Source organism: Panthera onca, chromosome A3 (assembly GCF_046562875.1).
Source record: "Panthera onca isolate mPanOnc1 chromosome A3, mPanOnc1 haplotype 2, whole genome shotgun sequence".
Taxonomy (NCBI): Eukaryota; Metazoa; Chordata; class Mammalia; order Carnivora; family Felidae; genus Panthera; species Panthera onca.
In genome coordinates, this window is record NC_138341.1 from 138,812,152 (window position 1) to 138,864,490 (window position 52,339).

Sequence of the window (52,339 nt, forward strand, 5' to 3'; positions counted from 1 at the left end):
GGGGGGTCGCGGGGAAGAGGGGTTCCAGCACCCTCTCTCTTGCTGCTGGGCATCTCCCCCACAGCTTCCAACCTGGGGTCCCACGGCCACGAGCGCGTGCCAGGACGTAGAAGCCAGAAGAGGCCTTACCTGGAGTGGGCGCCTTTCTCTGCACGCCCGCGGCCAGAGCGCATGCCCACGGCATGTCTGCCTGCAGAGCCGGGAGACTCAGGGTGGAGGGCGGAGGGCGGAGGGACGCAGGGATACCTGCCAATGACCCCGTGGCCGCCGCTGTCTGGGGTCCCCAACTTGCCGTGGGGGCCGCACCGGAACCCACGGGCTGCCCGGCCTGCTGTGCGCTTCTGTGGGACCCCTCCTCCACCCTAGGCTCTAGGCTCTGGAGTTCACTTGCCCGCGGCCCCCCCCTGCCTCCCCGGGGCACCTGGCTGCATTTGGAAAGGGTGTTGCCTTGAACATCGGAGCTTCGAGGCAGGAATGACAAAGAAGGCTCCCGTTCAGGTTTTATTTCTGGAACTTGTATGAAGTCACTGGAAGATGAGAGACTGTTCTATTTAAATATTTCTAGGCAACTACAAGTCCTGATTACAGACAAAGGGAGCGTGTGCTTCGGATCCGCAGAGAAAGCTGGAAGCGGGAGCATCATGTTTATGCAAAACTCCATCCTCCCCGCCAAGGAGGAGAGAAGACAGGAAGGCGGAGGAAAGAGAGGTGGGAACCTAGCTGCCCAGCCCGGCCCGGTGCCGCCTGCCTGGTGAAGCCGAGGGAGGTGCCTGGGGCCGGGGTGGGGGGGGCATGGGGAGGGGTCCCCGCACCCCGCCGTCAGACAGCCAGTGCGCTATGGAATCCGCGAATCCCCGTCCCCCTTCCTCCCGGCAATAAACGGAAGCCTCACATTAGCCGAAAGGGATCCTTTCGGCTTTAAATTCCTGCTACTTTCACAGGCGTGCCTGGGAAATTCAACCGCAAATCAGCACATTTATAAGAGGCATAAAAACCCAGGCCCCTGGGATGAGGTGACGGCACCCCGCCTCTCTGCACACTGAGCAGGTTCAGACGTGCTGTGTGTGTGTGTGCACGTGTGTGTGCGTGTGCCTGCGCATAGGTGTGTGTGTGTCTTTGCCCAGAACAAATTAGGGACCCTCCTTCCAGCATGACCTGGAGGGGGGAGGGGAGGGCGGCAGCGACCTCCGGTGGGAGTGTCACCCCAGCAGCTCCAAACCTGGGCCAGAGACGCTGGACCGCAGCTTCCAAGGCAAGTGTAACCGGCACCCTCTGGGGCCCGCGGTGAAGCCATGGGGAGCCCCCCAGGACACTCGTGGAGAACCGCGCAGCACTGACAGGCCTTGGAAGTCAGACTTTCTCATCTCCTAGGAGGTGAGCCAACGGGCCCCTCCCTGCAAATCACCAGCTTCCTTGCGCGTCTCCTTGGAGAAGCCTTCAGTGTCCCACACGGGGCTCCCGCTGGCTGGCGCAGGGCCTCCGGGGCTCCCCACCTGCCCTTCTCGGCGGTGGCTCTGCTTGACGAATCTCCGGTTAGGCTGGCTGCTGTGCAGGGTGAAGCCTGTGAAGATGTGGGGCGACGGTCCTGAGGGAACCAACCCCTGACCTGCAGCCACGAGCTCAGCCGTCCGTGCATATCTCTGCACGGAGCCCGCAGCGCACGGGGAATAAACCCCCACACCTACACCCGCCGCGCCCCCGCGGCCTCGCCTCTCCTTCCTCACCTCTGGCCGCGGAGCTCTTTCCAGACCACCCATGTCCCCCCCGCCAGCCGGGCTCCCCGGCCCTCCTCCCGTCACTCCCGTCACCTTCCACCGGAAAACACTTGTGCGCTTGGCGCTGTGCACACGGCGTGCCGTGAGCTCTGGGAAAGTGGCCTCCTGTCGTCGGGCGCTGACCACACTCAGTAAGTGCTGGACAGGTGGCAAACTGGACGGTGCATGCAGGGGAAGCCCCACGGAGAGGCCTCCGGTCGGTGGAAACGAAGTCTCTTTGCAGCATTTGTCCCCAGGGAGCCCAGGGGTGGCGGGGGCGGGGGGGGGCGGCCAGGGCCCACGCAGCACCCTTTTGTGAAGGCGTCCTCGGTGGCTCTAATGCACGTTCACCAAGAAGGTGCAGCCCAGCCACGAGCCTGAGCGGCGGCTTCCGGGAAGGGGTCACGCTGGACGCACGCAGTCCCCTCCGGGGCCCTCCTGGCTCTCGCTCTGGGCTCCGCTGTCTCTGCGACCACACGCCCAGCCCAGGGGGCCTCAGGGCAGGGGCAGCAGGTGGGCTGGCCGGTGGAGACCCTCTGAGCCCCCGTGCCTGGGTGCCCGACACACGTGGGCATGCGTACGCGCACACACGTGCACACAGACCCCGTGAGGGGCGGGTGCGTCACCAGGAGGACGGGAGGGGCGAGGGCCAGGCGGCGAAGCTCCAGGGGCCGGGGGCCGGACGGCCGGACGTGCCCGCAGCCGGGATGTGCCGTGAGCACACCGGCGCCCTGGCGGAGGGAGGCTCCCCGGCTCCTCGGCCGGATCGCGCTCACTCCTCGCTCACACTTGCACGTGTGTTGCCCTATTTTTACAAGTTTCCTTGGAATGCTGTACGCTCTGCAACATATGCCATTTCCACGCCACGGATGAGAAGATCTACAGCGAACACTCACACACACACATTTCGCTTCCTCGGTGCCTCCAAAGGAACGTTCTCCCCCCGCCCCCCGCAGGAAACATCATGATATACCGACACGGTACTGCCGTTAACTTTTTCATTTCTAATTTAGAAGATGTCTCTTGCCAGCAAGAGCTGTCCGACGGCGGACGGGGCCCAGGGGAGAGAGAGGCACACCTGCAAAGCAGAAGGGGCCCCAGGGCGCCGGTGACCCAGGGACCAAATTCCTGTAGCCAGAAAAACACTCCTATTCCCCAACCAGGACCTTCACTCCTGAGACGGGTGAGTACCCCCCACTTCCCCCACGGCTGTGGGGCGGGTGGCTCGGGGGCCTCAGTGCACAAGGGACAGCCGATTCCCGCCCCCCCCCCCCAACACGCAGCATCCGGGGCATGGGGGCAGGGCAACAGGCCCCCGCTCCCCCAAAGCCAGCCAAGTACCAGGCTTCAGCCTGTCAGCCTGGGGGCCGGGCACCCGCCAAGGGCACGGCTGGGTCACCCACAGACACAGCCGGACCCAGGATCAGCCCTCCCCGCACCTTGCCAACACTTTCTTTAAAGGGTCCCAGCTGTTTAGGAAGTGTTCACGTCAGGGGAAGTCAGAGAGAAGGGGCCGAACCAGTTGGAAGGTTCCGGCCTCCGTGCCGTCCGGGCTGTCAGTACGCAGAAGAGTGGTTCCAAGCCGGCCGCCAGGGAGCCCCCCCAGGAGGGCCTGCCGCCCTCTTTGTAGAACGAGGCCCTCCAAGTGACATTTCCTCCACGGTTTTAAGCAAATGCCTTGTCCTAATATTTGTGCTAAGTTGACTTTTATGATTTTTTAAGCTCCTAGGCTGGCTCGGAAAGAAATCTTTGAAAAGAAGGCCAGCTTAACGGAAAGGTCAGGGGTTTAAAAACCAAACAGTGAGCTTAAGCAGCTGGGCCAGGGCACGTCTCCACCAGCAACATCCTGAGCAGCTTTGGCTCCTGGCCGGCAAAGGGACAGGCCCCCGCGGTCACTGGCTGGTCCCTTCCCCTTGGGAGGCTCCTGGGAGAGGCGACCGCACCGCACCGGCCATGGTGGGGCCCCGTGTTACCTGTGTGCCGAGATAGCAGCGAGCCCCTGGCACGGCAGCGTGGTCTGGCGGGATCACCTCCTTTTGTGCCCCAGCCCCCAGACCCGTTTACTTCGTTGGTGGGCTTGTCTTCCAGAGAACAAGCTCAGCTAACCCGGAGGGGTTCTCCTGCAACCTTTGTCGGCCTGGGCCCCTCACACCCTCCGAAGCCACCTCACCACCCTCAGCAACTCCCACCCCGCAGGCGTTTGCTGAGTGTCCACGGCGGGCCAGCGCAGCCCACGTGCGTGACAAGCCCCCGCCCCAGACGCCCCAGGGAGCATCTGTGCAACCGCCATTCCCACGTTACAGATGACAAATTGAGGCACAGAGAAGCTAAAGCCGATGCCCAGGCACCACGGAGCAGGGCCACGATTAAGCCTCCTATGCTGGCTTCCGGCGAAGAGACGCTTGTGGTGTCTTTGAACGCTACATTTTGAAGCGCGTTTTTTTCTGTGCTGGGACCCCGGACGAGACCATCAGGTTCCGCGGACCAGGCCGGCCCACAGCCAGGTCACAGAGGAACAAACACAGACCCAATGCACTCGCCATGGGCAGGTGTGGGCCAGGGTCTGGGGTCTGGGCAAGCTTCTTAGGTCTCGCTCCCTTCCTTCAACCCCCTAGGCCTACTGAGGGTTCCTATTAGCACAGGCAGCCGGGTCCACACAGGACAAGGCCTTGACTGTGACCCCCAGGGCCACCCTTCCCAACCCCCCTGGGCCTGGGCTGGGACCATGACCTGTGATGATCAAATCCAGGCGGCCATAAGGTGGGGGGGGGGGGGTGGGGGGTGCCCACCCGCCCCCGGGCGCCAGGTGCAGGAACCCAGCCTGCAGGGGGAGGGTGCTCTCTGCCCCCCTCACTCACCACTCCCACCCAGCTGTGCTGGAGGCCGCCTGGGCGCCCACGAGGGAAGGGCAGCGCCCCAGCCTCGCCAACGGGGCTTACCTCCCTCACCCCTCCCCGAACCAGCTACAAACGACCAGGGGGCAGTTCCCTCCCTGGGGCGGGTGGGGGGCCCGAGAAGTTGGGAAGGCGGGGAAGGAGGGGCGTGCCCTGGGAGAGGTGCCTGGAGAGAACCGCTGTCCCCTCCCCGGCCCCCGGGGGCCGGGCGGGAGCGGCACTCGGGCGGGGCGGGGCGGGGCCGAGGCCCGGGCCGCCCCCGCCCCCGCCCCGCCCCCGCCGCCGGGCGCGCCGCGCCGTCGCCCGCTGAGCCGAGGCGCGGAGCCCGGGAGGGCGCGGGCGCGGCGGGCGGTGTGCGCGGAGAGCGCGCGGGAGGCGAGCGCAGGCGAGGGAGTGAGCGCGCCGGGGCGGCCGTGCGTGCGCTCCGCTCGGCGCCACAGGCTCTCCGCGCGCCCGGGACCCGCGGGGTCCGGAGGTCGGGGGAGGAAGCCCGGGCCGGCGGGGAGCGGGAGGGCGGCCCGGCCCCCCGCCGCCCTGCGGCCGGCGCGCCTCGGGCGCTCCGGGTGGCGCTTCCGGCTGGACGGCGCGCCCGCTCTCGGTCTCGCGCCCACCCCGCCGGCTTCCTCCGCTCGGTCCCCGCCGGCGCCGCGCCCACCATGCGCCTCAACGGCTCGGCGCCGGGTCCGCGGGGCGCGCCGGGCGCCAAGCCCTTCCCGCTGCCACCCTCGGGGCTGGAGGCGGCGCTCCTGGTCCCCGGCTTCGGTAACGGCTCGGGCAACGAGTCCGAGCGCCTCCGAGCGGCGCCCAGCAGCGACCTGGATGTGAACACGGACATCTACTCCAAGGTGCTGGTGACCGCCGTGTACCTGGCGCTCTTCGCGGTGGGCACCGTGGGCAACTCGGTGACGGCGTTCACGCTGGCGCGCAAGAAGTCGCTCCAGAGCCTGCAGAGCACGGTGCATTACCACCTGGGCAGCCTGGCGCTCTCCGACCTGCTCATTCTGATGCTGGCCATGCCCGTGGAGCTGTACAACTTCATCTGGGTGCACCACCCCTGGGCCTTCGGCGACGCCGGCTGCCGCGGCTACTACTTCCTGCGCGATGCCTGCACCTACGCCACCGCCCTCAACGTGGCCAGCCTCAGCGTGGAGCGCTACCTGGCCATCTGCCACCCCTTCAAGGCCAAGACCCTCATGTCTCGCAGCCGCACCAAGAAGTTCATCAGTGCCATCTGGCTGGCCTCGGGCCTGCTGGCCCTGCCCATGCCCTTCACCATGGGCCAGCAGAACCGCAGCGCCGACGGCCATCACCCCGGCGGCCTGGTGTGCACCCCCATAGTGGGCACCGCCACGATCAAGGTCGTCATCCAGGTGAGCGGCCGCTTCGCGCGGGAGGAGGGCTGGGAAGAAACAGGGGTCTCACGGGGGGGCCACGGTCGGCAGGCTCTCCCTCAGGGAAGCTGCGGGCTTCTCTTTCCCCCACCCCAAAAGTAGTTTCCAGTCTGTGTCCCCCTCTGGGACAGCGCGCTAGAGAACGTCACCGGGAAGTTTTACTCGGAAGCTGGGAAGGAGATGGGGGGCAGGGGGTCCTCAGGATCAGCCTGCCCCGCTCTTCCCACCTTGCACTCCAGAGCGGCCAGACCTTGCCCCCCCATCTCATCCCTCCTTCTATCCAAGGGGGCTGGGCCCTCAGATCAGCGAGGTCTCTGAGGGTCCACGGATGGGCCTCAGCCATCTCCAGACCCCGGTGTGCATGCCGGAGGCCATTCCTTTCATCGGCTTCTGAAAAGGCTGTGTGACCCCAAGAGGCCGGGTCCCTCTCCTCTGCAGCAGAGCCCCCGGGGGTCAGCACTGCTCCCCCCCCTCCCCGGGCCTCCTGGCTGCTCTGCCCCCTGCTCCCAACTTGGGAGGTGGAGCCGAGCCTGATGCCCTGTGGGGCCGGTTCCTTAGGTGAGCCTCGGTTTTCCCGTCTGTGAACCGGGGTGATCACAGCCGTGGCCTCAAGTGGCAGAGGATCGAGGAGGAAGCGTGTGGGAAGGGCTTGCACGCGGCAGCGTTCAGGAGCACTGTCTCGGTGGTGCTGGTGAAAAGTTGCTTCTGCTGGGAAGGGCTTCCGGCATTTGGGCGTGGTGGCGGGTGGGGGGCCCGCGTGAGGAGCCCGAGGGTCCGAGCAAGGTGTCGCGAGAGCCCAGGCGGGAGCCCTCCCCGGGAATCGGCTCCGAAAAGGCCTCCTGGCAGGTGGGGGGTTCTGGCCCTGGAGACAAGGTTTCTCAGGCCAGGACAGAAATGCCACCGTGGACGGCGTCACGGCCCCGGGACCGGGTAGCCACGGAGGTGCAGGTGGGGTGGGGACGGTGGGCGGGGCCGGGGGCCACTGTCCCCATGGGGCTGTCCTTCCACAGGGCCCGGCAGGACTCATGCTGGGAGTGGGGTAGGAACTGTCATCTGTACGTCACTCCCTGGGCTCTGGCTGACCCACCACGAGTGGCCCCCCCCACACCTGCACTGAGAACTTGTGGCCACGGGGTCCCCTGCGTGGAGAGGCACCCCCACCCCAGCCACACGTAGCAGGGAAATGAGTAGAGCCCAGCCGCCTATCTGCACAGGAGGCGAGGGCGCGCAGGGCCGCATGCAGTGAACGGTGGGAAGTTGTCCCCGCTCCTCCCGGGGCCGAGTCTTCTCCCTTGCCCCTGTCTCGCTCGGCTGGGCCCCGGGGCCACTCCCGCCTGCCTTTGAAGGTATGATGTGGCCGTTCAGGTCAGCAAGTCGAGTCAGTAGCACTCGCTGCCCCCACCCCAGGAGACGCCTCCACTCGGACCCCCGCCCCTTTGGCTCTCGGGGGCCTTGGCCGGGAGCGGTCGGGTTTGGATCGTCAAAAACAAACCACAGCAGAGCAGACTGGGCACGCCCCCCCCCCAAAGCGTCCTCTCCATTGGCCCCACGCGATCAGACGCCTCAGTGACACTGCTTCACCTCTCAAAGGGCCGTCTCTCCGAGTCCCTGTGCTCAGAGGGTGCCACGCCCACACTGCCCAGGGCGTGTCATTCGTCCAGGATGTCTGCTGAGCACTGACTACGGACAGGCCCCACTTCTGCACCCACGGACATAGTGCTGCCCCAGCATTTACCAAACGCTCGCTGGCTTCCTGACGCCCCCCAGATCGGCCGCAGCCTTGTGCTGGGAAGGACTGATAGGGCTCACTCCGGGCGCCCTTCCCTCCGTGCTGACGGCCCAGGGCGGACGGCAGGAGTGTGGCCGGGCCCTTCTACACGACCCCTCCGTCTCAGGAGAGGTGCCCCCGGTTGACGTTCCCCCTCGGGCCTCTGGGCCGCTTGGCAGGACGGGGGGTGAACGTCCACTGGCTTTTAAGCAGCGACGTCTGCCCGGCAGGGGCTGGGTGCTTGCGTCCATCCGTGCGTCGCCCTCTCACCGGCCATGGTGGAGGTGTGCAGCCGTTGGCCGAGCGAATGGTCCCTCTTTCCAAAACGGGGGCCTCTCCCAGCCTGTGTGTCCCCCAGGAGGCCACCAGCGTCCCCCCCCCCCCCGCCGCCCCTCCCCACCATGCGCACGAGCCCATGCTGGGCACTTACATGCAGAACCTAGTGCTTAGAAATGAGGTGGTTCAGTCAGATATCTGAGCAGCTTAGAACAATGATTGCCGAACACGTCTTGGCGTTATCTGAGCAGGTAGCCTGGAGCTGGGCCGAGGGGAGCTTGTACAGAGGGCAGGGCCACGGCCGGGCCAGCGGAGACCCCAGGCCCTGGGCCCCGAGTTGACAAGGGCGTCTGCCAGGAGGAGCCCACGGAGCCTGCCACGTTCCCTAATCCGGTCCCTCCTCTGGCCCTAGGAGGGAACTGGACTCAGTCTTTCCAACGCACCGTTGGTTCCAGTGCAGCCGTCCTGAGTGAAAGACGCATGTGTGCCAGCCACCGAGGGGCCCTCCCCTTAGAAAGCTCCTCTGAGAACCTTCGCCTCCACCGTTCGTGTAGGTGTCTGCCCGGGGTTGGGCAGCGGGCCGCACAGGTGGCCCTGCTCCTATGGATCTGCCCTGGGCCGGGTCGTGTTTGGTCCCACGCAGCCCTGCCAGGTCCCTGCTCTGACCTCAGCCACACTCTCTGTTGCTGCTCGGGTGGGATGCCGATCCCTCCGGCGAATGCATCCTGAGCACTGAGTGCGGCGAGTTCCAAAGACGGTGAGCCGAGGGGACCGGTGACCGAGGTGGCAGACGCCTGGGGGGGTTGTGCGTCTGGTTCAGATCTGACCTGGCCGGGGGCTTGTCCAGCCTCATAATCCCGGCGGCCCCCAGCCTGACCCAGGACTCAGCAGCAAATATGCCGCCTGCCCCAAGGCGGTCGCTAACCTGGTCGCCAGCTCTGCCTGGTGCCGGCCCCAGCTCCCTAGACTCATGTTGTCCCCATGTGTTCTCCCAGTTAGAGAAGGAGGGAGGGGAGGCGCTGACCTCCGGACCAGTGTTCTAAAGCCTGGGGACTGTGGCCACGCGTAGGCAAACACATACAGGTGCACACACAGAGACACATGCACAGACACACGTGCACAAACGTGGAGATACCCAGAGACACACGGACGCGCACACGCATGTGCGTCGACATGCAAAAAGGCACACGCAGACACGTATGTGCTCGTATTACACATAAACACACGTGTGTGCTTGCACACAGACACACGTGCACAGACACTTGCACGCATACATGAGCACACGTGCACACAGGTTGCACACGCACACACACACACAGACACATGCACACGTACACGAGCACACGCAGCTGTACTTGACCGTGTGCCCGTGCAGCATCCTGTCCACACGGCAGGCTGGCTGTGCGGCTCAGTTAACAGCAGGTGGTCTGGGAGGCCCCATCTTTTCCGTCAAAAGTAGGGAGGCCTCTGTGCTGCTCGGGGCACAGGATCTGGGGGACCGGCGTGTGCAGCACGCTGGTGAGGGAAGCTCAGAACCCATCCTTCTCTAACAGGTGCCGTGCGCATCGGCCCCCAGGATCAGGGTCACCCCAGCCCTCGGTGCTGAGGGGCATGACTGGGCAGAATCCCAGGGACCCCAGCGAGCGCTTACGTGGTGCCCCGAGGCGGTCTTGCCCTGCCCCTGGCGAATGTCCTGGGGGCGGTAGGGCCTTGCCTCCGGGGAGACCTGGTTCTGCTGGTTTTTGGTAAATGTATGGTCTCTGTGATGCTCAAACCAGCGGCAAAGTGTGTCCGCCCTCGGAGAAATCTGCTCCATGGGCAGGGCCGGAGGGAGCCCGGAAGCCTCCCGGGGCAGAGCGACCCCGCGCGCATCGCCGTGCCTGGGCGAGGGCAGGGGCGGGGGAGCTGAGGCGGGGACGGCCCCCCCTCCGAGCGCAGGGCAGGAGCCGGGGAGCCTGGTGGGCACCAGCTAGGGCTCTGGAGCTGTCACTTCATTGTTGCTGTTTCCAGCCCCTGCGGGCCTCGCAGCAGCTGCGCGGCCGAAGGATCCTGCTCCTGGGGGCTCCCTGCTCCTTTGTTCACCTTCCTAGACAGGCGTGTCCCCGGCAGGGATACACCGTCTTTCCCGAGGAGCAGGGGCATGGGGGAGGAGCTGGCGCCCCGCACCCCCCTGCCCAGAGCTGAGGCAGCTCCGTCACGCGGCCCTCAAGGGCTGACGTGGCTCCGCGGGGGCAGAGGCAGCCAGGACCTGCCTCCACAAAGTGGGAGAAAATTGGATCCAATAAAATTAGACCAGGAGGCATTTTCTCAGGGCCTCTGTCCTGTGGCACCTCGATTCTCCGTTCCTGCCCCTGCCTGTGAGCCATAGGCCCGGTGGTCGCGGCCGGCCGGCCTCAGTGATGCTGGCACTCTCGTGGGTAAAGGGTAGCGAGCCGCAGGGTCCCCACCAATGTGACAGTGCGGTGGGGGACGCGGCGGATGCCAGAGTGCCCAGCTCCCAGCTGGTACCATCACATCCCCCCACCCGGGGCACTGAGGGCGCAGCGGCCCCGCCAGAGCATGGGTCCCCTTCCGCCTCCTAAGTGAGGGACCTCCTGAAATCAGGGCCAGTGCCCTGGGGATTAAAGAGACGGGGCCGGTAAGCCCAACGCGGGGTTTCCAGTTAGACGCTGGGCCGGAAAGGGCAATCGCCGTGAAGGCTGCGAGCCAGCTGTCAAAGCCGGGCACTGCCCAAGGGCAGAGTGGCCACCGAGGGAGGACAGGCTTGCAGGACAGGTGGTCCTGGGGGGGGGGGGGTGTGCCTGGCAGTGGGGGGAGGGTATCCCACCTGCTCATGATGTCAGGGCTGGGGGGGGGGGGGGCTTTGTTTCCCTCCAGCACAGAAGGAACAGCCACACACCCCATCTGGTCTCCCAGCGGCTTGTGTTACGAGGAGAAAAGGCATCTGAAGCCTTTCTTGTTTTCCATTGTGGTGACGCACACACAGCAGATTACCGGTTCCGCCGTCCCCACCGCCAGCACTCGGCCGTCAGTCGGGAAGGGCTCTGCGTCCCCATTAAATCTCGCCCACTCCCACTTCCTGGGTCCAGGTTTGACTGCTGTCCGCCCTCGTCTGCGGGGTCTCGGGCCTTTCCTCGCCCGTGAAGCGTCGGGGTCCCCGAAGGAACGCGCTGAGCGAAAGCAGCACCGTCAGAAAACTACCGACGTTCCAGAAAAGGGACAGCACTGGGGACAGATTAGTGGCTGACGGGCTGGGGGCGGGGTCGACTTTGGGCCATCAGTGTCCTGCCTCCTGACTGGTGTCCCTTACGTTCAGGGGTTTTATCAGAGCTCGTGGAGCTGTGGACTGAGGGGTAATTTCATGACCGAATTACGTGTCAGTGAGTGCGTCAGGAACCAAGCTGAGGGCGCTCGGAGACCTCACCCCGTGAAGGCCCTGGGGGGCGCCAGGTCCCCTCTCATGGTCCTCCTGAAGGCCCAATGGCCCGGAAGGACCCGAGGGGTCCTGGGAACATTCGCGGGGAGCTCAAAGCCCGGCAGCCCCGTCTCTTCTCCACTCGCACCGAGAGCCAGGCAGGTGCTGGGGGCCCAGGAGGCACAGGGGACGAGGGCCTGACTCCCACAACCAGAGGAGCACAGTGTTGCCGAGCTCACGGCCCTGGGCTCCACCTGGGCCCCGGAGACCCCTGCCGTCCCCAGCAGCCACCGGCAAAGGTGCAGCCACTAGGGGCCGTGTGGCCGGCCCGGCCTGGTGCCATCTGGTGAGGGCCGGGCTCCTCGGGTCCAGCCAGGAGGCTGCTCCCCTGCAGCCTGCGGGACCGCACCCCTGCGTCATCACCCTGGGCTGGTGTGGGGGCGGGGCGGGGGCAGGGGGGCAGTAGGGCCCCTCGGGGGCACGCAGCACGGAGGCCTCACCGCTGGCCAGCCGCAGGACCCTGGGCAAGCGACATGACCTGCACCTCATTTCTTTGTCCACCAGCTGCGGGTGGCGGCTCGCGGCCCAGGGAGTCAGGACACTTGGGGTGCTTGGGACGGCCCCGGGCGCCGCGCGAGGGCTCCGTGACGCGCACACCACAGAACGGTGGCGTTCGTGGGGAGACCAGGACCCCCGATCTGTGGTTTTAAGGCAACAAGAGCTGCTCTCCTCCCGGGAGGGTCCTCGTCCTGGGGCTGGGAGCTGTTTCTGTCATCCGTGTGCGTCCACGCTCTGGGGGTCCTCGTGCACCCCCCGGGTCCTGCCAGAAACCTTTATTTTAAAGTTTACCCCTAGAGGGGCTCCTGGGGGCTCAGTCGGTTAAGCGTCCAACTCTTGATTTCAGCTCAGGTCATGATCTCGCGGTTTGTGAGTTCGAGCCCCGTATCAGCCTCTGTGCTGACAGCTCAGAGCCTGGAGCCTGCTTGGGATTCTCTCTCCTTCTCTCTCTCTGCCCCTCTCCCGCGTGCACACACGCTCGCTCTCTCAAAATAAATAAACTTAAAAAAAAATTTAAGATCTACACCTAGTAAAAATCACTTTCTTTTTGCTTCCTTCCAAGTTCTGGCAAACGCACACAGCCCCGTAACCGCAGCTCAGAGCATCGCGGCCAGTCTTGTCACCCCAAAGCCTTGTCTTGTCCTGTTGCTTTGGGGCAGGCATGCCCCATCCCAGGATCTGTTTTCCTCCCAGCCTCGCGCCTTTTCCAGAATGTCACGTAAATGGAGCCTCACGGGGCGTCACCTCCCGAGTCTGGCTTCTGTCACTTACCACGGTGCTCGCTGTTGTCTGAGTCGAGAGCTCTTCCTCCTTTTATGGAGGATTCCGTTGAAGCTTGGACCACGTCTGTGTATCCGTTTGCCCGGTGAGGGGCACTGGCTCGTTTCCAGTTTTGAGCAGCAGCTCGTCCTCGGTTCAGGCTTCAGTGTGAACGTGCGTTCTCATTTCTCCGGAGTGAATCCTGAGGAGGGAGCCGGGTTGCCGGGTCATACGGGAGGGTGTTCGACCTTTTAGGAAACGGCCAAGCTTTTCCCAAGTGGAGGTGCCGTATGGAATGTCCAGGCGCTCTGCGGCTGCCCACACCTGCTGTTGTAGGCGCGACCCTTGTTTTCCTTTAGCCCCCAGGGGCGTGCCGTGGGACCTTGAGGTTTGGTTTGCGTTTCCCTAATGATCGGTGCCGTGGAGCGGCTCACCACGCTCTGTCCACGCCTGTGCGCCTTCTCTGACATGTCGGTTTCGGTACCTTGCCCAGTTTTTATTTACGTATTTTTTTCATTTTTAGTGTTTATTTATTTTTGAGAGAGAGAGAGAGAAACAGAGCACAAGCAGGGGAGGGGCAGAGAGAGAGAGGGAGACACAAGATCCGAAACGGGCTCCAGGCTCCGAGCTGTCACCGCAGAGCCCAGCGCGGGGCTCGAACCCACGAACCGCGAGATTCTGACCTGAGCCGAAGTCGGAGGCTTCACCGACGGAGCCCCCCAGAGGTTTTAAACTGACTTGTTTTCTTACTGAATTTTGAGAGTTTTGAAAACTGTATACGAGTCCTCTGTGCAGATACGTGCTTCGCAAGCATTTTCTCCCCTGTGGTTTATCTGTGCATCTTCCTGACCTTGTTTGTCACAGAAAACAGCTGTCATTTTGACAGACTCCAACTTATCAGACATTTTAATGAATCACACTCTTGGTGTTGTGTCTAGGAATTCACGAAGATCCCCTTCCCCGGTTCCTTCCATCATCTTCGTCATTGATGTTTCACATGCAGGTTTATGATCTGTTTTGAGTTCATTTTTCCACAGGGTGAGCTATGGATGCTTTTCTTTTCTTTTCACATATTCACATCCCAGTGGTCAGTGCCGCTCGAGAAAAGACGACCTTCTCTGCGCTGAAGTTTTTTGACACCTCCATCAAAAGTCACCTGACCTCCCGTGCGGGGCTCTGCCCAGACCTTCCTCTGTCTGCGTGTCTGCGCCGTCCCTGCCCCCAGACTGCCTCCGACACCGCAGCCTTGCGGGGGGTGTTCCAGACAGAGGGCTCCTCGGTCCTCCTGTTCTTTCCCAGAAGCGCTGTGCTACTCTCGTTCCTTTGTTTTCTATGCAAATGTTAGAATCAGCTTCTCAGCGTCCACAGAAACGCCCGCAGGGGTTTTGATTTAAACTGGGACAGTGTATGGCTCAGTGGGGGGAGACTCGGCATCTTAACCCTGAGACATCTGGTCCCCAAGTACAACGCAGCCCTCTGTTCGGTTAGGTCCCCTTGGCCGCGGTTACTGTGCCTCTGCCGGCACACAGATCCTGACGTGCTTGGTATTCGCGTTTGGGGTTATTGCACACGGGCTTTTAAAATTTTTTCTCTTTCCCGTCGTTGACGGCCAGCATAGAGAAATGTGAGTGGGTTCGTGGGTTGATGTGTGTCTTGTGACCATGGTAAGTACACGTATGGATTCTGCAAATAATTTTGTGGGTTCCCTGGGGTTTTCTGTGCAGGCAGTCCTGTCGTCTGTGAATAGAGAAAGTTTTATTTCATCCTGTCCAATCTGTATGCCTGTAATTTCCTTTTATTGCCTCATCGCACCGGCTGTGGCTTCTGATATGTAATCTGAGCAGAAGAGAAAATCTCCCGGCCTCGTTCCTGATCTTGGAGAGAAAGTGTTTGTGCTTTATAATTAATATGAGGTTTTTTGTTAAGTTTTTAGTAGATGATCTTTATCAGATTAAGAAATTTCCCTTCTATTCCTAGTTTGCTGAGGGTGTTTATCATGAACGGATGCTGAATTTTGTCCAATGCTTTTTCTCCATTATTGGTGTGATCATATGATTTTTCTTCCTTAGTTAATACAGTGAATTACATTGATTAGTGTTTTGTTGTGGTAAAGTGTATATATAATATAAAATTCACCATTTTAGCCATTTTTGAGTGTCTGTTTCAATGGCACTGAGCACACCCACATTTCAGTGTGACCGTCCCCACGACCTGCCCTCAGGACTCCTTCATCTTCCCAGACGAGAACTCGAGAACTCGGTCCTCACACTGCCCACCCCTGCTCCCCCTGCCCTGCCCCTGCCCCTGCCCCATCCACTGCCCCCACACCTGCCCTGCCCTCTACTTCTGTCTCTGTGGACACAACTACTCTGGGCGCCTTGTATCCGTGGAAAATGTTGACTGATTTTTAATGTTGAACCAGAGTCACATTTCTTTATTTTTTTTTCAAATTTTTATTTAAATTCTAGTTCATTAAGTCGATATTGGTTTCAGGAGCAGAACCCAGTGACTCATGACTCACATACGACACCCCGTGCTCGTCCCAACACGTGCCCTCCTTCGTGCCCATCCCCCATCTAGCCCGTCCCCCACCCCCCTCCCTCCATCAACCTCAGTTTGTTCTCTGTATCTAAGTCTCTTATGGTTTGTTTCCCTCTCTTCTCTTCCCCCCCTTCCCATATGTTCCTTAAATTCCATATATGAGTGGAATCCTATGGTATTTGTCTTTCTCTGACTTACTTTGCTTGACATAATACTACCTTCTAGTTCCATCCATGTCGTTGCAAATGGCACGATTTCATTCTTTGTGATGCTGAGTAGTACTCCGCTGTATATAAACACCACGTCTTCCTCATCCATCATCCGTCGATGGACATGCGGGCTGTCCCCATAGTCTGGCTGTTGTCGAGGGTGCTGCTGTGAACATCGTGGTGCGTGTGCCCCTTCAAGTCTGTATTCCTGTGTCCTTTGCCTAAATACCTCGTCCTGCAATCGCTGTGTCGTAGGTCGGCCCCAGCCTCACGTTTCTGGTACAAACTCCACCTGGTCATGTCACGTATCGTCCTGTTTGTATGTTGCCGGATTCGGTTTGTTGATACTTGGTTGAGAATGTTTGTGTGTTTGCTCCTGAGACACATTGGTCTGCAGCTTTGGCTTCTTGTATGTCTTTGTCTGGTTTTGGGGTCCGGATAATGCTGGTTTCATAAAATGGTCTGAGAAGTATCTGATCCTCTTCTATTTTCTGAAAGAGATCGTGTGGAATTGGTAGTATTCCTTCTTCATAGGTTTGGTGGAATCTTTCGGGGAACCCGTCTGGGCCTGGGGTTTCGTTGGACGGGTTCTGGCCATGAATTCAAGGCCCTTCCTAGGTACGGGGAGGGTCCGGGGTGCGTTTCTTCCCAAGTTTGGGCAACTTGTGTCTTTCAGGGAATTGGTCCATTTTCTCTAAGTTGTCAAATTTGGCGGCTTGCAGTTCGTGGCTTGGCTTTGTCACCGGGTCCACCTGTGGGGTCTGTAACAATCCCTTGTTTTTTCCACTCCTGATATCAGTGGTCTGTGCATTCTCTTTTCTCCCCTGCTCAGTACGGCCGGTTTACCCGTATTGTTCCTCTTTTTTCGATTAACCAGCTTCAGTGATATTTCCTGTTGTCTTTCTGCTTTTGTCGTATTTATTTATGTTCCCGTCTTCGTCTCCTTTCTGTGCCTGGTCTGGATTTAATCTGTTTTGAGCTCCTGGACTTCTCAAGGTGGAAGCTTAGACTCATGATTCAAGGCCTTATTCTTTTGCAGTTTAAGCATTTAATGCTACAGACTCCCTCCCAAATGCTGCTTTAGTAGCATTTCAAAATTAGCAAAATGGGTTCTAATTCAGTCCAACATGTTTTCTGATTTCTGCTGAGATTTAATTCCCTCTGCTCTTTGGACTGTTTAGAATCGTGTTGTTTAATTTGCAAACGTTTGGGGATTTTCCAGACGACACTTTGTCATTGATTTGTAATGCCATATGTTTGGAGAACATGCTTGCGCGATTTCACTTCCCCAAAGGGGTTCACGTTCGTCCGACGGCCCCGAGTCCCGGTCTGAGCTGGCGAGCGACGCGTGCGCCCTCGCAGGGCATGCGCTCTGTGGGGTGTATCACTCTCTGAGGGTTGATTTGGCTGGCCATGCTGTATTGTTTAGTTCCAAAATTCCCACTGGTTCTCTCCATCCATTTCGAGAGAGTTGGCTTACCTCAAGGAGCATGGTTCCAACACCTGCCGTAATGCCCTTGTCTGGGAACACCTTCTGCGTCCTCCTGAGGGCGATCTGCATCGTCTTTTCCAGAAGACTTAGATTTTCCCGGTTCCTTCAATATCAAGTAATTTCGGATTGCTTTCTGGACACTTAGAATATTGCCGTGGTATCTGGGGTGATTTAGAACCCTCTGGAAGACGTTGAGGTTTTCGGTTGAGTCTCGTCTTTGGTCAGGGAGCCTGTGAGAGCTGTCTGGTGGCGGTGGCTGTGGCGTCCGTCCCGTCCGCGTGCCCTCCCCCGTGCGCCCACCGTTCAGGGCGTAGTCCTGGTTCTTGGAGGTGGTTTATGTCACGGTGCAGTTTTCAGGCCCTTTACTCCGGCTCGCTAGGTGTGTCCCATACATGTGCAGGTCAAGGGTAACCCCAGGACTGCCGTCGATTCATGCAAGAATTGGGGGGCCCCTTTTCCCACTGTCTCCTTGCCGACACCTCCTCCCACGCTCTGTGGTTTCCAGAGATCCCTTTCTTAGTCCTCTGACTGGGGCGCCAGAGAATTCCGTTTTATTTCCCCCACTGACTTTTTTAGGTGCACCTGTCTCTATTCCCGTAACGGCTGCTCCGGGGCCATAAACGTGCATCCTTAAGTTACTGGCGTCTGATAGATATTCACATTATACCCGTTCACACCTGACACTTCCCACTTCCTGTCGCTCACCTGGAGGTCTGTTTTAGCCGATTGCTTTTTTTTCTTAGCAGTGGGTCACATTTTCCTGCTTCTTTGCATATCTAGTAATTTTTTATTTCTACTGGGCGTTGCAGATGACGTGTCGAAGAGACTCTGTGTTGTGTTATCTTCTTCCGAAGCGTGTCGGTTCTTGCTTTAGTGGGGCTCTCGGTTGCAGACTGATCATCTCGGTCTACACTTGTCCGTGCAGCTCTGCAGAAAGCCCAAGCCCTTCTAACTGGGGAGGACCCCACCGTAGACTCAGTGTCCCCTGTGGGTTTTGGAGTTGGTTTTGAGGCTCAGATGAGTCGCGCGTGGCCCTCCCTCTGGGGCGTGGCGCTTACCCCTAAGGTGCGGGCTTGCTGGCACCCGAGCGCGACACTCCACGTGCCAAGGATGCCTCTCCCCTCCGGTGCTGCCAGAATGCCGGCCATCTCCCGGAAGGCTGTGTACACAGCCCAGCCCGCCCAGAAGCCACGGAGAGCCCCTCTCAGGCTTCTGAGGACCCCCACCGTGCGGGATACCCCCCAAGTGCCTTCTCTGCAGATTTAAACCACTCCCGTGGCCCCAGTTTTTGAGTTCTGCCTCTTGACTGGAATAGCCATGCTCCGTCCAGACCGCCACCCCCCCGCCGCCGACTCCTAACGTTGCAATGGCGAAAACACCCCCAAGAAGATCAACACGTGACCGCGGGGCTCACCTGGAGAGTTGCCCCGCCCTCAGCCACCGCAGTCTCGCACTGCGGAGTGTCCAGTGTGTGAGAACAATAGCCCGATGCTCTGTGTACACCGTCATGGCTGTTTATGACAGCGGATTTAGTCCAGCACCCCACGTGGGACGCATCCCTGGAGTTGACACACTGCCTACTTTCAAAAATATCCCAGGCAGCTTATGATAGAAGACTTGGGTTCAAAGGAATTATTAAAACAAAGTTGCAGAAGAATGTTTAACAAAGAAACATAGTTATCCCAGGAACACGAAGTTGAAGATGGCCACTGTGTTCCAGTGAATCTACAGAAGCTTATGAAAGAGTGACATTATTTGGACTTGAACGTTTTTAGCTCCTTGTCTGCTAAAAGGTGATTTTATTGTAAAGTTCAGTAAGTCTCCCTTGACATATTTAAAGGTTAAGAGCATTCTTCCGCGACTTTTGTGCTCTCATAACTCAAAAAAACACTTCCTCTATTTAAAAAAAAAAAAAACACACCATTTTCAATCTCCTGAAGTTCAGAGAGTCCTGGGGCTGTAATAATCCCCGCTCGGGAGTGATTAAGTTGTAACCGCTCACGGCAGGCCGGGGGCTGCATAACTTCCCCGCGGTCTGTCAGGACTGCGGAGCCGTAGCCCCCGCGGCTCGGGCCCAAGTGGAAGCACGTCTGGGTCGTGTCACTCGGGAACCCCGAGCATCGGGACGTCCAGGACTCGCCGATGGGGCCAAAATCAAAGATGAGCTCATTTGTAGCTCGTCAGGCGCTGTGCCCAACAGGATGTGCGCGGCTGGAAGCTGTCGAGGGTCGCTATTTATTGCCTGGGGATGAGGGAGAAGCGATCGCATCTGTCCTCACCCCACTCCCGGGATCCCTGGCTCCGGGCTCCCCTGAGCTCCCAGCGGCACCCCCGCCCCGGGAACCCTTAAAGGAAAGGAGCACCAAGTGGGGGCGGGAAGCTTTCCAGCCGGTTTGGACATGCAGCCTGGAGACCCCCTTCTGGACTGTCCTCAGGGTGGGGAACCCTGCACAGACCACTGGCTCCTCCCTGCTCCCCACTCCCCCACCACCAGTGGGGGGAGACAGGGCCAAGCCCCGGAAAAGCGCTTAGACTTCTTCGAAACCAGCTTCTGGTGAACCTCACTCCCTGGCGGCCCCCAGGCGGTCCGCCCATCTTGCCCTGACAGCGGGCCAGGAGCACAGGCACCAGGGTCCAGGGCGGGAGGCAGGATAATGCAGACAGGAGCACCCTGTGAGGAAGGCGTCGAGCAGCTGGGTCCCTGGCAGTCCTGTGTGGCACTTGCAGCGATGCCCCCGTGAGGCGGGAAGGGACGTGACCGGCCCACAGGCCCCTCTGTCCCCCCACGGGCTGGCACGATGCCTGGGCCCCAGACTCTGCCCGGCCCTGAGGCCCATTTTCTGAGGCCAGCCGTCCTCCCGGGAGACTTGGGCCCAGCTGGGGGCCACGGGCTCCGCCTGGGTGCTGGGAGGAGTTAGAGGAGGACAGGGCACTTGCCACGCCCGGGCCTGGGCTTGAGGGGCAGTGGTCTTCTGGGGGACCTTTTGGCCTCCGAGGCTCGGCAGATTGGGAAAAAGCCCGAGCCGGCCACGCAGGCTGCCACACAGACGCTTGAGCGGCGACCTGGGGTCGGGACGTGCACCCCCGCTGAAGAAGCTTTTCTGGAACGGCGAGGCGCCTCTGAGGCTCCCCGTCACACGCGCCCGCTGACGAGGCGCAGATAATTGCAGGGCATTTAGGCAAAGTGAGCACCCGTAAAACCTCTGCAATTCATTTTCCTGACAGCTTGTTTAAGAGACGCCGTCTAATGTGTTAAAAATACCTACGTTTGTGTCGGATCTGAGATCAGCTAGAAGACGCTCAGAAAGCGCCAGTGAAAACCACCGGGGGCAGAGATTCCTGTTTGGAAAAGGCTCCAGCCCCAAACACCTCTTCTGCTTCCGCCTGTCCTGAGGGCCACGGAAAGTGCCGTGGGTCTCAGGAGCCGTGTGCGCGGACCCTGGGGCCACGGTAGCACGGGACCGCGGACTATGCTGCTCAAACTGTCCTGTCCTGCCCTGTCCTGTCGCAGCTGTGGAGGCCAGAAGTCTGAACCGAGGTGTGGACAGGCCCTAGAGGAAGGTCCCTCCTGCCCCTTCCAGCCTCTGGTGGCCCCAGGCGTCCCTTGACCCGTGGCTGCGCCCCTCCAGTCTCTGCCTGTGTCTTCACGTGGTGTCTCCTCTGTGTCTGTGGCTCTCCTCTCTTGTCGCAGGGACACTTGTCATCGGACTCGGGGCCACCCTAAGGCAACGTGATCTCATCTCAACGTCCTTAACTGCATCTGCAAAGACCCTTTTTCCAAGTATGGTTCCACCCGCAGGTTCTGGGCATCGGGGCCCGGACCTACATTCAGTGTCCACCAGTAGCCCCACTGGGCCACAGTTCGTGGCCGGAGGCGGAAGCCGGGCCAGGGCTGCCTGTCCCAGCGGGGGCTCGCTCCCCGCGTACTGCCCGCCGGGCCGTCTTGCTCCCGGGTGCAGACGCAGCACTCTGTCCCCTGAGCCCTTGACCGGCCCCCAGCTCCAGGCCCGGGGCCCCCTGATAGATGCACGGGGAGGAACAGGGAGGAGCGGGTGCAGAGCTCACGGCCCTCCGATGAGATGGTCCCGATCGTCCCAGCGCGACGGGGCTGTGCTCTGAGGGTCTTCAGCTGAGGAAGTGCCTCTGGCCCCCCTGCAAGGATTCGACCCCTGGTGGGGGTGGGGGGCGGCATAGGGAGGGAGGGGACCGCAGCTCAGGCTCGCCAAGGGCCCCCTTTCATCCGTAATCTCACGAAATGCCGGTAGTGACCCTGGGGGGCTGGCGCCACAAATCCGTCTTCCCGCCAAGGCAGTGGCACGTGATGTGGCATCCGTGTGCCCCTCACCCCAGAACCCCCACCTTCTCTGTTGCGCCTGCCCCGAGTGCCTCTCTCCCTTCTCCTGGCCCTGCCCCCCACCAGGCAGGGCCCGCGGGAGACCCGGGAGGAGGCAGGTGCGCTGGGGCACATGTGGCCTGTCTGCCCCTGCCTCGTCTCGGGCGCTGTCTCCACGTGCACCTGCTGGGCTGTCGCTGCCCGTTCCCCTGACCCTCCAGGCTGCAGTGGAACGGGCTTCCCCGGCACAAGCCTCAGAATCCTGCGCCAGCCCCGGCCAGTTGCCCTGCCTGCCCACACCTTGTCCTGTCGTCCCGTCACAGGAAGCTCTCCCACGTGCCAGCCCCAGTGTGCTGACTGGTTCCTGTCTGACTCTGTGCCGGGCCACGAGCTCAGATGGCTTTCACGGCCACACGGGGGACAGGCACCTCTGACGGTCGGGCTGGCCACGGCCAGGGGGCGTTATGTCTGTGGTTCTGGGGCCCAGCCTTCCTGCCCCAAGCCCATGACATTTAGCACAAGGTGCAGGTCACTGAGTTTGGGTCAGGGTCCGTGAAGGTGCCTCCACGCAGCCACCGTGAAGGCCACAGGGACGTGCGTGCAGAGCAGGTCCGGGCTTAATTCTGGGACCGGCACCGGGGCGGCTCTGACGTGCTGGGTGGGCCGGAGGGCAGGCATGGATGCTGGGAGCGTGGTCAGGGGGTTGCTCTGGCCCAAAGGCAAGCTGGAAACGTGGAGGGCCAGGCAGTGAGGCCAGGGTGTGGTCAGGGCCCCTGTCTCCCTTCAGCCCGGGGCACGGGTGCCCTTGCCACCCACAAGAGCTCCCAGCCCCGGAACAGGAGGGCTCCAAGCCCCTGTTCCAACCACTGCCTGCGCCTCAGCGGTTCCCACAAGAGCCCAGGGATCTTCTGCTCTGTCCCAGCCCCCAGGGCTTGACCACACAGGAGCCACATTTCACCAAGACTCAGCCGGGTCATCAGCACGTGGCCACTGGCCACCTCCTCCCAGCCCCCGGGCCGGATGCTTTGGTTGCCATTTAAAGTGTTTAGAACCAGTTTCAGCCCTTTCTGGGGGGCCTCCTGCTGACGTTTAGTGGAATCCTTTCCTGATCTTTGTAACTAATTCACGAGGTAGGTGGGGCCTCAGGATCGATACTTGCCCTGACCTTGTGAGCTGGGGGCAGCACAGTTAGAGCCCCAGCACAGGCCAGGACGCAAGCAGGATGGCTCTCCAGGGCCCCCCTTCGCAGCTTGGGCCCCCACTTGCGGGGATTTTCGCTTCCATCGGCAATAAATTAAACGTGTTTTCATTCCTCCTGCCCTGGAGAAACAGCCGCTGTTGGAGAGGGGAGCCCAGAAGGACAGGCTCTTTATGAAGAGAACCGCAGAGGCTCCTGGCCTGGGGGGTTGGAGGCGACAGACCCCCGGCTGCCCCTCCCTCTGCATCCCGTGTCCCCCCCAGAAGGTAGAGCTGACGCCCCCTGCCCCCTGCACGCCGGTCCCCGGAGAATCCAGCTGTCCCATGCGGGGCAGGCCGGTAGAGCCCAGGCGTGTTCACAGGCGTCGAGGGCTTTCTTCGTTATTTGGCTGAGTTGGGGGCCAGTGGTGCTATCTCTACGGATAATGGGGCCACCTACAGCCCGGCCAGAACTCCAGCTTGTCCCCTACGGCTGAGCAAAGCTACAGACACTGTCCGATGCTCAAGCCGGCACGGCCATCCGCACGCAGGTGGCCTGCAAACCAGCTGCTGCCTGTGGGTCGGTCCCCTGGGTCCTGAGTCCAGTCGGGAAACCGGCTGGAGGGCGGGGCTCTGGTGCTCGTAAGGAGCGCGTGGCGGGAACGAGACGCCTTCCCTGTGTTCACTGGTCCAGAGAGACCTTCCGGTCCGGTTGGGGAACCGGGCCCGGTCCCATCCTCCCCGCTGGGGACCCGTGCACAAAGGCCGCCGTGGCCCCCCACGGCCCCTCAGACTTGGGGGGGGGACAGCCCCCCCCCCCCAGCTCCCCATGCCTTCTCCCCACCGGCACAGCGCCTGAGCTCATCGGCACCGTCCTGAGACATCCACGTGTCAGGGAGCAGCCCGGGCGGGATCACAGCCCGTCTCAGCCCGGACGCCCCTCCAACAGGTGGGTCCAAGTGCCGCGGCGCGCAAGGCGCGAACAGCTTACCGCGGCCACCAAAAATAAGCGAGGGCGTCACCGCCTGGCACCACGGCCCAGCCAGCAGGCAGGTCCGGAGCCAACTTCGGTGCTCTGTGAGGCCACCGGTGCTCAGCGGAAGGACACCGATGAGCGTCGCCGTGCGTGGCCAGCGGGCGGTGGCTCGGAGCCCTGGGCCGGCCGTGGAGTGGCCGTCACAGGCAGCGGGGACCTGGGTTCCCACAAGGACACGTGTCCCGGGTGGCTGCAGGGAGGGGCTCAGGCTGGAAGTAGAGGACCCTGAAAGTGGGGCCCGGCAGGCGTGGGTGTCCAAGAAGCTGCCCGAGTCAATTCGAAAGGGGCCTGGGTCCTCCCGAGGGGTCCAAGGAGAGATGTTGTCCCAGACCAGCCGGGTCTGGGTCCTGGGCAAGGCCAGCAAATGGGCCAGGGGACAGAGCAGCCTTTTCTGTGTCCTGGGCCCCTGGTTCTGTGACCAGTGCAGGGCCGAGCCAGCGCCTGCCCCCCTGTGGTGCTCACTCTGCAGTGAACGTGCCGGGCCCAGCACAGCCCTGGGATTTCCCAAAGCCGCAGCACGTAAGGGCCCAACGGGACCCGTGTGGCTCTTTGCCCCCCTCCCAGGGCTCCCTGCGAGGACAAGGGAGAGCAACATTGACTGATGGGCAGGGCGGGCTAGAGCACGGGGAGGGCTTCCTGGAGGAGGGTTGAGCGGCTTCCACGTCTGGGAATGGGGGTGGATTGCTGTGCCCCGTGTGCTCCCCACACCCAGTGCTGGGTGCAGCAGAAGGCAGGTTTGGGCTCCTCGTGTCCCCCCCCCAAAAGATGCCCACGTCCCCCCACCTGCTCAGCTGGGCCCGGGGTTGCCACCTCCACGAAGCCCTCCACCCCTCCCCCTCACCATCCCCGTGCTCTGCTTCCTCAGTGACGCAGCCCTGAGCCCCGGCGTGGGGCCAGCAGGCGACCAGAGCTCATCTCGGGGATGGACGGCCGGACGCCCCACCCGGGGGTGAGTGAAGCTGGCGTTTTCAACAGTCCGCTCTTGCGGATTCTGACTGTCGGGTTTCTAAAAAATGGCAGAGAGCTCATTTCTCAGCATCCTCTCTGCAAAGCTGTTTCTGTTTCAGTAAGAATTGAAGCCGTTTGTGGCTTTAGCTGCCCGCCAGCCCTCAGACCCCCTGCCACACGAGGCCGGCCGGGCGCTCAGTGGAGTGCACGTGGGTCTCTGTGTGTGAGTCTTGCTCAGAGAAAGGGGAAGAAAGAATGTCCGTGCAGGACGAGCTGGCTCTGAGCCGTGCTTTCTCTGCCGAGCGGATGGCAAGGAGTCCCCTCCGGCGGTCACAGACCGGCCATGTGCTCACCCCGCCCTGAACTGCCTCTGCAGGGCGCTAACACAGCGGTCGCCTAACACAGCGGACGGAGGCGCCTCGGGGCAGGAAAAGGTCTCGGGGTGGTGCTGAGGCGGAGGGGCCCCCAGGGCCATCCAGCGACCCCACCCCACCCCTCCCAACAGCAGTCAGATAAGCCAGTTGCAAGAGCCAAGGGACAGATGTCCGGCCCTCGGCCCGTCCGCACGGGGACAGCTTTTGGGGCTCAACGCTGAGACGCGACCGTGTCCAAACGTACACTCGATGCCCCTTCCTCAGCCCAAGTAGCTGTCCGCGCAGCCCCAGGAGGGGGCGTTGCACTCCCTGGAGCCCCAGGGCTGACCCATCGGGGAAGGCTCTGTGGTTCCCAGCCCCTTGGAAGGGGGCGGCATGAAGGGAGAGCTGAAGGAGGCCCACTCCTCCTGCTCTGGGGCAGGGGGGCTGTGGCGAGGGGCTCTCAGGGTCGCAGGGTGGGGCGGGGAGGGACCCTCAGCCCGATCCCAGGGGGGCCTGGACCAGAGGCTGTTCCACTCTCATGCCAGACCCTCGTGGCCAGGAGTGGCTCAGGTCAGACAGGGCGGTGCCTGCAGCAGGCCGGGCCTGAGCCCTCAGCATGGGGAGGCCTCCGTGTCCCCACGGACACCTCTGTCCGGGTCCCCGCCCAGGCCCAGCCCAGAGGTCAGGCCCTGCCCAAGCCCAGCCTCGGGTAGCAGCACTCGGCGCTCGGAGGGTCTGTAACGCCTGCCAGCAGCCGGGGCAGAGCTCAGGGTGACCAGCAGCCAGGTGGCCGTGTGGCCCGGGGGCAGGGGGAGGGCTGTGGTGACATCTGAGGGAGGGAGAGCACCCCTCGGGTGGGCCTGGACATTCTGAGTCCCTGCCTGTGGGCCTCAAACGGACAGCCTCCCTGCCCTGGTCCCATGGGTACAAGGGCAAGAGTGGCTCCTGTGTTCCGTCGGGCTGCTGTGCAAGGCCCAGGACCCTCGGCCCCGGCCCTGGCCTGAGCCTGAGAAGCTCAGACAGGCATCAGCCCTCGGCCTCGGCCAGGCAGTTGAGCTCTCGCCTTCCGCATCTCCAGGCCAGGGGCAGTGGCTGGGGTGCGGGGGTGGCAGCGGCCGGGGGCAGTGCCCACCCCGCCTGCAGGGGCTCCAGGCCTCGATGTGGGGCTGGGAGGTTGTGCAGGAGAAGCCACGGCCGGCTGGGCAGCTGACTCGATGCAGGGGACATCCCCGACCCCTCTGTGGGATCTGAGCTCGGCCCAGCTGGCCATGGGTGGGGAAGGGGCAGCAGGAGCTGAGCCCCAGGGGCCCTGTCCCCTGTGCCCGGGACTGAGGGCTTCCTGCACGTGAGGCTTCAGCGCTAAAGCCGGTATCTCGGGCAAACAGGGCAGGTGCCCCCGCCAAGGGCCAGGGAGGGGGTGCCCACGCTGGAGCTCGTTGGGCAGAGAAGGTTTGAGGTTTAGGTCTTAGCTGGCTTGGGAACACGGCCCTGGCAGGCCGTGGAGCTTGGTGACGAATGCTGAGAACCCCCCCCCCTGAACTGGCCCCAACGTCAGGCCCCACCCTGGGCTCTTGGTGATGCTGGTGCAGGTGTGAGGGCACTGTCCCACCCCCACATCACAGCACTGTCCCCCCTAGGACCTGGGGGGGGGGGGCAGATTCTCCCCCAGCAATGTGCGTTTTTGCAGGAGGGCCCTATCCTCGGATCGGGGGTGGGGGGGTCTTGCGGGCAGAGGGCAGCGGCAGGCCGGATGCGGTTGGCGGGGCCCCGGATATGGTGAAGGGAGAGAGAGGAGAGTGACCCTCCTGTGCTCAGGAAGCTGGCCAGGGGCTGTGGGGGGACAGGTGGGGGCTCTGCCAGACGCCTTTGGTCCCTTCAGGGGCCTCTGGAGCCATCGGCCCAGACACATCTGATCCCGCGCCCCGGGGCTGGGGGCCTGGGGCGGGGGACGGACCGCACCCCTCCCCAGTCAGGCGGACGAGATGGACCGGGCTGTTGGGCATCATCAGAGAGACGGAGCCCAGGCGGCGGGGCTGGGGAGAGGCGCCCCATGCCCCCTGCAGGGGAATGGCTCCCGGTGTCTGGTCGGGGCTGGGCGGGCTCACCTGTTCGCACAGAGGCACCTGGCAGCTCCTGGCTTAGCTTTTGATGCTCTGATGTTGTGCCCGTTTTAAATGAAACTGGATGTGCCCCGAGGAAGGTGACCACGTGGGTGGGGGCACCTGGGACGGCAGTGGGAACTAGGGGACCCAGTACCTGTTTCCAAACATCGGAAGGGTGTGATGGAGTTCCACCCGGAAGCCAACTCACTTTGTCCCCGGGTCCACGGTTGTGCCTTTTCCAGAATGTCATAGGGTTGGAGTCACACGGTGTGGAGCCTTCTGAGTGGCTTCTGTCACTCAGGGATTCGCGGTTAAGCTTCCTCCGTGTGCCTCCAGGGCCTGGGAGCTCATTTCTTTTTAGCCCTGAATGATCTGCTGCTGTCTGGGTGGTCCCCACCCACCGAGGGCATCTTGGTGGCTTCGAGTCTTGGCGATTACGGACAGAGCTGCCGTAAACACCCGTGTGTGGGTTTTTGTGGGGACGGAAGCTTTCAGCTCCTTTGGGTGAATGGAGGGGTGTTGCTGGGTCGTACGGTAGGAGTCTGGTTCGTTTTGTAAGAAGCCACCACGCCGCCTTCCAGAGCCACCAAACCTGCCGCGTTCCTGCCAGCCGCCAACCGCGTGTGCACCTGCCGTCCCGCAGCCTGGTCCCTTTCTACTCAGCCGTGCGTATCGTCTCCTTGCCTCCCCTGGGAACCCCTCCGCACCTGACGCCGAGCCCCTGCCACAGGCTCCTCTTGTCGTCTGTGGATCTTCTCTGATGACGGGTCCGTCGTCTGCGCAGGTCCGTTTTCTGAGGCGTTTGTTTTCTTGTTGAGTTCTTTGCACATTTTGGCGTTTCCTTCCGACGTTTGTGGTTAAGTTCCCGTAAAACCCACCATGTTAGGCATTTCTAAGAGTACAGGTCCCCAGTACCAAGCACGTCCACTCGCCTGTGCGGCCGTCACCACCAGGACCCTTTCCGCTTTGCAAAACTGACACTGTCCCCCTCGGCCTCCCCCAGCGCCCCTCACTCGCTGTGTCTGTGAGTTTGGCTCCTCCAGGGACCTCCTGTAAATAGCACCCGAGTTCTGCCTTTTCGCGACTGGCTTATTTCGCTCCGCGTGACGTCCTCAGGGTTCACCCACGTGCTGGCGGGTGTCAGAATCCCCTTCCTCGTGAGGCTGAATCACTCTGCTGTGTGCGTGGACCACGTCGTGTTCACCCGTGCGTGGGCATTGGGCGGCTTCCACCTGTCGCTGTTGTGAACGCCGATGTGCAAGGATCTCTCTGACCCTGTTTTCAGCTCTTTAGGGGATGGACCCAGAGTAGAATTACTGGGCCGTGTGGCAGTTTTTTCTTGTTTTGGTTTCGGAGGACCTGCCAGCCGTTTTGCATGGAGGCTACACATGGCCGTTTTACTTCCAAGCAGGCCGGGCCGGGCCGGGCCGGGCCGTCGTCGTGCCGGTCAGCCACGTGGCGGCCGGGTCACGCAGCCTCCGCAGGTCAGGTGTTTCTCAAAGGCATGGACCCCTGGCTGCCTCCGGCCATCGAGGCTCAGAGACAGCACCGTGGCCCTTTGTCAGTGCCCGTGGCCACTGGGAGCGCATCCCCGATGCTGTCAGCTCCGTGTTTGGTGGAGGACGGGAGGGGGGCGGCCGGCATGTCCTGGGGGGCCCGGCCACGGCCAAGGTGAGCGTCGGTACCAGAGCCCCTCACAGCCCCCTCTGGTTTAAGAAAAGTAGGTCAAACAGGAGGCCTGAGCACCCAGCTCCTGCACTCCCTCCAGCCCTCCTGCCCTTGCTTGGCTCTGTGTCTGGCCTGGTGGGGTCACAGGGGGGGTGGCCCACAGCCATGACGGCTTGGTGAAAGGGACCTCTGGTGGCTTTCAGGTTCCAGAACGTTCTCTGGCGAGAAGCCACCACAGGCATCAGTACGACTTGTCACTTCACTGCAGAGGCGTGGCCCCCCAGGCAGCTGCGTCCTGGGAGCCACGGAAGAGAGAACGAGCTTGGGTAACACACAGCCATGAATATTCACGCCAGCATGGGACTTGCAAATTCCAAGCAATTTAAATGTCATAAACAGCATGTGAATATCTTCCGGGGAGAAGATGTGTCAGAGAAAATGAATCTCGATCACCAGGCATAATGGGGAAGCGGCCTCGGCCTTAGGCGGCCGGAGGCTCCTTCAGAGTCACGGCTCTGGGGGGACGTCGTCGTTGGCGCTGGGTGGGGGAGGGGAGCAGCTGGTTTCCGAAGGAGGCGTTGGCTGACGCTCGTACCCCCACCCCCGTCTGCGGGGACGGCGGCCTCCCGGGGTGTGGACCCCGTCCCCGGTCCGTTCCGGCGTCCCAGATTGGGAAGTTCAGGGCCACCTCCCCGAGAACACGGGTGGGCAGCTTCGGGGAGGGGGGACACTGCCCTGGGACGGCCACTCTCTACTTGGGGAAGTTCTGAGCTGGGTGAGCAGGCATTACTGTGATAAATGTGTCATTCGCGTGTTATCTCAGCGAAGCCCTGGGGCAGACAGCCCCGTACGTGATGGTTCACACCACTAATTACAGTTTTAAGAGATAACTCTGGGGGTCCCCAGGTGGCCCAGTTGGTGGAGCGTCCGACTTCGGCTCAGGTCATCACCTCGCGGTTTGTGGGTTCGAGCCCCGGGTCGGGCTCTGTGCTGACAGCTCGGAGCCTGCTTGGGATCCTCTGGCCCCCTCTCTCTGCCCCTCCCCCACTCGTGCTTGCTCTCCCTCAAAAATAAATAAGCATTTTTTAATAAGAGCTGACTCTGGGCCACCTTCTGGGCTGGGGGCTCCTAGGACTGTCCCCATTTACGGATCAGGAGACTCAGGCTGCGGATGGGGAAGCCATCTGGTCAGACACACAGCCAGGATGGCCCCGGAACAGGTCTGTCCCAGGTCAGGTCTGTGCCGCTGACCCCTGGTGCTCCCCGTCCCCACCCCAGCATCCTGCCCTCGGGGCTCAACTACTTGGAGTAAGAAAGGAGGGTGCCTTCCCTGGCTCGCGCCCTGTGGGCCCCCCGCCCGTGAGACCTCTGGCGCCCTCAGCATCTGGTGCAGCTGGTGATTCGTGGGGGACACAGAGAAGTCGGGCGTGGATTCCAGAAGGCGTGGCTGCAAACACGGGCCGTCCAGAGACCCCCGACGTGCCTTCCGTCTTACAAGCGGGTTTCCTGCCCCTTTGTTCTTACGGGACGGCTTCCATTCTCAGCGCAACTTTTTCACGCGTCGTTTTAAGTGACCTTGTGCGGATTCTGACTCGTCCTGTTTGGGGGTGATCTGGGGGTCGTTGGGGGGGCTGCACTCTATCTCCTCCTCCTCTGACCGGAGACGGGGCCAGGGGAGGGCAGTGGCTGGTGCCACCTCGTGGGGTGGGGGTGGACGCCGCCTTCAGGGCTTCTCGTAAGGACCCAGAGCTGCCCCGTCCAGCACGCTGGCTGGTGTGGGTCACGAGGAGCCTCCAGAGGGTGAAACGCACACCCGCGATCCCGACAGCTGGTGTGCAGGGAAGAAGTCGATATTTTCCGGATATTTTTATGCCGGCTACGTGCTGAAACAATAGTATTTTGGACGTGCTGAGTTGTAAGTTATTTTACTGAAGTTACTTTCACCCGTTTCGGCTCCTACTGTAGCTGCTGGGAATCTTTAAGTCCCAGGGGCTGGTGTTCTCCGGTGGGGCTGCCTGTCTGTGCACACCCAGCTTGTCCCGTGTGCCTCTCCAGAGCCCGTCCACGCTGCCCCAGGTCAGGGCGCCCCCACTTCGGGTTAGCTCGGCCCTCCCTTTGCCAGCTGTCGTGGCCTGAATGTTTTTGTCCCTCGCCCCCAAATTCATATGTTGAAGCTCTGACCCCTGGGGGATGGTGTCAGAAGGTGGGGCCCCCAGGATGGGGTCAGCGCCCCTGTACGAAGAGGCCAGAGACCCCCCTCGCCCCTTTTCCACACCAGCGCCCTCAGTCCCGGACCCCCGCCTCCAGGGCTGCGAGAAACAGATATCTGCTGTCTGTCGGCCACTCGGGCCACGGCTGTGGTCACAGAAGCCCGAGGGCACTGAGACAGTGCCTTCTGCCTGCCGTTCACCCTGGAAGTGCTTCCATGGCTGGAGCGCCAGGCTGTGTCCCCACGCAGCCGACTGGTGGGGACAGCACAAACACGTGTCCCATCATAAATGGCCATGCGCCGGCCAAACGGAAGGTAAGCTGTCCCTCCAGCCCGCCACTTGCTTACCTGGTGCTCAGGGACACCTGGCCTCCGTCTGTGCCAGAGAGGTCGGCCTGTCCCCTCCCGGAGCTCCGGACAGCCCCCTTCAGTTACGCAAATCGCCATAAGCGTGGCGGCGGGAGAGGTGGGCACCCTCGCAGGGGACAGACGGAATGCCTCGTTTGCTTTCCGCAGAGGCTGCTGGTGGTCCAGCCAGAGCCCCCCTCCCCGACAAAGACCCAGATCCTACTAGAAACACTCCACGTGTAACAGGCGAGCCGATTCTGTGTCTGTGACGAGCACCTTACCAGGAAGGAGATGAAATTCCTTTCGCGGGTGGAGGGGTGGCGCCCAGGGGGTGGCCCCACCCTGCACTGAGGCCAGTGGCCCCCGGGCCCAGGTGTGGCCCAGGCCTCGGGCCCAGAGACCTGCCCCATTGCTTCTGGAAGATTCACAACCGTTGAGAGCTGTCTCGTCCGCTCTGGCCGCTCGACGGGGACTGGGGGCTTCCAAATAGCGGCCACGTGTGCCTCTCAACTGTGGGGGCCGCAGGTCCGAGCCGAGGGCACCGGCAGATCCCGCGTCCGACGAGAGCCCGAGTCCCGGGTCACGACGGCTGGGGTGTCTTCACACGGAGGAAGGGGGGGCGGGAGCTCTCTGGAGTCTCTGTTATCAGGGCGACCTCATCACCCCAAAGGCCTCACCCCCTAACACCGTATCCTTGGGAGCCAGAATCCTGCATATGAATTTGGGGGGACACGCCCTTCCGTCTGTGGTGGAATCTCCGTCCTCTGGGCAGTGTGAGGCAGGCGCGCCCGGGGCGGGCATCAGAGGTGCGGGAGGAAGGGGGCGGAGCCCGGCCGTGGGGTTTGCTGGTTCCCTCCATCCCGGTGAGGCCGTGAGGGGAGGAGGGCAGCCCCCCCAGGAGGGCAAGTGGCCAAGGGGTCGCCCGAGAACTGGGGTTCCAACCGATCCCCGTTTCCTGGGGGTCTGGTCTGCCCGCCAGAGTCGGAGCCCGTGTTCCGGCACCGTCCTCGCCGCTGAGCCCAGTTGCCAGGGCCGCGCACTGCCCAGAGCTGCAGTCGCCGTCTGCAGAAGCGTGAACGTGAGGGCCCACATGTTAGCTGAGCGGACACCCTGTCCTGAAACGTGTCCCCTCCGGTTCAGGGGGCAGGGGGTCTGCTCAGAATCTGGGGGCAACGGGACAAAGGCGGGAGGCTGAGGTCCCCAAGCCCCTCACCGTCATGAGGCATTTTTCCTTGTCAAAGTGACTTCCTGGGTTCTGTGCCAGCCGATAGCAAAACAGGGGCACACGGGGAAGCCAAGTGCACCCACACTCACGCCCAGAAACACGCGTGCACACATGCACACACACCCGGAAACACATTCACAGCATGTGCACACACACAGAAACGCTCCTATACCCGTGCGCAGACAGGCACACAAATGCACGTGACCGTAAGCCGCACGAAGCACGAACCGGCGTTTGCTGATAGTGGGGATCGAGGGAGGATCCCACGTCGACATCATCACACCGCAGAGCCCTCGAAGGACCCAGGCCCACCCGTCCCACCCCGGGCTCAGCTGCCCAGGGCCCACACCCGTTTGCACACTTGAGTTTCACCCACCAGCCAGGAGCCGGCTCTCCTCCTGCAAAGCTCCGTTACACGCTGCTCCTTTTCCAAGAAGTGGGACCCGTAGGTGACACTGATGAGCCTCTTTGCAGGAAACACAAATGAAAGAAAACTGTCCTCCGCCCTCCTCACACCCCTGACCCCGACTCTGCACACGGCAGGTGCCACCTCAGCTGTCTTTATAAGACCAGCCCCCAGTTTCTGGGGTGGGACAGCCCCGTCAGCTGCGCCACGACCCCCCTGCCTTCTTGAACTTCCTGTCAGCGCCCGGGGTGGGTTGCATGTTACTTACGCGAGGGGTGTTTCTCTTCAAAGGGAAAGTGTCGTGGGGTGGGGTGGGGGCAGAGAAATTTAAAAACCCTGGGGCGCCTGGCAGGCTCCGTCGGCGAAGTGTCCAACTCTTGGTTTTGGCTCGAGTCATGATCTCATGGTTGTGAGATCGAGCCCCACATCAGCCTCTACACTGAGCGTGGAGCCTGCTTAAGGTTCTCTCTCTTCCTCTCTCTGACTCTCTCTCCCTCCCTCTCTCTCCCTCTCTCTCCCTCTCTCTTCCTCTCTCTCTCTCTCCCTCCCTCTCTCTCCCTCTCTCTTCCTCTCTCCCTCCCTCTCTCTCTCTCTTCCTCTCTCTCTCTCTCCCTCTCTCTTTCTCCCTCTCTCTGCCTCTCTCCCTCCCTCTCTCTCTCTCTTCCTCTCTCTCTCCCTCTCTCTTTCTCCCTCTCTCTGACTTTCACTCTCTCTGATTATCTCTCTCTTCCTCTCTCTTACTCTCTCTCTCTGCCTCTCTCTCTCTCCCTCCTTCTCTCTCTCTCTCTCTCTCTGACTCTCTCTCTCCCTGCCTGTCTCTCTGTATCCCTCCCTCTCTCTGACTCTCTCTCCCCGCTGTCAGCTGGCCTCTGTTGCACAACAAAACAGTCCAAAACTTGTTGCCTCAAACAGTAACATTGCTTGTGATTCTTTGGATGGGACTTGGGCTGGCTCAGCTGGTCTCAGCTGGGGTCACTTATGTGGCTTCCGTCATCTGGTGGCCCCACAGGCCTGGATGAGTCTGAGACGGCCTCATTCGCCCGTCTGCAGGTTGGTGCTGGCTCTTGCCTAGGCCTTGCTGTCCAGGAGGCAAGTCGGGGTTTTCTCACGTTGTGGCAGCCACGTTCTGGGAGCAGAAAGCACGAGGCCCGGCTTGGAAGGCAGGACTGCGCTGCGTGTCACAGGTCAGAGCCAGGACAGGCAAGGGCTGGGCCGCAGGCCCCACGTCTTTGTGGGAGCAGCGGCCAGCCACGTGGCGAAAGGCGAGCGCGTCCAGGGGCGCGGGAAGCCATCAGCAGTCTTTGAGGACCCTCCTCCACGGGCAGGGAGCTGAGAGTCCGTGGTGCAGTCCTGTTAGCGGAGGGACCCGTGACAGTTGCCTCTTGGCCTAGGGTGTCTAGGGGAGGGCTCGGCCCCAAGGTGACACCTCAGTGCCAAGGCTGCCCGTGACGATTAGGAAGGCGGGCTCTCAGGCCTCCGGGAGGTCCTGGGGATCGCGAAGGTGCAGGCCACTGAGGGGGGTGTGGGGCAGCCGGTCGGGGGACAGAGCAGGTGCAGAGAGCCAGAACCAGGCGTGGGGCTCGAGGGACAGCAGCCCATCGGTCGGACGTCTCCCAGCCCAGAGGGCGGCCTCGAAGTTGTTTACCCGGTTGTAGGAAGACTCTGTGTCCACTCCGCCCCCAGCTGGGCTGGGGGTTTCGCCTCGCAGCCTCTGTGTTGGTGAGGCTTTGTCTCGTTGCGGCCGAGCTCACCGGAATGACAGCAGACTGACTGCGGGAAGCAGAGACCTCACGCGCTGACTGCCGCACGGTGGCCACGTCGGCGCCTTCCGGTGCTGCTTTGCCCACCGGGAGCGGGAAGCATCCACGCCAGGAGAGCGAGGCCTCCGAGTGCCTCTGAGTGGCCGTTGCAAAGCCATCGGGGGGAAAACCCAGCTGGGCATGGAGGGGCCGGGGTGGACAGGGCAGCGGATGACGGCCCTGAAGGAGCCGGACCCCCCGAGGCTGCACTCTTCACCTGGGTCGGCAGCACCGGGCCCGCCAGCCTGCGGTGGCCCCGGCCTGTCGGGGCGTCCCGCGTGCTCCCAGGGGCAGACGGACGGTTCTCGCCCTCTGCCTGCCTCTGCCCACATTTCCGCCTGCCCGGGCCCGGCCGGGAGGGCAGCCCGAGAGCCCCACACTGCGGCTTCCTCTGATCCTACTGAAGCAGAGCCAGTCGCGTGTCACGAATGCCTGGCATGCGCCTCAGGGGGTCGCCGTAGGCGGGGGAGAGGATGCCCCGGCTCCCGAGGAAAGGCATCTTCCCAGACGGGCTGATGATGACGGGAAAGCATCTCTGCTGAGACATTTGCACGAGAAGGAGACTCAGGTTGTTGGAGGAAAAAGCTAGGGGGACCCTCTAACCGGTGTGTGTGTGTGGGGGGACATTAGCGGCCAAGATGTCCGCGTGGGGGGGGTGTTAAAGCAGGAGACACGCCTCTGAGGCGCAGCCCCCGGGTCCACCAGAGAGGCCGAGTCAACCCCTTAGCTTCTCCCTGACTCCTCCTACCTGACACTGCTGGGTCCTCCCTCGGTGGCCCACCGTGTCCATCCCCGTGAGCACTGCCCTAATGCAGGCCCCCGTGGCATCTCTCCGGGCCTGGGCCCCCCCTGGCTCCCAGGCCCTACCCATCTTGTCCCCCCACCAGCCTGTGTCTCATGCCCACCGTGAGTCGTGTGTGTTTACCTGTCCTCCGCACTCACCTCAGTCTGTGCAGAGCACCCCGCATACATCAGATGCTCAATAAATGCTTCTGAAGGTCAGATGGTGAGCCCAGGTGCCGGTGCATTCAGAGGACAGGACGACGGGCTGGTGAACCCAGGAGGGCGTGGGTAGACAGAAGGGAGGGCGCAGCCAGGAGGCGCCAGAATATTCCAAGAGGAGGCGCCAGGGCAGGACATGTCCCTGCTCAAGCCTGAGGTTCCCGAGCTGGGAAGAAGCCGCTGCCTGGGGCCCGTGTCCAGGTGACAGCCCGAATCATGGGGAGGCCTGGGTCACACAGCCCAGTCCCCTTAAGCTGCCCCAGCTGCCACTGAGCTCCCGCAAGAGAAAAGAAAAGCTGATGGTCCACGAGTGGAACACTGGGAAGTCGTGGCCCTCCGGACAGCGAGGCTTCCCTACAGCCAGTCGGCCCTCTGCCCTCGTGGGCTCGGAACACCAACAGTGCCAGGCGTCCACGGCCGCGGGCAGTGGAGTCCCTCCAGCAAGCTGCCATCTTCCCGAGAACAGGAGCCGGAGACCAGGGGTATGTTGTGTGGTCCTCGAGCAGTGCCCGGCCCAGGCCGCCCTCATTCCCGAGGACCGGGGTCTTCAAGATGGACCGGCCCACCTCCCTCTTTATAGGCAGGAGACAGGCCCGGCCTGGGAACGGATGCACTCAAGTTGTCTGGCGAGACCCCAATCCGGGCCCGCCTTGCTCTGCACTCCAGTATCTAGAAACAGGAAGCTCGGCCCTTCGCCCCCACCGCGACCCTCTCTCGCACACTCATGCACGGAGAACCGCGAGTCTCGAATCCACTGGCCAGGGCTATCTGCTGTGGCAGAGTCTGCGGCTGGAGAGGAGAAAAGCAGAGTGGGGCCGCACTCGTCACGCGCCGTGTCCTCGGGATGGAAGGAAGAAGTTCTCGGCTGCCCGCTTTGGGGTAACTGGGCGGCACGCCGGCTGGCCTTCCCGCTTTGCTGAGAGCTACACCCTCGCTGGGTGGCCCTGGGCGGGAGCAGGGGCAGAGGACCCCACCACCGTTTCTGAGGTCACAGCCGTCCGGGGACAGGAGCCCCGGAGGAAGCCTGGCCGAGGGAGCGTGTGGTGTCACCGCTGGGACTTAAGCCAGGGCACAGACTCCCGTCCGGGCCCAGGAGCTGGTCAGCGTGGGAAGAAACCAGAGCCACGTTCGGGCCGAGTTGGGCTTGGGGTGTGAGTGGCCGCCCCCGGCCCTCCTCCTTCACACCGGCCACTCGGCTCTGGGTCCACCATAATCAGATTCACCTAAAGCAGGGAAAGGGCACTAATTCTATTGGGAGGAGCGGAGATGATGAGTACAGAGCAGATGTCCTCCGGAGCACAGTGGCCAAGGGGACAGTAATTCGAAATTGGGAAGGAACAGGATATTTGCTAAACTGCGCACACAATTACGTGGCAAGGAAACACAATTGTGGGGCCACACGTCCATCTGCCTGTGATGCCGGGAACACGGGGAACAGGGCGGGCGACGGCACCGAGGTGGGGACAGCCCCCAGGCCGAGCCCTGGTCCTGCACCGCTCTCCTGACCGCGTTGCCGACCGGCAGTCGGTGCTCCTGCTCGCACTCTCGGCCCCTCGGTGTGTGAGCTCCCCGCCTCTCCGAACCCCTCCCCCAGGCACAGCCGAGGGATCTGCTAAACTCCCTGGAAACCCACCCCCCACATCCGTGTGTGCCCCCCCCCCACCCTGGGGTCTTGATCAAGACCGGGTCCCCAGGTTTTCCTGGCATGGAGCAGAGCCCCGACGCCTCGAACTCTGTCAAAGGCTCACGCAAAACCTCCAGAATGCTCTGTGCTGCGTGAGTTGGTCGTAATCCGTCAGAGTCGAATTAATTCCCCGCATTTAGGAAAATTCACACAAAGGGCTTAGCAAACCTGGTCAGATCGGCTCGAACCTGCGTGGTGGGGTTGGCAGGAGCCGGTTCTTACACACCGGGAGCCATCCTGCAAGACGGACTTTGTCACCGCAAGAAAAGGGTCACCATCACAGCATGAGGGGCGGGTAGGGACAAGAGCCGGGCATACGCCACATGGGCCATGGTTTCTGTGCGTTAGGTGACCACTAAGGTTCCTGCCCTCCTTCCGCTGGGCACAAAAGTGGGGGCCGTGCCCCAGGGTCAGACTGCCACACACCCGCTCACGGCTCTGCCACGGGTCCTTGTCAAGGATTTTTAAAGCCCGTTTGTTGCCACTTAACAGATGTCCCACTGATTTGAACATTCTCACGGGCTTGTTAGCCAACAGATATTTGACAACACAGCAAAGAGGCCCTCGGCCCACACCCCCCGACAGCTTGCCGCACCGTACGGATGGCTTCCGTGTGGTTTTGAGAGGTGCCGGCATAACCACGAGGCAGCTCGCCACCCCAGCTGCCGCGGGGGCTCGTGAGTCCCCCAACTCTCAGCCAAGGCCGGGCCCCCGGTGCGCCTCCAGCCTGCGACCCAGGGGAGCGGCCATCCTGCTCCTTCTGGAGGATGCCTCCCCGGTCCTCAGGAAGGGGCAGGCGTCCTGGGAAAGCGATTTTCCTAATCCGATTGAGGGTCTCCCGGCAGCCCAGCTGGTGCCAGCCCTGCAGTACCGCCAGGAACAGACAGGATGTGGCTCCAGAGGAGCTCCTGTTTCTCAAGTTCACTCTCAGACTGTGGCCTCTGTGGCTCCCGCACTACAGGAGGGAGACTCCCTCCCCAGTGCAGGGCTGCCTGCAGCAGGAGCAGCGGGCGGGGCCGTGGGGAAGTGCCTCCTACACAGGTTACTGGTGCTCGCCCCCTTCTCATCGAGATAGGAAGCGTCTAGAGACGGTTGGAGTGTTCCTGATGGCCCCTGCTCCTAGCTGGCTTGGGGTCCCCACCTCAGGTCTCCCCGACTCCAGCCCACCTCCCCCACACCAGCCCCTCACCCCTGCCCCCCCCCCCACTCCTTGACCCCCCACCCCAGGTCTTCCCCACCCCAGGCCCCCAGTGGCACCATCGGCTTTGGTGGCACTGTCCGTGGTGCTGAACCCCCAGCCTCCTGGGCTGGAGCATCGTCTCTCACTGAGTCCCCAGTGACTTGCCCAGCCTCTTCCAGAAGTTTCAAGCCAGAGAGGAGCATGGGGACCAGAGTGGAGCTGAAGGGAGATCAACGGAGAGAAATGCAGAGGTTCAGCTCTGGGAGATCACCAAGGAGTCATGATCTTTGAACTAGAAGTTGTTCTCAAAATTTTGCACTCAGGGCACCTGGGGGGCTCAGTCAGTTAAGCGTCTGACTTCGGCTCAGGTCACGATCTCACGGTTTGTGAGTTTGAGCCCCGTGTGGGGCTCTGTGCTGACATCTCAGAGCCTGGCGCCTGCTTCGGATTCTGTGTCTCCCTCTCTCTCTGCCCCTCCCCTGCTCACTCTCTGTCTCCAAAATAAAATTTTAAAAAAATTTCTTTAATTTGCACTCACCCAAAAACAGCATTCTCTCTGGGCAGTTGAGGGCAAGCCACATGCCCAGAGAAGCTTCCCGTGTGAGGATGAGGTCCTGCACCCTGGTGTGGCTCTTGCCCATACAAATGGATGCTTCATCTTCCTTTCATCTGCTGCCTGCCTGTAAGACGTCCCGTGACATGGGAGGTGGGCACTCCAGCTGTGAGTCAGACTGGGTCCGGGCTCACAGCTGGGTCTGGGTTGCTTCTTCGATTAGGTGTGAATACTGACAGCTTCTGCCTTGTTGATTTGACATGTGTATTCAGTGAAGTGCAGGCAGGGCTCCGAGCATGCTCTCTGGCTCATGGAAAGCATCCCGCTCATGCTTAGCTAAAGTCTATGTTTCGAGAAAGGGGAAGTTAGAGGCCCTCAAAATGTCCTTTCTACGTTGAGCCAGAGTCTGCCTATTAGGGCCGTCGTGGCGGGATGGGCTGTGTCGGATAGGCCGACACCTGCAGCCGGAAGCAGGAGAGCTAAGCCCCAGGCGGCACCCAGTGCCTGGGGCCCTCCTCCCCGTGCTGGCCTTTCAAACACTAACCATGACTCGCATGGCCCCTCCAGGTCACGTGCCGTGTCCTCTGCCCTGGTCCTCCACCTGTCCCACCAAAGCCCAGGCCTGTGGCCAGCACTGACCCACAGAGCAGTGTGCAGCTCCGTGGTGCCCTGTCTTGTTCTCTAGACACTGGTCCGTGTCTGTGTGTCCCTGCTGGGTGGCAGATATTTGAACTCCAGGTCCCAGCAGCATCTAGAGCGCCAGGGTGCTTGTCAGACGAGGGATGGGAAACCCTGGGCTGTGTCACCTTGCAAGCCCCTTTTCTTACCTTTGGCCCACCCCTGGAATGGGGACATAGCCGCTGAGATCTGGTCCCTTAGGCCCCTCACGCTTCCCGGTCCTGGGGAGGCGGGGTGACACGTGTGACTTTCATGTAACCAAGGGGGCAAGGGACACACATGCAGGAGAAGCAGACCAAGTGTGCCCTTATTCCATCCCTGTGCCCTCGATCCAGGAGGACATGACAGGAGCCTCCCAGCTCCCCAGGCCCTCCCCGCCCATGTCGGCCTCTGCTGGGTTTCCCTCCTGGGGACGCCAGCGTGGAGCTGTCTCCTTACTTCACCTGGCTGCTCTGTGCTTGCTTTTTTCACCTGTCACCCTGGAGCATCCAGTCCGCCTCATTCCCGATGTCAACAGGGTGCCCCGTGGTGTGGACGCGTCGTAACTTATCAACCAGCCCAGATGGTGTTGTTCCTGGATTTTTGCTTTTCGAGCGAGGCTGCGCTGAGGGACGGTGGCACACCAGGACTCTGGATGACCCACCTTGGCCGTCCCCGCCCTCAGCAGCCGTGGCTGTCCCAGTGGAGAGTCGTGGGCCACACTTGCTGGGTCTGAGGGACATTCTTTCCACTGGAGTCTGACCTGGAAGTTGTCAGGGGCCACCCCTGTGAGCCTGGGCCAGGCTGGGGCTGCTCATCTGCTGGGGAGGGGGTCCTCTTCCAGGCACCGAGGAGGCCCCGGCGGTCTCTACAGTGGAGAGTTTGGGCGAGAAGCCGAACCTCTGGGTTTTGCAAACGACCCGACCCTGCTTTGTGCCTTTCCGCTCACCGCAGGCTGCTAGTTGAGCCTTGAAGCAGTGTGAGCCCGGGGGCCATCTCTCTCTCTAAACACGTGGGATTAAGTAGAGAGGCTTGGGCCCCAGTGCAGAACAAAAGAAGGGAGGAGTGAGACTAGGCCCTTTGAAAGGGGAAGGAGAGGGGTCTCAGTGGAGAACCCCCTGGCTGACCGAGGGCCTGGAGGCGGGCCGGGCTGCCCGCATCCACGGTGGTGCCTCTCAAAGGCTGGCAGGCCTGCCGTGTGCACCCCCACCCCGGGACTGGGCGCCGGCCCTGCCTCCCAGGGAGACCTCTGTCCCTAGATGCACACCTCCTTTTTATTGCTTAACGTTCCGCTCCACCTCCCTCACGAGATTACAAGTGCTGGGGGGCAGACACCAGCCCCGAGTCCTCGGACAGGACTGGCGGTGACAGCGCCTCAGAGCGTCCTGGCTCCGTCCCCAAGCGGGTCCCCCAGTAACATCCTGGGCGCCACTGAGTATGGACCGTGCTCTCAGCCCTGAGCTGAGCACTCTTACTGTCCCCCTTTCAGAAGTGAGAAAGCTAAGGCTGAGAGGCCATTCTGGAACCGCCCAAATCCGTAGCCAGCCAGCCAGCGCACCACCAGGGGTGTCTGAGGCCAAGGTCAAACCCCCCACTCCCTCCCTTTTCCCCTCCCCACCCCCAACCCTTGCTTCCTGGAGGCCCTGCCCGCCTCAGGGCTTTCCAACTCCGGCCAGGGCTGCAGAGCCCAGAGGCAGGGGACCGAGGGAGGCGGGGAGGCAGCTCAACTTGTGGCCTGGGGCTCAGAAGACCTGACCTCCCCGAAGCAGGCTGGCCGCTGTGGCCAGACCTCGCCCAGCGGTCAGTCGGGGCCACGGGGGAGGGTGCTCAACCACCTCGTCAGGGACGGAGGACAGGCTCTGGGAGGGAGGTGCTGGGCTGACAAAGCCAGGACCTGGGCCTCTGGAGGCTCCCGCTGGGCAGTCTGCTTCCTGCCGGCCTCTTGGGTCCAGCTCGAAGCTGCCACAGTCCACGGGGAGACTGAGGCAGGATGGCCGGGGCTGGGGTTACGGGAATGTCTGGAGGCGCGGCGGGACAGGAATTTCTCCGAGGGCTGAGAGAATTGATTTTTTCCATCATTCTTTTTTTTTTTAATAGCAGTGCCTGAACTTTATTTTTGAAATTCCCTCAGTTTCGTACCGTCTTGTGGCTCTCCTTTCTAGGTTTTAATCTTTGCTCCATCTGGATTTGTTTTTTTGGTGTGGGATCTCCATGAGTTAGGGTACACGTTTCGGGAACCAATTCAGATTGTCCTAAGGGGAATAAGGAAATACTTATTTTGCTGAAGAAAAACTGAGAGGCTGGGAGCAGTGGCTGCAGACGGTGGCTGTAGGAGCTCCAGCGAGGCCGGGCGGCGCCCCCCCGCATCTTCCCCCACCCCTGCCCCAGGTCCCTCCTGAACAAGAGGCCTGGGGTCGGCTCTCACCAGATACGTGTAAATGGTGCAGGGCTGCGGAAACGGCCTGCATTTGTCCAGGGAGGGCCCACCTAGAGCTTTAGGGATGCGCCGACTGGACGACTGGACGGACCTGGAGGGTGGGCAGTTGCAGGGAGGCAGAGGGGAGGGGCCCGGGGAAGGGGGCGGAGACAGCAGGCCCTGAGGGTCCAGTCTCCTGGCTTTGCAGGCGGCCACCCTCCTGCCCCCTCTCCCTGACATGCTGCCCTCTTTACCCAGCACCACGCTTTGCCTCACTGGGCGCCATTTCTGGCCCGTCTCCACTGCACTGGTCTCCACGTCCACCCTTCCCCCTGTGCCAGTGTCCACACCAAGTCTCTCTCGTGGGTCAGTATTTGGTAAGTGGGTGGTAGGCTGCCGCCTCCCTGCCCGGTACTGACCCATCGCTCTTCCTTTCTAGAGCGTTCCTGGCCATTCTTAGATGACGTGTTTCGATTTGCATTTTAGCATCAGCCTGTCTGTTCCCAAGTCTTACGTCTTGTTGGGACAAATGCCTCGACCAGGCACGGCGTCCACACCTGCACCTACCCGTCTGGGGTGGCCCTGGCTTCCCTCACCTGGCCTCCTTGCCTTCCTGGGATGACATTTACAGTGTTCCCGGAGATTCTGCACTGGGCTTATGAGAGGTGCTTCTGTTCACTCGTTGTCAGCGGGTAGGCCGCCTCGGGCCCCCGTCCGTGCTGTGAGCTTTGACAAGAGAAGGCAAGCCCCCAGAGCCAGGCGTGCCCCCCAGTGCCTCCGCAATCCAGATCGATGCCCACCTCCAGGCTGCAGGGGTGGGGGATGCCGAGGAGAGGCATTCCGGCCCCTGGAAGTCAGGGCTGGCCCAAGCCTCTGACCGGGGCGGGCCTGCAGGGTGAGGCCCCCTCTCCTCGCTGCAGACCTCAGGATCAAGGGGAACCGCAGCGGGCCTCACACCAGACCTCCTAACCCACCAGGCAGGGCCCTGGCCCCTGCCCGTGGCCCCCACCTGCCCTCCGAGGCAGCGGTCCCTACTGCCTGTGCTCAGCGAGGTATGGTATCTTAAATGTTTTGACATTTAAAATCTGTGTTGGATACGTTTGTTCTGTTTAAATAATACCGGGCTGCGATGACTCACAGGGAATTAGTTTGTCTCCTGGGCCCAGACACAGCGTCCCCCTGCACCCCTGCCCAGCCCGCAGCCCAGCAGGAGCCTCAGAAGCCTTCCCGGAGCCGCCCCGCCGCACGCCAACAGCGTCCTCACCAAGGGAGTTGGGATGGGGCCCCATCTCGGGCCTCCCGAGCTCTGAGGACGTGGGGGAGAAGGGTGCCTGGTGGAGGGGCTGTCAGGAGCCCCGGGCCGGCAGTGAGTGATGGGCACTGGGGCCAGCGTGTGGGAGAGGCCCTCCCGAGGGCCCGTTCACCCTAGTCTAGCAGAGCTTTGTTCAGATGGCACTGAGGTCTCCTCCGGCCACCGCCTCCTGGAGGCCCTCTCCATCTCCCAGGTGGGTTCTGGAACACTGCGTGGGTAGGCAGGGCCTCTGGAGACTTCAGCCAGCGCCCTCAAGAGAGCAGGCGTGTGAGCCTGCCCCGCTCTGGACAGACGCCTGACCGCCAAGAGGGCCGTGGAGCAAAGCTGCCAACGTCCCCATCTGGGAACTTCTGGCATTTCTTGGTGGCCACTGGTCCCCCCGTCCCCTGCTTGCATGAGCAGGACAGAGGTGCAGACACCATGTCTGCGTATCGTGGAGGACCCTTAGCTCTGCTCTCAAGGGCTGCGGGCAAACCGAGTTAGGAGGTAGCAGGGGTGCAGCCCGGGGAACCCCGGGCGCAGACGCCCTGGAACTCCCCAGAGGGATTGCAGCTGCCCGGCAGAGCCAGGCACAACCAAAAGCTTTTTTGAACGTGAAGTTCAAAACAAACATTCGGAGCAGCTGACCACGGACAGACCCGCTGTGGCATCTTGAGGGCGAGACCACGTGGGGGAGCAAGGGGCGCCAGACAACAGGAGCTCTCGGGAAGAATAAAAAGCCACGCGTGGATTTATACCGCTCGAGGCTGCTATGCTGCTGCCCTGGGAGGCGGTGGCCGCGTTAGGTCCAGCTCCATGGGAGACCCGTTCCCTGCTGCCCACCAGGGCCACCCCTGCGAGGTGGCTGCGAATGTCTGTCTCAGCCTGGTGTCCCAGCAAGGCCAGACTCGGGCTTGTACAGGTCCAGCCCCTGTCTGTGGCTCAGTTTCCCCAGGTGCAAAGGACACGGAAGTTAGAGGGGCCAGTAAGAAGCACTTTTCATGCGTGGAGAGGCGGCGGGGGGTAGGGGGGCTGGGCTCAGCCTTCCTGGAGGGGCAGCGCCATGCTCAGGGATGTACCCATGACATGTTGTGTCCAGAGCTGGAAACAGAGAGCCCCAGCCCTTCACCGCGACCAGGGCACACCACACTGTCTACAGGCTGAACCCCATGCAGAGTGGCTCCCTGAGATGGCAAAGACTCCGTGACCACTCTCTGAGCCAGGAGTGGGTGGGAAATGGGCAGGAAGTGGGGGGTGTGTCTACAAGCCTGACGCAAAAGACCAAGCACCTTCCATACTCCAGGCCTCAGACCCCCAGCCGGAGGGACAGGCACCAGGGCGGGCAGCGTCCCCTGCACGCCAGCCTGATGGCTGTCCTGCTCTGTCCCTGCAGGTTAACACCTTCATGTCCTTCGTGTTCCCCATGGTGGTCATCTCCGTCCTGAACACCATCATCGCCAACAAGCTGACCATCATGGTCAGCCAGGCATCTGAGCAAGGCCAGGTGTGCGCAGTTGGGGACCAACACAGCTCATTCAACATGTCCATCGAGCCTGGCAGGGTCCAGGCCCTGCGGCACGGAGTTCGGGTCTTACGTACGTAACTGCCGGGCCCTTTGGGGGATGGGCCGGGTGGTGGCAAGGGGCTGGCAGAGCTGTGAGCCTCACACTGCCAAACAGGGCAAAGTTTAAGACCCGGGAAACGGAGCAGTCCGAGCTGAGACTCAAGGGTCAGCCCCAGCCAGGGGTTGGTGCTCTTAACTCCACTCCTCTACCTATTCATCTGCCCGTCCACCTATCCCTCCAGCCATCCACACATCCATCCACACATTCATCCATCCCTCCATCCACCCACCAGCCATCTCTCCATCCATCCACACATCCATCCATCCCTCCATCCGTCCACCCATCCATCCCTCCATCCATCCACACATTCATCCATCCATCCATCCATCCATCCATCAATCCATCCATCCCCCCACCCATCCATCCCCCCCACCCATCCATCCACCCATCCATCCCTCCAGCCATCTACACGTTCATCCGTCCATCCGTCCACCCACCCACCCATCCATCCCTCCATCCATCCACACATCCATCCATCCATCCATCCATCCATCCGTCTGTCCGTCCATCCATCTGTCCGTCCGTCCATCCATCCATCCATCCCCCCACCCATCCATCTCCCCACCCACCTATCCATCCCTCCAGCCATCCACACGTTCATCCGTCCATCTGTCCACCCACCCACCCATCCATCCCTCCAGCCATCCATACATTCATCCATCCATCCATCCATCCATCCATCCATCCATCCCCCCACCCACCCATCCGTCCACCAATCCATCCCTCCAGCCATCCACACGTTCATCCGTCCATCTGTCCGTCCATCCATCCATCCATCCCCCCACCCACCCATCCGTCCACCAATCCATCCCTCCAGCCATCCACACGTTCATCCGTCCATCTGTCCACCCACCCACCCATCCATCCCTCCATCCATCCACACATCCATCCATCCATCCATCCATCCATCCATCCCCCCACCCATCCATCCCCCACCCACCCATCCATCCATCCACCCATCCATCCCTCTAGCCATCCACACGTTCATCCGTCCACCCACCCATCCATCCCTCCATCCATCCACACATCCATCCATCCATCCATCCATCCATCCATCCATCCATCCCCTCACCCATCCACCCACCCACCCATCCACCCAGCCGTCCACCCAGCCGTCCACCCATCCCTCCAGCCATCCACACATCCATCCACACATTCATCCATCCATCCACACATTCATCCATCCATCCATCCATCCATCCATACATCCATCCATCCCCCCACCCATCCACCCACCCACCCATCCACCCATCCCTCCAGCCATCCATACATCCATCCACACATCCATCCACACATCCATCCATCCATCCATCCATCCATCCATCCATCCATCCATCTATCCCCCCACCCATCTGTCCACCCACCCACCCATCCGTCCACCCATCCATCCCTCCAGCCATCCACACATCCATCTGTCCATCCACCCACCCCACCCACCCACCTGTCCACCCGGCCGTTCACCCATCCCTCCAGCCATCCACACATCCATCCCTCCATCTGTCCACCCATCTGTCTGATCACTCATCCACTCGCCAATTCAATTCGCTCAGTCCCTGAGCACGTCTCCGGGTCAGGCAGCTCGCTCACACAGTCATCGAGCAGCAGAGGTGGGGTTATCACGTGCTGTCAGGTGCCAGGCAAAGAGGCCTGAAGAGCAGCGCCCCTGCACAGTGACCCACATTCTAGGAATCCTGAAGACCAACCCCTACAAAGGTCCCAAGCCAGCCTCCGTCACAGGAGAGCCCTGGGTGGAGCTTATACTCATGTGGGTGTGGGGCTCCTTATGTGGGATGCCATGAGGGTGTCTCCTGTGCCCAGAGGTGGCCTCCTTGCGGAGAGTTCTTTCTTCAAACACCCGCCTCCCCCGCCGTGCTCTGCTGAAGGCAGCCCCACCCTACCCAACCCCCCACCCTGACCACCTACCTGTGCCTCCCCCCAGCCCAGCAGCCTTCCCAATTGCTGTCACCCTCACCCCAGCAGACAGGCCTCTGGGCCTCTGCCCCAGGCCACCTGTCCCTCAGAGGCCCCTGGTTCTTAGAAGAAAGAGGTCCAGAGTGTCATAATATATGACGGTTAAATGTTAAATGGTCTAGTGACCACTGAGATGTGGCAACATATTTAAAAAGTAAAAAGACATAGATGAAATTAATTTTAGTAATCCATTAGGTTTAGTATTTCCAAAGTATTGCCCTTTCAGCATTGATCATCGCAATATTATCGATGAGAGAGTTACTCAGCTCACAGTCACCTCATGTCCAGTGAGCAGCACGCTGTGTCCAGTGGTCAGGGTCCCAGCATTTGCTTCCGCCCTGTCAGGGTCAGGCTTCCCGGAATAGCCCCATGCCACCAACCCTTTTCCTACTGCTGCCAGTAGGACAGCCCTCCCCTCGGGGGGCTTCCCTCAGGCCTGGGTCTCCGGGGCCCCAAACCGAGCACCTCTTGAAGTTGTGCCCAAGTCCCAGGATGGGGATGTGCTGTCTCGGGGACCGCGCTCCTCTCTGCACCGGGCCAGCCAGCCCCGGGTTTTCCCTAGCGGTTGGCTTTTCTGTCGCTCCCTTTTTAATTACAGAAAAACGCACACAGCATACGATTTACCGTCTCGACCATTTCTAAGTGTCCGTTCGGTGATATTTCGTACATTCATCACACTGTGTGGCCGTCGCCACCATCCACCTCCAGAATGTGTTCATCTTACAAACCGAGACTCTGCCCCCACCCCCCCCTTCCCCCAGCCCCTGACAACTGCCACCTCCTCTGTCTCTGAATTTGACTACTCTCGGGGCCCCATGGGAGTGGAATCGTTGTGTTTTGGGGTCTGACTTATTGCACCGAGCACAACGTCCTTAAGGCTCAGGCTGCGGCACCAGTTGGACTTCCCTCTTCTTAGGGCTGAGTAATATTCCGTCATCTGTTGGCGGACACTCGGGTTGCCCCACCTTGTGGCCATTGTAAGTGGTGCTGCTGGTGTACAAACGTCTGCTCGGGGCCCTGATTTCGGTTCTTTGGGGAACACCCTCAGGAGTAGAATTGCCGGGTCCTGGGGTACTTCTGTTTTTAATGTCTTGAAGAATTGCCATGCTGTTTCCCAAAGTAGGCGTGCCATTTTACGTTCCCGCCAACAGCGCAGACGGGTTCTAATTTCTCCACATCCTCACCAAAAATCGCTATTTTCTGAGGGCTTTTTTCTTTAATAGTAGCCATCCTGGGCATGCTGGGATCTTACTATAGTTTGGGACTGCGTTTCCCTAATGATGAGTGATGTTGAGCAGTTTTTCATGTGCCGATTAACCATCTGTGTGTCTTCTTTGGAGAAATGTCTACTCAAGCCCTTTGCCCATTTTTAAATGTTTAATCGGGTGGTTTGATTTTTGCTGTTGAAGTTTAGTTCTCTGAGTATGCTGGATATTAATCCCTGAGCAGATATGCTAGGTAAATACCTTCTCCCATTCTGTGTGCTACCTTTTCATCCTGTTGACTGTGTCCTTTGATCCCATATCCAAGAAATCCCTGCCAAGTTAAACATCGTCAGGTTTGCGCCCTCCGCTTCTCCTAAGAATTTGGGACTCATAGTTCTTACTACCTTCAGGTCTTTGATCCACTTTGAGCTAATCGTGTATAGGGCGTGAGGTAGGGGTCTTCTGCACGTGGCTGCCCGTTTCCCTGACACCGTTTGTCGAAGAGACCATCCTCTCAATGGTCCTGTCCTGGCAGCCTCATAGGGAGTCATTTGACCATATCCGTGAGGCTTGTTTCTGGGCTCTCTTTCTATCCCATGGTCTCTATGTCTGTCTTTAAGCCAGTGTCACACTGTTTTCATTACTGTGGGTTCATGGTAGGTTTTGAGATCAGGACGCAAAAGCCCTCCATCTTTGTTCTTCCCCAAACCGTTTCTGGGGTCCCTCGAGACCCCGCGTGAATCTTAAGATGGGTTTTCCTGTTTCTGCAAAACAAAATGTCGTCAGGATGCTGAGAGAGCTTGCCCTGAGTCTGTACTTTTACAAGTGTTAGGTCTCCTGCGCACATAACAGGACACGGCCCTTCACCCCACGGAGACCCACCTCTCTCTGTGTCTCAGGGGCAGTGGTCATCGCCTTCGTGGTCTGCTGGCTGCCCTACCACGTCCGGCGTCTCATGTTCTGCTACATTTCAGACACGCAGTGGACCCCGTGAGTACCAGGAGGGGGTGGGGCTCGGGCTGGGAGAAGCTCCCACAGCAGATGGGCATGGCGAGGGCGGGGGGGGGGGGGGGGTTGCTGAGCAGAGCAGCTCAGGACAAGGGTGCCGGTCACGTCCCCACACGTCCTTGGTGTGGCTGTGACCGGGCCGGGGGAAGGACGAAGTTCACAGAGGGACAGGTGCCCGGGAGCAGGTAGCAGCAGAGAAGGAAAGCAGACCCTAAGCGAGCGGGCACGAGACAAGTTGAGAGATCTAGACAGAGACAAGGAAGGGCCGGCCCTGCTGGATGTGGGAGGGGGGCTGGGCCACCACAGGCTGGCTGAGCTGCCAGGAGCACCCCCGGGACTCAGGGGGAGCCACAGCCACGGGACACACGGCAAAACCAGCAGAAGGAAGATCTGGGGGAGGAGTCCGGGAGGCCGAGTAGAAGCTTCCAGAACGCCCTCCCCTGAGGGCGAGGTACACTGCCGCCCAGGAGGCCGGGAAGGGGTTCCCGCCCTGGCTGTTGGGTTGAGGCCGGGGCGCAGCTGAGCCCCGCAGCCCAGCTGTGTTGGGACCCCGCCAGCGGAAGGGCAGGTGTGTCGCGGGGAGCGCTGGAGGCGGCCGGGCGGGTCGGCCGCACCCCCCAGGGAGGACGGCCCCAGCCCAGCTCGGCGGGGGTGTGGCCACGACGTCCGGCTTCTCGAGACAAGCCGGAGTCCTGGAACTTACCACGAATGTCCCCGTGTCACAAATTGACAAGGCGTTTTCTAAACGTCTGTCCCGAGCCACCGCCCGAGCCCGCGCTCCCGCCGGCCTGGGGCTGCCAGGCCCCACCCCCGCGTGGGGGCCTCGGGGTCTGAGCGCCCGGCCCTCCCCCCTCCCTTCCAGGTTCCTCTACGACTTTTACCACTACTTCTACATGCTGACCAACGCCCTCTTCTACATCAGCTCCGCCATCAACCCCATCCTGTACAACCTGGTCTCCGCCAACTTCCGCCAGGCCTTCCTGTCCACCCTGGCCTGCCTCTGTCCCCTGTGGGGGCGCAGGAGGAAGAGGCCGGCCTTCTCCAGGAGGACCAACAGCGTGTCCAGCAACCACACGTTCTCCAGCAACGTCACCCGGGAAACGCTGTACTAGGCGGGTGGGGCCCCGCCGCTCGGCAGCCCCCCCCACCCCCACCCCTGGGGCGGCGGAGGGGTCCGCCAAGGCCCGGGGCCCCACTTCTTTCAGCTTCTCCCTCAGCCCGCCCCACCCCTCCCTCCTCTCCTCTTTGAACGCCACGGAGAGATTGTTCCTCTCCCGGATCCAGAAAGGGCCTGTAATGAGGACAAATTAGTGCTGGGTGAAAGGCAGACTTCTTTGTTCCCAGACGGCTGTGTGTTGAGGGTGGACAGAAATGAAAGGCACGGGTCGGGCCAGGCGGGCGTTGGGGGCGGCAGTGCCTCTGGCGGGGGGGGGGGGGTGTTGGAAGAGGCCGGCCGAGGTCCTGGCGCCCCGGGGGAGCGAGGAGAGGACCCCTACCCTCCTCTGGTACAGCAGGCAGCCAGACGGCCCCCCTCCAAGGGCGACTCCCGGGAAACTTCCCTGTGTCCCCACAGACCACCCGGGGGTCGGGGTGCCGGGCATCAGTCGGACCCGGGCCTCCCCCTCCTCTCCTGCCTCCTCGCCAAAGCAGCGGGCTCCACAGGGATGCCAGCCGCTGGGGGGCTGCCCTGGAAGTCCTCTTGGCTTGGTGGAGGCAAGGCCGGGTCGGCGGAGTCTTGTCTCCACACCCCCCTGCCCCGGGCCAGGCCAGGGACGGCCCGCGTGCTCTTGTCCGCTGTGCGGGTGAGCTCCCGCTGCCCAGCTCTGAGCTGCTTCGGGGTCGGCTCCCTGGAGTGGAGGGCAGCTGGCCGGGTCCCAGAGAGACGCCAGTTCTGGGGACTCAGCCACAGGTGAGGACAGGGAGCCGTGAGTACAGCCAGCCCGCCGGCCAGCGTCATCCGTCACAGCCAGCCAGCAGCAGCCCCGGCTCCGGGGACCCAGAGGGGCAGGCGCCTCCTTGGTCTGGAAGAGCCGGTCTCCAGGCAGGGTGGCCTGCTCCCAGCTTTGGCCAGTCCCCGAGCCAAAGGAGACAGTGGCAGAAGTGCCTGGAAAGAGAGGTACAGGCTCTTTAAAAGCCCAGGTTCTCCCTGGGCTCAGGAGCGTATTTGGCCTGAAGGGAGACCGTTGGGCCGGCCAGCGGCTGGGAGCAGCCCTGACTCGGGACTCAGGAGGCCTGGTCCCTGTCCTGGGTGACCAGGGCTTGATGTCCCACCCATGAAAATGACAAGGTGGATGGGAGGATGTCGATGGGCGCCCCGCTACGAACCGTGTCCTGCTTAAACCCCACGGGTCCTTCTCCGTTCACCAGGGACAGCTCCAGGGGGCAGGGGGAGGAGGTCAGCCCACAGCCGGCCCCGTGACCCAGGGGCCACCCACGCAGGGGCCGAAGCCAGCCCAGACCTGGCCCACAGCGTCTGCTCTGGGCGGGTGAGCAGGGCGGCTGGGCCCGGGCGGTGGGCGCCGGGACGAGGGCCTGGACCCTCGCTGGCGCTCCGCGCCTCGGGCACGGGTCCTCGCGCCCCGGCTCAGCCGCCTGACAAATGGGTGGGGCCGTTCCTCCCTCTCGGCCGGGACTCCCGGGACTCACGCGACCGTCTCGGCGGGGCCCAGCCCAGGATGGACGGAAGGGACGGTTCCCTGGGGTGGGGGCAGAGTCAACGCAGGTGGGACCCCCCCCCCACCACCCCGCAGCCTCCGAGTCGCAGCGGGGGCGGGGTCTGTGCGCAGCCCCAAGTCTGTCCGACTCTCAAGGACCCCGCCTTCCCGTGTGCGCACTTCGTGGAGGTAGAGACGCAGCCGCGCAGCTGGGCCCCCCTCCCCGTGCCGTCCAGCCCCGTGGAGTCAGCTCCTGGCCACGTCACACTGGAGCTCCCGAAGCCGGTCTCAGAGAACAGTGTCCGGTGTGACTGGTCAGCAGTGATGCCGAAACCCCGCCGACGGCTCAAGCGCCACCCCCCCGCCCCGCCCTGCCCCCGCCCCCGTGACGTAATCGGCAAGAACAAAGCCCCTGAGCCTCTCAATAAAG

At 61.7% G+C, this 52,339-nt stretch overlaps 1 protein-coding gene across 1 annotated transcript; it reads left to right on the plus strand.

Annotated features, from left to right (window-relative positions):
• The first annotated feature begins 4,490 nt into the window (after nucleotides 1-4,490).
• Nucleotides 4,491-51,735, plus strand: NTSR1 (neurotensin receptor 1). The gene is made up of 4 exons (XM_078443884.2): nucleotides 4,491-6,018; nucleotides 44,840-45,041; nucleotides 49,147-49,237; nucleotides 50,118-51,735. Exons 1-4 carry the CDS (start codon nucleotides 5,305-5,307, stop codon nucleotides 50,365-50,367), a joined length of 1,257 nt encoding a protein of 418 aa, XP_078300010.2. The 5' UTR covers nucleotides 4,491-5,304; the 3' UTR covers nucleotides 50,368-51,735.
• Nucleotides 51,736-52,339: the final 604 nt, after the last annotated feature.

What these genes read in the sequence shown, in the direction of transcription:
- NTSR1 (XM_078443884.2), top strand. Translation starts at nt 5,305, where the DNA reads ATGCGCCTCAACGGCTCGGCGCCGGGTCCGCGGGGCGCGCCGGGCGCC. An exon ending in CGATCAAGGTCGTCATCCAG is followed by an intron (nt 6,019 to 44,839) that starts GTGAGCGGCCGC and finishes CTGTCCCTGCAG; the next exon opens with GTTAACACCTTCATGTCCTT. An exon ending in TCAGACACGCAGTGGACCCC is followed by an intron (nt 49,238 to 50,117) that starts GTGAGTACCAGG and finishes CCTCCCTTCCAG; the next exon opens with GTTCCTCTACGACTTTTACC.